We start from the raw sequence: 69,939 nt of genomic DNA, 5'->3' as shown, positions 1-69,939 counted from the left end.
GTATTAAGCACCTAAGTAGTTCTGGTACTTTTTTTAGTTATCACTAAAACAGGGTATAATTTTCCCACATGTTACTGCTCCCTTACCTCTAGGCCTATCTGTGGGCCCACAGCAATTGAAAGGTAGCTTTAATTAATTAACTTTTTTTACAGGTGAGCAGCTTGCAGTGATACCCTTGGGAGAGTCCTCTTGATGGCTTGAACTGAGGCTCCCTGAATATAAACCCCTGAACATCTACTGAGCAGGTATGTAATTTTTGAAACCTGTAACTGCTGCCAAACTGGTGAACAGTATCTTGCCACTACAGGAGAACAATCAAATCTGACTGGCTGGAAAGAAGAATTTTCCTTCTGAGTGTGAAATTTAGATTTTCTTTTCCTTTATTTTAATTTTATTTTGTAAAAAAAAAAAAAAAAAGGGGGTCTTAAACTTAGTGTCCTTCTTCCTGAACTGGAGAGAAAAATCTGTGATGCCAGAGTTCCTTGCTGAGAAAAAACTTTAAAGTTTTTACCACAGAACATGGAGTCAAAGTCTTTACTTTTTTTCATGGTTAAAGTTTTGACTTCATCTTTACTGGTCCAAATATTCTAAGTGATTAAAGGTGAAACAAGGGACTACTTTAGAGAAAGGAATTACAGTTAACAACAGAAACTTGCAGTGTGATCAATGAAAGGTTTCAATTTGACTTGCTGTTCTTCTTTTATGTCTTATTCAGAAAATAGACTTATGCAGCTCTTGGCATATTTTTTTTTCTTTGGCTACAGCTCTACTCTACAATGTTATTCATTGAATGTTATTAACCCAGATCTCTTATATAGCATTGCTCTTGGAATCATCCCTGTAATCACTTCCACATGCTGCAAACTTGCAGAGTGGAGCAAACTCCTTCCATATTCCCTGTATTGACATGAGCTTTGCCAAGTTCTTATTCTCCAATACTTGCTGGGATACCTCAAAGTTTATTTTCAAAATCATAGTCCCAAAGCTCTTCTCACAGGAATATCTAGTGTTGCCCCAGTCACCTTTAGGAGTCTCTCACTTTTTCCCCACCAACTTTGATCTTCTCTGTACTTTTGAAGTGTTCTCCTCTTCTGCTTTCTTTTGTTTCTGCCCAATATCTTGTGCTAGCATCTCTTTATTTTGGAGCCTCACCATTTCTCCAGTCTTCTGTCATCCCCCACCAGCATCTGCAACTGTGTGTGTGAAACCTGGGCCTTTTCCCAAGAGCAGCACTCTTCATCACCCCCAGCCCTTCTCCCTGACAGTGACACTGAGATCCCCCACACTGTTGCTGCATCTAAGCCCTATGAAATCTCATTTTCTCCTCTGAAACCTGACTTTCTGTCTATACTGTCTGATTGAAAAGCTCCTCTCTGCCTCTTTTGCAAGCCTTCAAAATTTATTATACTGCATGTCAATATTGTTGGTCTTGTTTATATTTTGTTTTTTCGGACTCTGTTCTCACTAGGCAGGATTGAGACCACAACACCTTGAAAACAGTGAATAACTAATTCCCCTTGGCATGGATACTGATTGTCTGCTCAGCCAGGAGTTAGGCAAGGGAATACTGAGGTGTTTGTTGCCAGTGTGCCACCTGGCACCCACTGTTAGCCCTTTGAGAGCAATACTTGGGCTCCCAGTGCTGCTGATGCCACCTTGTCTCTGGTCTCTGTCAGTAATGCCCTCAAAGTCTGTGGTTTGTAACAGCCTGAGGATGGTATCTTGTTCTTGCTTCTCTCCACTGGGATCCCTCTGTCAGGGCTAGATCTCATGCAGGTTTTTCTTTGACATTTTATGGAGCTTCCACTTCAGATTTGAGTAAATTTCATTCTAGAATGTGCTTCAGCCTGAAGGGCGGAGCCTTTTGTCCAAGACACTCGAGGTCAAATGCAGAAAGTGTTGATCTTGACTTTTCTTTTTTCCCACATTCCAGTGAAACATCCTAATTAGTGACCTATGGGGTCACATCACCACCAGCCTGACTTGCTATAATTTTATCACTTTTTTCCTTGAGTGCTTTACAACCCCCATTTTGTACATAGACTAGGAAAGACAGCAAGGTGGTGAGTCCCATTTTCAGATGGATACATGTGCTACAGGTGGATGTGTGATATCCATGTCCTTATGAAACCATGCCCTCAGCAACTGTTTTTCCATGGATATCTGATGTGGCATCCCCTAAGGGTGCTGGTATTTGCTGGTGCTCCTCTGAGGCACCCAGTGCCAGCCACCTCCACTCTTTGTGCAGCAGGGAGTGGGAGTGAGCTACCAGCTGAGCTGCTCCTGTTTAATGCTGACCTGGTGAAAAAGTTCACAGTGCCAGCAAAAAAAGGTAGGAGGAGGAGAAGAAAAAGGGACTAGAGAAGATAAAAAGCAGAAAATGAAGTTAATGAAAGTGGGGGAGTGCTTCTGGTATTATAATGTTGCCAGAATTAGGTTTCTTTAGCTCCTGCTGTGCTTTGCTAAAAACGAGTCCAGTTAGAAGCAGCAGATGTAACAGCTGTACAGGGGAACAAGAGAAGCTGTGAGAACTCTATGAATTAAGCAGATTCTCTTACTTTCTTTGTGTGGAGGTCTTAGAAGTGGAGGTTTTCAAAGTGTGTCCTGCTGGCTGCTCATGTGAAGTGATTGGGATGTTGTAGAAGGTGAGAGAAGGGTGCAGCAGGCAAGATGCATGGTATGTTTTCAGTCAGGAAGGGGAGAGCATTTGGGGAATGGGTTACTGGAGCTGCTGGGGGGGATGATGGGGGAGCTGGGAGGAAAGATATGGCTTGGGAATAGACACTAATGTGGTAGAAGTGGGGATGGGAATTCATGCAGCTAAGAATAAATGCATTTGTGGAAAGGATACTGGTGGGTATTTGGTAACCAGAAACTTAAATGATCAAAGAGTTTAGTCAGATCTTCTGACTTTGCCTTGCCCTTCCCAAAAATATATCATGGCTGTGTGGAAGGTCACCTCCCATCCCTTCTTAGATGTTAATCACCCCCTTCAGTATAGGTGGCCTATCAGATGGCACAGGCTGGGTAAACACTGGGATATGTGATAGCATATTTGCTGGGCTGCAGGATCTAAAGGTAAGGCTGATCTCTGGAATGCCCAGATATTTGTGAGGGGAGGCAGGATTCCTGCCCTCTTCAGCTGCTTCCCTCCAAGTGGAAGGAGAAGGCATTTCAAATTCCTTGCAAGCTCCAGGCTATAAACAGGCTCTTCCTGTGTGAAACAATAAGGAGCTAACAGTACTCAGGAGCTGTCTGCTTTTCTGAACAGGTCTACTACTGCTGAGATATGCTTTTGTGGGGAGGATGAAGCCCATCACTTGTGGGGACAGAAGTGCCCAGTGTAGATCATCCAAGAAGATGGTATTGAAGACAGAGGAAATCAAAGTCCCATCAAGCTGAAGCAGACAGACACAGAAAGGGGAAGGAGTCAAAACAAAAAGAAAGCAGGAAAGAGGAAGAAAATAATTAGGCCAAGGTGGGAGGACTATTGTTTTGTACAATGGAGAAGGGGCTCAGCCATTAAATACACTCCATAAACACTATTTTTTCAGCTAGCTAACCTAAGGGCCTCTGTGGGGGCAAGCACACAAATGATGGGTCCCCAAGCCCTGCTGCTCTCTCAATGAGAGTAGAATTTATCACCTATATAATGATCCTGAATTCACCTGGGGGGAGGTGCTGTGGCTCTAGCATGGTCTGGCTCCTCTGTATCAGATTTCTGAGTAAGCCTGTATTCCCCAAAGTAATGTGAAGGCTGATATGAGCAAGGGAATGCATTTGGTATTTTACTTTGTGGACCACAGGGTGAGTGCCACATGAAGTAGTCATGGATGCTGTGTTTATCCTTACTCCTCTTGCTAGCTTGAGTCTCTGAAGCTGTTCTTGGCATGGAGATTTTTTTATGCCAAAAGTCTACATGGGTCTGTCACCACAGGCCACAGGGGTGCAGAGTATGCAGGTTGTTGGTGCTTTGGAATTATTTGTAAGGCATTGCTCTGTTTTGTCTGGTCCTAGTCAGGGGACTGAAGTGAAGGTTACTAAAATATTAAAAAATCATCCACTTGGATGATGCAGGAACAGAAGTGTCCCTTATAGCTAAACTAAAGTCTCCTAGGAGGTAGGTTGTTCTCACACTCATCAGCTGTGACAGTGGGGGGAAAAGTGCCTGTCCTGGTAGGACCTGTTCACCTGGACCCTTTGTTTAGAGCAAATCCGTGGGATTTCATGTTTTCTTGTACAGTGATCCTACGGTGAAATGTGAAACTTCAGATATTCCTTTTTCCCAGATGGGAAATCTGCACAGTAAGACTGCCAGATCCATGAGCCCTTTTTCCTCTATGGGGTGAAATTCCTTTTTTTCCATTGTGAATCTTACCAGCCAAGGGTGTTGCCTAACCTTATTCATTAGCCAGCTAGTGTTGGTGTAATTAGGGGTTAAATAGTTAATCTCAAAAAATCCCTTGGAAGTCAAGGAATCCATATATTTGCTTATTTGTAATTTGTATACTGCCCCTGAGGCAACCAGGCATGGAAATGTAATCCCATATTTGTGTATTTAACAACTAAAAAGATGATGTGAGAAGAGGTTTGGGTATACAACATTATAAAGAAAACTGTGACTGTCTAACCTCCTGATTCACCTCCCCTGTGGCAGGTCATGCATCTCCCTGGTGCCCAGTCCTGTGGAAATCCTGTGTTTCAGCGTGCATTGGGGTTGTTTTTTCTGACACAGGATGGAGCTGAGAGTGTGCTTAAGCTTGTTTTTGTCCCAGCCAGAGAGGGGAAAGCTTTCTTCATTAGGGTCCTGTTTGTGGTAGGCTCTACAGAAACACTCATCAAATGTTGACTTTACTTAAAGCTCTGAGAGTCAAATTACACGAGGTGGGCTGAGGCAGGAATAGGTGGTGCTGCTGCTGTGCTTCTGGAGAACTTTGTTGTTGCTGTGTTTTTTTTTTTTTTTTTTTTTTTTTTGCAGTGCAGATGTTAGGACTTTACAGGAAACCCATCAGTGCTCCAAATGGGTGGAGATGTCTGGTTGTAAGGAGGAGTAAACATTGGAAAGTTGGTCATTTGTGGCTCAGTGCTATTGAGCAAGACAGCAAGATAGTAACTGATCAGTAGGAATGACTCAAAAATCAGTGATCTGCAAAAAAAAAAAAATCTCAACCACAAACCAAAACAAACATTACTGCAATAGTCTGGATGACTCAGAAGGATGGGGCCAAGCATAACATTAGCTGCTGTAAGTCACATGTCAAAGAATAAGGAATACAGGCTGCATATATCAGTTGGCAACTTTGTCTTGGGAAGGAGTGGGGGCTGGTGCAGCTCATTGGCTGGCTACAGAATTCCAGGAGGATGCTGTAGCTGGGGGAACTCACGCAGATTTCAGTAAATAACCTCAAACTGAACGGTTCTAGGAAGGGCTGAGTGTGTGTATGTGATTTAGCACTAACATGTCACTTCCCATGTACTCTGTTTAGTGCTTTTGTTGGTAATTCCTGGATGGAAGAGGTTTCAGGGACAATGCCTGAGGGTGTTAAAGAATTGGAAGTGTGCCTTCCAGTAAAAGAGGTTGAAGAGGTGGGGTGAAAAGGGAAAGCTGAAGGCTAACTTTTTTCACTGTCTAGATATAGCAAAAAGGAGGAAAAACTTCCTGTGGTCTAGCAGGCTGAGGGGCACTAAGACCCAAAACCAGAAATATGAAACAGGATTTAAAAAACCCCAAAAAATGATGTGAGAAAAAACCACTATTTTTAAACATCATCTGTAACTAAGCACTAGAAAAGCTCAGTGAGGCTTTTGGAGGATCCTTCCCACGAGGCTTTAAAGTTGTGGCTGGATTCTTGTCAGAAAGGGGACCCTTGTAGAGATGGGAAGGATTTCTGCCAAGTTTTCTGATGCAAGTTTGTGAGGATGTGGGTCTGGATGATTGTGCCACTTCTTTCTGGCGTTGCAGTCAGGTGTTGGCAGCCCTGGGGTTGAGAGCTGGGACCTCAGGGCAGGAGGCAAAGGCATTCCCCCTGTCAGCCCAGGCATTGCTCCTTTTCACCCTGCCCCGTGCAAACACTCACCCGTGTTTGCTTCACCTTTTTACTGGATAGTGTAGCACTGATATCCCAAAGTAAATGAAGCTTCATTAGTGTCCAGTGAAGTGGTCAGTGATGACTAATTGTTATCTATCAATGGTGCTTTAATTCTCTTTAGCCAAATCAAGGCATTCCTTTTACATCCCATCATCTATGGCTCTGTCATCCATTTCAAACTTTAAACCTTGTTACTCTCTTGTATTTCTTAGCCAAACTAGAATGAGTTTTTCCTTCTGCTACCTCAGTGAACATTTTAATTTTTTTTTTTTTGGTGTAAAAGCTATATTCCCATGATACCTGCTTTTGCTTTATTTCTTACCTTATTCCCTGTGGTGGTGTTTGCAGGGGTTCCAGGACAAGGGAAGAAATGAGAATCTTGAGTCTATGTTTCAGAAGGCTGATTTATTATTTTATTATATATATTCTATTAAAAGAAAATTATATATTAAAACTATACTAAAGAAAGAGGATTTCATCAGAAGGCTACCAAGGAAAGGAATGGAATGATAATAAAATCTTGTGACTGACCAAAGTCCCAACACAGCTGGACCTGTGATTGGTCATCAAGTAGAAACAACTCACATGGACCAATCAAAGATGCATCTGTTGCATTCCACAGCAGCAGATAATTATTGGGTTTTTTTTCCTCTGAGGCTTCTCAGGAGAAAAAATCCTAACAAAAGGGTTTTTCAGAAAAAATGTCTGTAACAATTCCCCTCAGACTTAGGCTTGGCCTCTGACAAAGTTTGTGCCTGTGGAACAATCAGAGGTGCAGTGTGCCATTAGAAATGAGGTCTGAGAGCAGGGGAAGGATGGGTGTTGATGCAGGTGGAGGCTGGGACAGCAGCAAGAGGTGCCAGCAGAGGCTGTAACCGTGACAGAACTTCCTGGGAAACACAATGGCCACTTGAGAGCCAGCCCGGGCCCAGGGCAGCGGAGCAGGGGCAGGCAGGGCAGCAGGGCTGGCTGGGTGGGGCGTGTGAGGATCTGTGGATGTGACTGCTGGGGCTGTGAGGGGTGGGAAGCCTTTTCCTCCTGTGACTTCACCTGGACTGTGTGCCAACCCCGGCACACAATGTTATCACTGCACGCCAGCACACGGCCGGCCTGGCTGTGCTCGCACACAGGGCCCCAGGAGACTTTCTCCAGGCCCTGCAGCTCCTGGCCTTGATGGCTCTTGCCAGAATTATGCCACAGCCCCACTCCCTGGTTTTGTTCCCAGTGGTACCAGAGCTGGCTGTGCTTGTGGTGCCACCGAGGTGGAGATCTGGTGGTGAGGAGTAAAGGTGAAAGGTTTTGTCAGGACCTGGAGCAGGGACCTCTGCTCTACCCCACCCCTCTCTGGTAATCAGGGCTGCTCTTGGCTCTTTCCTTATCCAGGGCTTATTGCTGTGCTGAACAGCCCAGTTAATGAGTCATTAAGAGCACTCTCTCCCTGCATGGGCACTTGGCTGCCCCAAGAAGCCCATTCCCCTCTCTGTAGCAAAGACAGCTGTTGAAACCTCTTGGATAAGTAAATGCAGTCCTTCAGGGCTCAGGCCCAGCCTATGGCAGTGGTTTCCATGGGCCAGGGATGAGTGGTCTGCCTCCAGCCATCTTTACTCTTGTCACTGTTAAATACCTTGCCTAAAAGGGAGCGTTGGGCCTGGATCATCAGAATCTCTTGGCAGTTTCACAGATCTCCTTTCATGGCAGTCTACAGAAGCTCTAGCTTCTCTCAAAGAACACATTGTTGATTAAATCCTGCCTCTAGAAGTCCCAGCCTCAGCCAGCCCTCTTCCCTGCACTAGGAGAAACCCTGTATTGTTTATTTTGTTCTGTTGTTCCATGAATGAGACCTTTCTGCCTAGGCAAGCTCAGGCACCCTTTCCTTAAACAAAGAACCTTTCCTTAAATTCTTTGGCAGACTTTGGTTTTCCCAGGAGTGATGTTTTGAAGACATCCATGTTTTCCATGCTTTGACATTCAAAGAATGCAACAGCACTGCAGTAGTTTGCAGAACAATGTGGTGGTTCCAGCCTTTGACATCTGAGATTCATCACTGACTGGTCTTTGGCATCAGGGAGATGCAAGACAATTGTTCATGCAGGTGTCTATCTCCAGGTTCTTCAGAGGTTTTTGCAGGTTCATCAACAGCTCTCCAGGATTGGTGTTTGTGCTCCAATGGAGTTTAAATGGTGCAGTACCAAACAGGAGGCTGCTGGCACCCTCATGCTGTGGAAGAATGCTCAGGATGATGCAGCACTTCACCACTTGTGACTCTACTTTCTGGGCTACCTCACAAATCATAAATTATTTCTGGGAGGTGGACTGGAGATGAGCAGATTTGAGCCCTTAAAATTACATACCAGCAGCCCATATGTAGATCTGCAATCTCATGTGATCAGTACAAGGTAAGAAAACACTTCTTGGGGGTACCTTGACACATTCTTCATTCAAGCTGGCAGGTAGTCATTAAAATAAGCTGGCTTTTGAACTAGAAAATAAGCACTATTTTTCTAATTTGATGAATTAGGGGTCATGGAGAACATGTAACAGGAGCTTTAGACAGCAGAAGGCTTCCAAATTGGAGGATAAGCCAGGCAGGACTGAGGTGTGTCCACCTTGCCTCTAAGATGTGCAGTGGGAACTCGTGCAGCTCCTCAGCTGCCTCAGAGCCCTCCAGGAAGTCAGTGCTTCCTGGGACAAAGTTCTCCTCAGCAGAGCTCCAGCTGGTCTCCCTGCACAAGGGCAGGAACTGCCCTTCCCTTCCCTGAGCTAGAGCAAACCCAGTCTGTGTTTGTCCAGCCCTCTGAGCCATCAGGTGTGCCCTAGTTCTGCAGTCCCCTTTTTCATGATCCCTCTCCAGGACTTGGTGTCTTTTGTAAAATGTTTGATGTTTTCTTCCAGATTACTGATTACTAAAAATATCCTGATGCCAAACATCCTCCAGGATCTTGGTACAAACATACTACAAAAAAACCCCCAGTCACTTCTAGTTCTCAATTGTGTTTTGGAACCAGTCTGATAGGTCATTTATAGTCTGTTTCATGACTGCTGTCTTATTTTTATGCCAAGCAAGTTCTTTAATCATTGTGCCACATGATAGAAGGGAAACTGCCTTCCAGGATCTCGAGTATTTTGTACCAGCTTTGTTATATTTAACAACTGTACATGCAATTTCCTCAGAGAAAAGTAGGAACAGAGTTCAGTGGGGGTGAATTTTCTATAAACCCATGTTGGTTGACCCCAGTTATATTTCCCTCTTTTTATTCCCTGTGTTCTTTGTTAGCCACTTCATTATTTAATTCAGGTCTAAGATCCTATCACAGGTCTGTAGTTACCTGTGAGTAATTATGAGATAATTATAAAATATTTATGCCCTTCTACATAGTCTGTACAAAATGCCAGACTATGGGATTTCTTCTTCTCCTCCAGGACTTACCCATTGCACCAAGAAGTACAGAAGATCAACAAAATAATGGAATTATGTATGCAGCTTATGAAAAAAAACCCCAAAACTAAAGAAAGTTAGAAATTTTCAGAGCTAGGTACCTAGTCCTGGTGATTTATAATGCCTGATTTAGTAGGTGGTATTTAACTCCTCTGAGCTACTACAGGAATAGACATGTCATTACCAAGATCTTCATCAACTACTTTCCTCTCAGCCATAGGATAGGAGTATTTATTGATTTCTTTTGTTGTTCTCTGCATTGTTATGGAATAATCTAAGATTTCCATCTGATAACAGATCAATACTGAGTCAGACTCATTCTGGTCTTAATTTACTTTTTAAAAAAAGACCTTTGTCCATCTTTTTCCCCCCCTTTCACCTTCATCATATTTTTTATAATTCTTATATTCTAATTTATATTCAGCTTCTCTCATACTGCTTGTTACACGTGTTATACCTTATTACTTTAAGCTTCCTCATTTAAATTTTACATCAGGTTGTTTCTTCAGTTGCACTATTCTTTCTTTACTGGGGAATTGTGTATTTTTGGTGCCTTGTAAATGATTTTTAAACAGTTGCTACTGATTTATATTTTTGTATTTAAGTACTTTCTTTGTGTTTATTTAGCCCAGAATTCTCTTCAGGGCTGGGAAACAGGATTTTTTAAAGCAATATATCTTTTAAATATAATATAATCTTTGAACTGGTATATTGCATTACCAGTTTGGACCTCCTTCTGCTTTCACATAAGAGTGCAGTGAGCTGGGGATCAGTGAACTCGCTACCAGCTCTCATTTCTGCTATCATTTTACCCATCCTGATAAGGGAAATACAGGTTTTGTTCAATTTGGTTTTAAAGTTTGCCAAATGAGGAAGATGTTAAGAACATTTAAAAATCCCTAAGGCTGTTTATTGAGTCAGCAATATCATCATGTGTTAAGCTAAACAAAACTTAAGTTTTTTGTTTGGTGGGTGCTTGAGTTACCTGTGCCATGTTCCAGTATTTCTTGGTTATCCATCCAAATCATCAATCCTGTTACTGAAGCACCAGCTCACAAATATTGAATGCTCATAACTAGGAAATTGTGATTCAAAGTCACAAACAAGCTAACAAGTACTTTTATTCTTGCCCCACTCAGCCTGTCTTAGGGCTGTACCTATTGATTTTAATATTGTCTTACAAACCATGCCAGCATTTATTGCAATGTCTTACAGCTGTAGTCCCCTGGGCAGGCAAGCCCTTGATGAATATAAACTGGAGAGAATGCCACAATTGTGTGCAGCTAAAGAGGATGTACTGGAATGCACTTGACTTCTGCTTTGTGTTCCTGTAAAGGAGGGCATGCTCCTGAAAGGCAGAGTCAGGGCTGCAGCTGCATCAACTCAGCACTGCTCAGGGGAGTAGAAACCCACCAAACCTGCTGCACCCTGGGCCAAAGCAGGGGGGAAAGCAGAACTATCAGAGCTCCTGCCCTTGCTTCAGAGCTTTGGGGACTGGAGAGACACAGCCCATTAGTAAACATATCTACATTTTGCTGAGGAAATACCTGTAATAGCTGCATTCACTGGGATGGTGTTATCAATCGGAAAGAATGGGCCTCATAATTCAGGGCCTCATAATTCAGAGCATTCTACAGTTGCTGTGCCAAGGTGGGGTTTAGAAGTTTTTCATAGAAGTAGCTCCTTAAAATTCTGCCAGGTTTCACACAGGACAGGGGATCCCCAGAGAGTCTTAATGCTTCTTTTAAAAGGATCCCAACATGCTTTAACCATATTCCTCCTAAGAATATCATGTTCACTGAGCAGTAAAGGGCTGCAAGGGATTGAAGCTTGCTGGAAATGATGAAGAAAAAACTCCAGGCCTCTCCAAACTGGAGAAGCCCTTTGGCTCTCCCACCTATGTTTTCTGGCAGCTCTGTACGTAGATAATCCTTGACTCCCTTCATCTGGCTGTTTATCAGTTTGAAGCCAAATTATCTCAGTGAATGCTGAACACCTCTGGATGAATGATGTATCTATGGGCAGGTTGTCTTCTTGATCAGGAAATGAGAATGAGCGGCTCAACAGCTTCCAAGTTCAATAACCTCCTTTACTTCTTAATGAATTGCTGAGGCATGAGAGGCTTCCGTTCCTTGCTGGCATCTCTCACACTGTGCCCAAAGAAACAATCATATCAGGCTCAGGAAGACTGAAAGGGCAGGGAAACAGGAACCATCCCCACGGATGTGCTCTCCAGAGAGGCTGGGAACGCGCTCTGCTCTGGGAAATGGGAAGCTGAGGTCAGCCAGAGTGCACAGCAGGTATGCACATCTCTGGGGATGGGAAGAAGAGATAATGGCCTGCTTTGCCATCCCCATCCCTGCCTGGCCTGCTGGTGAGCCCTGCTGGGCCACCTTCACACCCTGTGTGCACAGCACACCTCCACTGTGTGCTTCTGTGGTGTGGAAATGAAGGCAGGGAGATAAAGGTGGAGAGAGGGTGGTGACAACGCTCCTGAGAGCCCTGAGCCTGCCACTCAGCAAGGCAGGCCTTGGTGCTGTGAGAAGAGCCCAGAAGGAGTGAGAAAGGAGCAGGGAATGAGCCCCCATCAAAAACTGGGAGGCAAAAAAACCCATGGACAGTGAGGAGGTAACGGGATGCTTCCAGACACACACACACTTGTTCCCATCTTTCAGAAGCTTTGTCCCTTCTAGCTCCTCCTGCCTGGGAATGTTAAGAGATTGCACAAAAAGTCTTGATAAAACAAACATATGGAGATCCCCTCAAGAGGCTGGGAGATATTATTAGCTCCTTTTTTACTGGCAGGCCTGGAGCAATTAATTACCAGAAGTATTATCAGGTACTTGTCACTGCTTTCCCTGGATCCACTTCACATAGCCCACATTGGCTGTAAGCAACATGTTCCCTGGCTGGCCTGATAGCTCACAGCTCCTGATAGCAGCTCCTCTCCTGAGGGTCTCAGCACTGGTGGAAGGGCCACAACCTGGAATATATGCTGAGAGAAATCTGAGTCCATGGACCACTTAACTATGTAGCATGCCTGTGTTTTTATGTCTTCTCAGTGATGTGCTCCACCTCTGTGACCAGGAGGAAAGTTTTGGGCAGGAGGCAAACAAAGGGACAGGTAAGAGGAGGTTATATGGGGACCTAGGGGAAGGCATTTTGTGTATGATGGCTGCTGCATGATGCATGTTTAACAATTTACCTATGAGTTCTGGGCCCTGTCCCAGTGCTGCTCTTCAGAAATGCCACTGCAGATGCTCTAAGAACTTAGCATTTCTAACCAACACGCTCTTGTTAAGGTCTGTGCTTCCAGAAATAGTCTGGTTGGGTTTTAAGTGAAATTATGCTGATCCATGAAATGTGTCTAAAGGAGTACTCTTCTCTTCCTGGTGCTGCTGCAGTAGCACAGCACCTACTTTGACACATGAGAATTCATCTTTTTTGCCTTACTTGTTCTTTGTACTTGTAATGAATTTTACTAGTGAGGTACTTTTAGTGAAGTTTCTATTAATAACCATGTTATTGTTAAAGGGAAGATCATGCAGGTCAGCTGGTACACCTATGAAACATTTGCTGGGAAGGAGATGCGGGTGCAGGTGAAAATACAGATTTTACTAGTAGTAAAGGTGCTTTGACAACAAAGGTAAAAATAGGTAAAATTGGGGCATCAAAATGATCTTCATGTCAGTTTAACTCCATCTGTTTAACCATTGTAAAAATAATAAAAAAAAATGGTATTCAGTATAGTCATTACAGCATCACCTCTCATGCAACCTCTTATCACAGAGCTCTCCTGCGTTTGCCGTGCTTGCTTTTGTACCTGCAGACGAAGTTTAGGAAGGGAACGAAGAGGAAGGTGGGGTGCAGCCGGGAGGAGGCTCAGCGTGCCCGTGGCGCTGTCGGTGCGGCCGAGCATCCCTCGGTGAGAAGACACCGCCCGCTAGCGGCCCGGGATGCGGGAGCTGCTCCGCTCCGCTGCTCCTGCACCGGCACAAGCGCGGGGCCCTCGGTCAAAGCAGCACCGCTGGGGAGGGCCGGGCTGGGCCGCAAAACAGCGAATTGGTGGAAATGGGCTTATGGTGAAAAACCGCCTCTAAAGCTGCAGCGCGTTCAGAGCCGTCACTGGAGGCAAAGAACGCGTTTGTCACCGTGTGTGACTGCCCCGAAGGTGCCCTGGGGACAGCCCCGCTCGCAGGGATAGCTGGGCTGAGCAGGACAGCGGCACCGTGCTTCTCGCTGCCCCAGCTCATCAGCCCCACTCCAGGGGAGACAGTGAACTCCGGGGGAAGGCCTTGCTGGTGGCAACATACTTTTTTTTTTTTTTTTTTTTTTTGTGTGTGTGTTTCAACTGAAAATAATTCTCTGAGGTTTCTTCAGGGCTTTGGTCCTACCCAAAGCCATAGAGCCTCAGAAAGCCTCCCTCTCCCCCTGCTTGTTTTTCTGCTTATGAGGTAAGCTCATCCTTAACAGATGTTTGTTTACCTCTTCATAAAAACCTCCTGTGATTCTACAGCCTCCCCAAGCAGTGTGCTGCTGTGCTTTGCTATTCTTGCCATTGCAAAGTGTTTTTCTAATGTTTAGCTATATCATTTTTATTGCAAATTAAGCTGATTATTTCCTCTTCTACTTTTGGTGAATGTAAGGGACAACTGTTTAGTCTCTCCACCCATTATAACAAATGTTTATGTGCTGGAAGACTGTTATCATGCCTCTCCTCCCTGTTGTTATTTTCCTAGAGAAAACAAACTCAATTATTTTATCCATTCCTTATAAGTCATGGGGGTTTTTTTCCACCTCTCTTATCATTTTGCTGTTCTGTTTTGGACTTTCTCCAACTTGTCTGCATCTTCTGTAAAATGTAGTGCCTGGGAGTGGACACACTGTTCCTGCTGGGAGCTCAGCAGTATCAAGTAAATGCACAAAATAATTGCTTCCATTGCCTTATTCACAAAACCTGCATTAAAGCACCTCAGACTGAGATTTGTCTTCTTCTGTGGGGCTCTCACTCAACAGACACACAGTGGGTCCCACCCCAGCTCTCTGCTGGACTGGTCACAGCTGGGTTTGGAGCAGCACACCTGGTGTCTGTGCAGCCACCTTTCCCGAGCTGCATCTTGGTGCAGTCACCTCTGCAGAGGCAACCCAGCTCCCCAGTGTCTCACATTCCTCTCAAATTCCAATCACTTCAGCCTCCTGCCTTCAGGAGGGACTGCTGACCCCCAGCCCAGCTGTCATCCTCTTCCTTTTGTCCTCTAGTCTGTTGTCCAAGACACTCAAGGAAACACTGAACAGCCCTGGAGGCAGAACTTCAGGGACACAATTCTCCCAGCTGGAAAAGTGAAGCCCTGATAATTACCCTTGATTATGGCACTTCAACCCGTGTAACTTCTGCATGGTGACTCTGCTTGCTGCCCTGGGAGCCTGTAATCTAGATATTTTCTAAGTGTTCACTGAAATCAAAGTATTTTACACCTACCCTTTCCTCCTCATCTACCAGGCCTGTTAGTCAAAGAAAGAAATTAGCTTGGTTTGACATGATTTGTTCTTCAAAATTCCCTGCTGGTTGTTTCTTATCAGCTTATTGTTCTTTAGCTGCTTATAAATTGATTGTTTCATAATTGGTTCCATATCTCTCTAGGTATCACAGTTAGGCTGACTGGCCTGTAATTCCCCAGGTCCTCCTAGAACAGTAATTTTCAGAGAAGAACTGCATTTAACAGATATTGAAAGGCATTCCGCTTTTGCCCTGCTTATCTTTATTAATTGTCTAGCTTGGTTCCATCCCTTAAATTAAAAACCTGTTTCCCATAAGTATTCATCCTCCACTAGGGGCTCAGCACAACCCAGCCCTATCTTCACCTCTCCTGTGTTCCTGCCCCTCTGTTACATGCTTCCCCAATCTTCTTCCTCCTTGATGCTTTATATCTTCCTCCTTCTCTTTTCTGTATGCTTTTTCTTGCACCTCCCTAGCAAAATACATTCCCCAGCAATTCATATCCACCTGGTGCTTGGAGAGTCCTGGAAAAATCTGGGAGCCTAGCCCTAAAAATGCAGTGAGTGACATTTGCCAGGCTTGCAGGGACATGGTAAGATTTGCTTAAAGATTTGTCCAGGGCTGGCTACACTTTACATGATTTCTGAGGCCAGTAGGTGGCAGAGAGATGATAAAATCTGGGAGATTGCTCCTGGTGCTGAGAGGATAGATGACTCTGGCTCTGGGATGGACACATTACTGGAGAGCTGGGCGAGTGTTTGGCAGAGAAGAGCACTGGGTGAAGGTCCCAGTTTCTTGTAGGGAGGCTGAATGTGCCCAGTGCTCAGCCTCAGCCACCAGTGAGAGGTTTGTGTGCTCAGCAGAAGAACAGGAAGCGTGTGCCACTTCCTAGCTAAGCAGATCCCCAGAAGATAACTTTGTTTGAGGGAGGGGTATCGTTATCCAGGGTTGTGCTCTATATAATTGCACAATCTGCTATCATGCATGAACAGAGCTGTTCAATAGCATGGCCCTGCCTTGTCCTGACATCATGTCTGTGTTGGAAATCCGTTTGGAATGAAAAATCCCACATTCCCCAAGTGACCTCGTAGTCTCTGAGCAAAAGGCTGAGTTGCAGTGGAGACTTCACAGACTCAGTGGTGCCAGAGACAGAAGCTCAGTCACCAGCCTCAAAGCAGATACAGGTTGAGAAGTCAGCAATGAAGCAAACTTCTTTCCTTAAGAAAATAGTATTTGAAAAGTGCAGGAGATGCCCATAATTCTTTGAAGGCAAGAAAAGTCCCAAAGGCAAGGAAAAATCACTGTGAGTTAACAGTGTTACTTTCACTAGCTGGTACTATTTTTAGCACTGGTTTTTGGGGATGAAGGTACTCAGCACATCTACAGGTTGCTTAATGAGAACATAAATACCAAGGTACACAGGTTGAAAGTGTTTGCCCTTCTCAGTCTGGCACTGTCAGTGCTGCAGTTCTTTTGTAGACTCAGTGATTGTCACATGCTGCCTGTGAGGTCCAGTCTTCTCAACCTTTGCTTTTATGGTCTCTACTCTTTTCTTCCATAGCTACTGCTTTCATGCTACAAAGGTAGCCCCGACTTCCAGCATCACCCTGGTGCCTAAGAGAATCAAGTCTTTCTTATTCTTCTCGTGCTCTGCCTTCTCTTCTTCATGCCCATCTCAAACAGCCACTTCTCTGCAAAGCCCCAGTACAACAGAAATTCCTCACTGCCCAGCTTCATTTTCATTTAGACCCTTTTCTTCAGAGGAATGAGGCCCTAGTGAGCTGGAGAACCTGACCCAGAGCTCAGTGGTGCTTTCATAAAAAGCCTCCAGATGAAGGGACTCTGGTTGTCCACAAACCAGAAATGTCCTGTAAAACTGTGTGTGCCCCATGCTAAAGGCTCTGCACTCTGGGATACCAAAGAAAGTCAGCCCTGATCATTTGGATGAAGGTAACACAGACCAAATAATCACAAACTTGAATATAATTTCTGCATCAGTTGCATACTGCAAGCTGTTCTGCAACTTGTCAGACAGTGTTTGATATTTGGATAGTGTTAGCAAAAGGCAGAGAGAAGGTTAATGGGAAAGGTCTCTGACAGTAGCTGGATATAATTTAGAGATGGACTACAGCCATGTAGTTACATACCAGATTTGGGGTTTGGCTCATTATATTAGAGAGAAAAGGCCTAGAAAGGGATGTGCACATTCAGCTAGAGCTGAGTTTTCCAAAAAGACAGTTTTGGTTTGAGAAGGAATGGTCAGTTTACAATCTGAACCACCTGCCCTCTGTGATGCACCAGCCTGCAGACACTCTCTAAAAATTGCTGGATCCTGGTGGTACTGCTTACTCCTCCCTCTCTACTGCTTCCCAGAGAGGGGTTGAGGGTGGCAGTGATGACCACTCACTCATGCATTGATACTAGTTTATCTCAGTAGTACATAGCACAACAAAACCACAAAGGTGTTCTTTCCTCTTCCTTACTCTCCTTGCTCCTCTCATTTATCCAACCACGCCTTTTCTTGTTCATGTCGTGTTCTTGGGACTTGTGAATTCTCCACCGTGTGTCCTCTCTCCAGGAAGGCTGTTCCCATGCTTTATGTAGCACTGGGCTAAAAAATGTTCTGCTACTGCTTTCCTGTTTAGGAGAGTGATTTTTTAAGGTGTTCAGAGTATGAATTTCAGTCCAACTACGTACATTGAGGGGGATTTTTCTTTTGTCTCCAGACTGGTTCCTCTTGCAAAATATGACTCTTTTCCATCTCTCACTTATGCCTTAACTCTTTTGAAATTCACTTTGAAAATCATCATCTCTGCTTCCAGTTGTGCTTTGGATCCTGGGGCTCTGCAAATCAGCCTAAAAGCTGTTTGGGAAGACAACTCCTGAGATGAAGCTCTGAACTTACATGGACACAAATGCCCAGAAATGCAGAAGAGTGGCCTGACACTGTTGGTTTGAAGGTACAAAATTTTGTGTCCCTCATGTTTTGATATCGCATTCAAGGGACAGCATTTCTGGAGACAGAGTGTCTCCCAATGCCATTCTGGGAAATTAAATTCAGTGTTGAGTTTGCATAAAGAGAGAGGAGAGGTACTTGCTGCTTCATCACTTTATGAGCTTGGCATCTGTATCACTGCTTAACAAATCTTGCTTCCAGTAATCCTCTTTTTCTTCAGGGCTGAGCACCAAGAGCACATTCTGAGCAATGCCTCCAGAAAGACTACAAAAACCATACCTCAGAGTAAGGTTATAGCCTTTGACTTGTAATTAAAACTCTTGGGGCATTTAGTTGTACTTGTGGATGCATTACTGAGCCTGTGGTTCCTCTCTTCTCCAGCCTCTCCAGCATTTATGCAGGTGGCTGGTGGCAGGCAAGTGTGCCTGGGGAAACATTCCTGTGTGCTGGGCTGCTGGAATTCAGCTACGGTCCTTAACAAAACAGTTTGGTTTAGACATTCTTTATGCATGTGCAGATGCAAGATGCATTTGGAGGAAAAACTAAGCAGAACTGAGACACTGAGAGGTGAGGCTGTAAAATTAGTCTTTCTCAGCTTTGATTAATATTGACTGGTAATCTTGTTTTCCCATTCTGCCGCTTTTTTCACGTAAAAGATGTTAAAGAGCAAACCAAAGTATCTGATAATGCCAAATACAAACCCAGTACTTCAGAATCTGCCTGAAAATCAGTAATGAAACTTGTCTGTCAGATTTGGGCATAGTGTAGCAAATTAATTCAATTAATGCTGTCACTATCAGAGATTTTGGTGTTCCCTTTTCACCTGCCACACCATAGCACCTAAAGACCAGTGAGTGTGGACACACACAGAGCTGTGCTGAACCACAGTGGAACTGCAGAGATGCTTTGGTCCCTGCTTAACTGAGCAAGCTCCCATTTATGCATGTATTAGGTTTTCACTGCCTGCTGCCTGTTCCTCTCCCCCCTCTGCTTTTTCATGTTCAGTGGACTCTCCTCTCTGTGTCTCTGCCTCTCTCTATTTTTTTTCTCCCTATTGTTCCCCACGTCACTGACTGTCATTCACTTCATAAAGCCGTCTGGCTCGGAGCTTAAATATTGCAGGGCAACTAAAACCCACCATCAGAGCCAATTCAGTCATATCTGCTCAGTCGTGCGACAAGATTGGGGCTTTTAGGGTAGGGAAGAAGAGAGACAAAAGTTCACTCTTCCCTGCAGAGTGCCAAGAGAGGAGGGGGACACGTTTCTTCGGTGGAGCCTCTGACAGCGGCAAGTTGCTTGCTCAACACCCTTAACCTGTTGGGCCCCTTTGGCCGGTGCTGTGCGCAGGTGGTGATGGCTGGGAGCAGGGTGGGGGTCTGCAGCCAGCCTGGGAGAGCCCACAACACCCATCTGCTGCCTCTGAGAGGGCTCAGGCAGAGTCCTGCTCTTTCCTCGTGACAGGCAATTTCAGGGGAGAGTGGCTGCCCTGCTTACCCACTTTGTTTTTGAGGCTGGAGGGGCTGAGTGCTTGCAGGTGGAACCCAGACGTTCAGACTGGTTGTGCTGCTCTTCATCCCTCCACCCAATATTGTTGCTCCCAGTTGAACTGAGTGAGCAACCTCAAACCACTTCACTTGCAGAAACCAGAGGGGATGGGCATGGCAGAGTTGTGAAGAACATGCCCAGTTGGAAGGGATCTCAGGGAGGGCTCAGCCAAATGTAGCAAGCTGTGAGCAAGACGTGTGATGGAGTTAGACAGGAAGCATTTTCTCTATTTTCTCTTCTCTTGCACAGTGAGTTTTCTGTGTGATGAGGTTTATGACACCTAGAATGTTGCTCTTGAGGGCTGCAGTGGTAATGCTCAAATGGTAGCGTAGATATCAGTGTGACTCACAGAGAGAGAAGGAGATGAAGGTAACTGAGGTGCCTGGGGGACAATGAAGCTTGTACTGTGTGTAGTCATGTTTTTTACAGAGTTGCACGTGATTGGTAACTGTGGGGTGTACTTTGCTCTGTGAATTTGCAGAAAGAGGATGTTTAAATCAGTTTAGATAATGTATGTAAACAGCATAATCTTCTGCTAGACTTGTTAATGTAAGCGCTGACATTAACACACTTCTTTACACGACTTTAATGACTGAGAAAGTAGCAATTTTCCTTGGTGATTAAATTATATGTTTGCCACTTATGTATGCGAGGTGTTTGTGCAAGCTGAAGGAACTGTGTTCTGTTCTTCATTTTCTAACGTGGCTGTCCAGGGTAAAAATATTGTGAGGTTTGTAGGCAAGGAATATGAGTCCATCTTGCTTTAGAAAAATGCCATCATAAGTATGTGGAGGTTTTTTTGTGGGTTTTTTTTTTTTTTTTTGATTGAAAATTTGTGAAATTCCCCTGAGCCATAGAATTCTCAATATTTTGCGTGTTTGTCTATGTGTGACTACGTACACAGAGTAGTTGAAACAGGCTGGTATGCGTTGGTGTGCCACAACATATGGCATCACAATTATATCCCAGTGGTATCTGAAGGAGGAGGGAAGTTTAGATACTCAGATTTTCATGCTGTTGACTGTACCTTCCTTTTCCGAGTGCTTGTGTATGTGTCTGCATTTAGGGAACTACAGATGGAGGTAGTATCTAAGAGATGAAATTCTAGATCCCTGTGAACAGCTATTTTATGAATAATGCTCCCTGTTTCACTTGTCATGCTCTACAAGTTGGTCTTTCTGGGCCACTGTAATATTCCACATTCCTCAGAGACTTTAGACTGCTGTGATGTGTTAAATCAACCCATACAAAACAACTTTCATCTCTATTTTCCTCATTCATAAATCTTCCCTTGCCTGAAATTATATAGTGGGAAGTTCAGGACATGCAGAATGAAACCCTGACCTAGAAATAATTTCTTATCATGCAAACGTAATGACAGATGTATTATTTGACTTGCATTACTTGAAAATGGATGACTGCCTTAGCTTTCCAATAGTGTATCTGCAGCTGGCTTCCAGCTCTGTGTTAGCCTGAGATAGTGGCACTGACATTTTAGAGACAGCAAATAGCATTTTAGGTCCCAGTTAGAGACCTTGGTGTTTTCCCAAGTTGGTTCCACTGTCAGTGTGGTAACTGGCTTCAGAAGGAGATGCAAAGAATAGCCCCAGTAGCACCAAATAATTATATTGCATGTAACATATTCTATACAGCAAAACTAGTCCATATAGTAGTTGTTAAGCTTATACAGCATTACTACCACAGTAATGGTGTTGTAATTGCTGTTCTTACCTAACAGTGATTGCTGAAGTAGAATTGACGTCTGCAACCTGGAGAGAATTCAGGTTTGTTTAGGTGCAATATGGGTTCAGATTTGAGATCTGTTCGACCCAAGAGGGGTTCTGGTGCAGAAGCATTTGTGTGCTTGAAAGCTTCACACTCTCTTCTAACCACTGCAGCTGCCTGCTGATAAATCTGTTCCACTGTATTGCTGGTGAGTGTTTGTACGTGTACAAAATCTAAGCAGACTCACAGAACTGAGCCTACAGAAGACTCTCACCTGCAAAAGGAGATAAATATACTCCCTGGCTGAAAAGTAATTGCCCATTTAGAGCCATAGAAGGAAGAATTTAGCAGGCAGCTTGCTCTGGCTTCCCAGCCCGTCTTCTGCTAATAAATCATTGTGAACAGGCAAATCAGTGAGCAAGCAACCGCCTGCCCTTCTGTTCTCAAAGCAACAAAAGACATCAGCGGGAGAACCTGAAATCTTTAAAATTTAGCATAATTTTTGGTCTTTCTCTTTGTTTTTTCTTCCTTTAGACCGTAAGAAATGGGTGACTGGAGTTTCTTGGGGAACATTTTAGAGCAGGTGAACGAGCAATCCACTGTCATCGGGAGAGTTTGGCTGACAGTGCTCTTCATTTTCCGCATCCTGATCCTGGGCACGGCTGCCGAGCTCGTGTGGGGGGACGAGCAGTCAGACTTTGTGTGCAACACCCAGCAACCTGGTTGTGAGAACGTCTGCTACGATGAGGCCTTCCCCATCTCCCACATCCGGCTCTGGGTCCTGCAGATCATCTTTGTATCCACCCCTTCGCTAATGTACTTCGGGCATGCTGTGCACCACGTCCGCATGGAGGAGAAGAGGAAAGAGAGGGAGGAAGCTGAGAGGCGCCAGCAAGCTGAGGTGGATGAAGAGAAGCTGCCCCTGGCTCCAAACCAAAACAAAGGCAACAACCCTGATGGAACCAAGAAGTTTCGCCTGGAAGGTACTCTTCTGAGAACCTACATCTTCCACATCATTTTCAAAACCCTCTTTGAGGTGGGATTCATAGTAGGTCAGTACTTCCTGTATGGCTTCCGAATTCTCCCCCTTTACCGCTGCGGGCGGTGGCCCTGTCCCAATCTTGTGGACTGTTTTGTCTCCAGGCCCACGGAGAAGACCATCTTCATTATGTTCATGCTGGTGGTGGCTTCCGTGTCCCTCTTCCTCAACCTGGTGGAGATCAGTCATTTGATCTTGAAAAGGATCCGGAGGGCTCTGAGGAGGCCGGCAGAGGAGCAGCTTGGAGAGGTCCCCGAGAAGCCCCTCCACGCCATCGCAGTCCCCTCCATCCCAAAGGCCAAAGGCTACAAGCTGCTGGAAGAAGAGAAGCCAGTGTCCCACTATTTCCCTCTCACGGAAGTAGGGGTTGAGCCCAGCCCCCTTCCATCAGCCTACAATGAGTTTGAGGAGAAGATTGGCATGGGACCACTGGAAGATCTCTCCAGGGCATTTGATGAGAGGTTACCGTCGTACGCGCAAGCGAAGGAACCAGAAGAGGAGAAGGTACGAGCAGAGGAGGAGGAACGAGAGGAGGAGCAGCCAGGGCCTCAGGAAGAGCCAGGGGTGAAGAAAGCAGAAGAGGAGGCGGTGAGAGATGAAGTGGAAGGGCCTTCAGCACCTGCTGAACTTGCCGCTGATATGAGACCCCTGAGCAGGCTAAGTAAAGCCAGCAGCCGGGCCAGGTCAGATGATTTGACTGTATGAAGGTGCAGGATGCGGGGAGCACATGACAAGGAAAAGGTTGAAGAGAAAAGGAGAGATAGAGAAAGAATCAAAAGATATTTTTAAGCAAAGTGCTAAAATGGCCACTTGAATATTATTTCCTTTTATGATTCTCAACTGGAAAGGTACTACCATGGTATCAGTGCCTTATTTGCCCCATATGTCCCTGTATTTCCCTGTTTCCACATGCCAGCTCACTCCTTACAGTAAGTAAGATCTACACTGTACACATAACTGATGTATTTTAAAGCCTAACATGGCAGTGATACCCAAATGTTGCCACTGTGATCATATTTACTGAAAGCCTTGTGTTCCACATTTCTCTAGGAATGTGGGGCGGATCTGTCTTTCAGCCAGTGAGGGGAAAGACTGATCAACAACTGTATCTAGTCTTTCTCTTTCTGTTTCCTCTTATGGCTTACTGAGCAGATCTCCCCTTTGCTGTTGGCATGGAATTGCAGTTATTTAATTCACAAAGTGAATTCTATGCTTGGCATCAACACACTAAAATACTAAGCCCAACTTCCCTTCTTTATTCAGAAAATAAAGGCAAAAATGTTCCAAATTTCTCTGTGAATGCATATCTGAGTTAGGTAAATATATTTTCCCTGGTCAAAAATATTTCTGCTCTTCAAGCGATATTGACAGTGGGCAAGGTTAACAGTAGCTCTTTACTAGGACTTAGCAGATGCCCAGAGATGGAGTATTTGTTCCCAAGAGGGTCATCCAGCCCTGAGACTAGTTCAGAACACTGGAAAGAATAAATTCAAGTGATATTTTTTACTTGTAGCCTTGTGACTTAAAAATTTGAAGCTAGATTTAGCCAAGCAAGAGGGAAAAAAAATCTTCTGAGAAAGGAGGGGACTGCTATAGCCCCCAGAGCATGAAACCAAATACAAGCCTTCATGGTATGATCCTGACAAGTGTTCAGTTCCTGAAGCTTCCAGGCTCCCAGGCACTCAGCAAATCTCAGGTACAGAGTCCTGAAGGCACCTGTGAACCTAAACCAGGGGTCTGGGTAACTATGTGACTTTTTAAACTTCTAAATACAAAACTGGTTGGTCAAGTTTGAAAAGACTGATATGGTAAAAGTCTTTTGACAACCTTTGTTTTTAATTTGACAGACAGGAGCCATTCAGTGGGGTACTCCTCCATTAAATGCCAAAGTCTTGGTCAAGTAAGACAATGCCTTTCAAAAGATGACTTAGACCTTTTGTGCCAACAGGTCTGTACAGAACTCTCAGAGACTCAGAAAAATCTTTTTTTACAGAAGGCAGAAAATGATGTGCTTGCAAATGTTTAGATGTCTAATATAGATTTCTAATTTTAGGACTACAGCAGCAACTCTTGGCTGGGACACTGCAGCAATGCGTTCAAAAGCTTCAGGTTAACAGCTACGTCCCCCCCAAAACTGAGCCCCATGCCAAAAAAGTGCAGGTATGCACTCTGCTCTGCTCTGCAAACCTCAGACCCTGCCATCTCAGCAAATTCTTTCTGCTGGGCTGCAGCCCATCCCATTGTTCCCAGGGCAGGCTCTAATCCAGGTCAGGGAAAAAATGGTCTTTGGCACAATGCATCAAACTCATCCCGCCATCAGCTAGAAAAGCCCCACTGCGGCCTCCCATTGTGGCAGGTCTGACTCAAAGCCCAGGAAAGGCAAATGGGAGTCTGTGAGAGCCCTGGGCAGGCTTGGGCCCTGTCCCAGCCCCAGAACAGTCAGTCCTGATCCCACCACCCCTTTGGTGGAGTTCCCTGCCTGGCCAGACTTCACTGCTGAGTGACAATAAGCTGTACATATGTAGAAAGTTTGTAGGGTGCATTGGGATTCTTCATCCGCCACAGAGGTGTCACGTATTGTTTTTGTTTTTTCCTTTTTTTTTTTTTTTTAAATTTTTTTATTAACACTATTCATCCTTTTGCTCCTCTTGGGCCTGTGTATCTTCCCAAGGTTTGCAGGCTGAGGTCAAAACCTTTTTTTTCCTTAGACAAAGGCTGTTGGGTGTCCTTCCTTGTGAAGGAAGACTGGAAGGTCCCTCCTCAGTTTTGGGAAGGAATATGACAAAGCAACACGTGCAGAGAGAGAGCCTGGAGGCTGCCATTTATCCACTCTCTTAATACAGAAACAGGAGAACTGTTATCACAACTGAGGGAAGAGAATGTTTTTCAGCAGAAAGAGTCCACTGTGCCCAGTTCAAGATATTAGAACTAAAGAAAGGGCTAAGATTTAGATGAACAACACAATCACCACACTTACACTAGATGGGATCTATTTTATTTTCTCCATAGAAAGAGATAAGAGTTTGAATTATTCTAAGCATCAACCAGCCCACTTATTGAAGGGGGTTGGAAACACTTTCCTGCAGGTAAAAGCCACAACCTTGTTACAGTTTATATGAGGTATCTGCATCAGAGCATCTGACCCTTCCAGATACCAGGGTACTGGACTGCTTGAATCACACCCACCCCTGCTGACTTGTAGTTACTTGACAATTCCACTGCTGATCTCTGACATTCATACATTCATTACACTACAGGACTACTTAAAGATGAGTGCTTGTTCATCAGGAGTACATGGTTCATAACAAGGCTGTCAGGCAGGGTAGTCTTTAATCACCACATGTTAATTATGTCCTTTTCCACTGGAGAGCCTCAGTAAAATGCACCATGTGCAGCGTGCTCCATGGACACTGTAGTTCTCTCCCAGCTGCCACAGGAATGCTCCTTTCTTCCTCTGGGTCCCAACAGCACAAGAAGAAGCTGGCATTTTCCTCCTGCATCCACTCAACTGCTTCTTGATTTTTTTATTTTTTATTTTAAAGTCAGTTTTCAAGTACATTGCCTGGCTGGCAGTGAATCTGTAGCCACCAAGCACAGGCCATGGCATCAGGACAGTGCTGCTCAGCAAAGGGGGCAGGAACAGTCCAGTCTTTGGCACTCAGCCTCATCTCTGCAAGGAAATCTCTGTGGGACTGGCAGCAAGTCATTCTTCCTTCTTGTGCAATTGGGAATAATTTCCTACCTGACAATCATGATGTGAGGCCTGACATGTTGTGCTACTTATGGAAAGGGAGGTCCTTGGATGGAAAGCCCTACAGATGAGCAAAGGATTGTTGCTATTTCTGGATGTGATAGCACATAAATGTGCTTTATTCCCTCTCAATGAGACAAACTTAATAGTTTATTCAAGAAATTCCTAGTGAAGTTGCATAACAGCCTCAGAGCTGTGGATGCAGTGTATGATTCTACTCAAAAAATAACTTAGCAAAACATAAAGATATATATGATGAATGGGGAATATTATTTCCTTGGGAAGGGGGAAACCACTGGACAATTAGAGCAATGCCTGAATAATTTAAAGGTGTGTTTACCCCTTTGGCTCCCTGTGCAAATAAATTCCTAACTGATCACATGGCTCTCTGCAAGGAGCATAAGATGCAAGTGTCAAAATCACCAAAGGAAGTGAAAGTAGAAGAGCAAGGTAGTCTCTTAGCTTACAATAGCATGTGGGGGTTGGTGTTCTCTAGTGTCTAGAGCAGTGGACCTAGGATAATAATCTTAGATTTATTTCCAGCTCTGCTTCTGACTTGCTGTGATAATCACTTTACCTCTTGGTGCCTTTTTCTCCACCTGTAAAATGGGTGTAAGAATTTCCACCTACCTCACAGGGATGTTGTGAGGCTTCCTTAATTCTGTTTGTAAAGTAAGTAGGAATGATCTGATGAAAAGCACTGCTGAAATGCATGGTATCCTTGTTATTTATTGGCAGAACTGCTAACTTGGGTAATATATGACTCCTCGACCAGAAGGGCAGTAGTTTGGAAATGTGAACACTGCACTGCACTGACAACATTAACATGGATGTGGATTTGCCATGGGTAAAAAAGACTTTACTGATTCCCTCACCCATGTGTCCCACCTTAGCCAAGGCCATGTATGAAGCTGTGGTGACAGTGTGGTGATGTCGACCCCTCTTCTCCATCCCCAGCATCCACTCTGGGGCAGCATTTGTGCTTAAATAAGGCAGTTCCTGGAGCACTTGGTTCAGGTTGGTGGAGCTCTGACAGTTTTGAGGTGCTTGCAAGGCATGTGGCAGAGGGTTGTATCATACAGAATATCACTGGGCTTCTGTTTTAAACCACGCAGAGCCACAGAGACCGACATCCACAACCTCTCAGTGCTGAAACACAGTGAGGTGCAGATTCCTTCTCCTGCAGGAGAGGAGAGATTTGGGGGATCTCTGCTCTCTAGGTCTGTGTGGGCATCAAATCTACTTAATGGTGGGGGAAGCCCTATCTCTCCTGCTGCTCAGTAACTCACTGACTGTGCAGTTTTACATTTAAAGAGCAGCTGTGTCACACAATGCTGAAAAAAAAAAGTGGCAGTTTGCTGTTTTGTATAGAAAATGGCTTTTCAGGCTGACAACTGAAAGTAATCCTAGCCTAGGCTTAGTTTTGTTTAGTAAAGGCAGGAACATCCATGAGTACTACACTAAAGCCTTCCTGTAAGCCCAAGGCAGCTGTGATAAAACAGTATATGGTGCCAGATTTCCTGAGGGCCAGGGCTGGATAAATGTACCAAAATCAGGGGACTTGTCCAAGTATTGGAATGATTTTTCGCCCCAACAAAATGACATTGCCATTCCTTGGGCTCTGTGTATGCTGTACCTTTTAACATGGCTCAGGAAAGGCTTTTTGCCAACACCAATGTGCTCACACAGCTGAGCAGTAACCATGGCAAGTGAGTATGTGTCAGCTTTGCCAAGACATAGCCTGGCACACAATCCTTTCCTTGCCACTAGCTTGGCACCAGCCTATTTCAGTAGAAGAGGCAAGACTTATGTATCTGTCAACAATTCGAACTTTCCTCTCAGCAGCCTGCTGCACAAAGAGACACAGGAGGTTTGTTCAGCCTGGAGAGGAGGGGGCTGAGGGCATTGGGAGCCCTAAGTGCTTTCTTCAGGTTCCTAAGGGAGAGGAATTCCAGGGAAGATGGAGGCAGACTCTTGATAGATGTGCACAGCAAAAGATCAGAGGCAACAATCACAATGAGCAGCAAAGGAAAATTTTGCCTAAAAAAACTCTGACAAGGAAAAAAAATTGTTCAGATGGAGAGTGGTTCAGCACTAAAGCAGGTGTCCAGAGACATGGTGGGATCTTCATCCTTGGGGGATGAAGCTTGGCTGGAGAAAGCACTGAGCATCCAAATCTGACTGTACTGAGCTGGAGGCTGGGCCAGGTGATGCCTTCCAGCCTGAACTATCTATCCCACCGGACATCCCATGCTGAAAGCTCAGTGCAGCCACTGCATGGTGGAGTGACACATGTAGGGCACTCCCTGCCTCTCTTGGGTGCTCTGGTGGAGCTGGTTTAGGCTGTCCCAAAGGCCACAGCACCTCCCCAGGCACCAGCAGAGGCTGATGCACACACAGAATCAGCTGGTGAAGTGGTCAAGGCCTGGCTGGATGGAGCTCTGAGCAGCCTGGTCTGATGGAAAGTGTCTCTGCCCATGGGAGGGGTTTGGAACTGGATGATCTTCAAGGTCCCTTCCAACCCAAACTATTCTTATGATTCTGTGATTCTATGAAATGGTGTTTGGTAGCTACAAAAGCTGCTTGAGGCCAGAATCGTGTTGTGTAGCTGGTTTGGAAAAAGCATTATAAATAAAATAAAAAAAGAAAAAGAAAAAAGAGAGTATGGCTTAGGTCTTTCCATATTTTAACTTCAGCGTCAAGTGTGCCTTTAAATCCATCTGAAAGTGCAGAGGACTGCATTTTAACATTCTGTCAACAAAAACCTGTGTGTTTTAAAGCTTGCTGATCTGGGATGAAGCAGCACTGAATAGAAATGGTGATTACAGAGCTACTGACAGAACATTTTGAAAAAAAAAAACAAAGAGTGTTGGCCTCTGCCTTGCTAGATCCAGCTTGGTACAGTGAAAGCAAACCAGGCATTTATTGGCTTCCAAGGTGGAAAAGCTATATAGAAAAATGCTCAGGTAAGTTTTTCAATACACACATGTTAGTTCACAAAAGAGTCACAGACAACCCTGTAAAGGAATCCATAAATTGCCAGTGAACATCATCACCTGAATTCATCAAATATAAACTCAAAGGAAATGCAGAAATCAGAATGATGTGGGAATGCTTCCAGCTTCAGAGTTCTTGTTTATGAAAACCTCAGGAGAGAAGAAAAAAGAAAATGGGTGGCTGGCTGCCAGCTAAGGCTATTTGTCATAAATATGCCCTGTAGCACCTTCTGGAAACCTGTGTGATTTCTAAACATACTCTTGGCCAAACCCCATGATTTAATTCGATATTCTGCACCTTCCTGCATTACTTAAAAGGCTTGATTTCGGTTCTCTCTACAAAGTGAACACAAAATAGCTTCATTCACTATAATATGTGGAAGAACAACTGCAACTGAGAAGCTGCCTTTGTACCTGTGGAGGGCCATGGACCCTTCTCCCCACACATGCACATCAGTGACTGCTTGAGGAGGAACAGCACAAAATAAATTCCCCATTTTCTTTTCACACTTTTTGTCCTCCCTGAAGGAGAAGCCCTGGGGCTGAGAGGTGGGTGTAGGGCTGGGTTTTCCCTGTAGGAATTATCTTGTTCCCTGTGTGTTTCTCCCAAGGCCCAGGGATCAGTAATTCTCAGCTAAGCAGAGGCATGTTTCAAGCCTATTTCCAAACACATGCAAAGAAGAAAGTTTAAGACCTATGACCAAACTCTTGCCTTGTTTTTTACCTTTGTGTGGAAGTTAAGTTGCCAAGGCATAAACAAGATCAGAATTTGGCTCTGTAGAACTTCTTTTTAAAGGATTTCCTCTTAACCTTGGTCTCTAAAAGGCAACCAACAGCTAACCTTGCCCCATAACCTACCAACACAGAACAAAACAACCACAAATCCCTCCAAACTCAGGAATCTCATCACTTTAGGAAACAACAGTTTTAAAGTAGCAGATACAGAAAGAAAGAACAGGCAAGGTCTAATCTCAGCTCTGCATGAACTGGCAGTGGTACCAGGAGGTGTAAAACAAAAGGTCTCAGATCAGATACAATAACCTGCTCCTTCAGGTAATTTCTCCATGAAGACTGAATGTTTTCTTCTCTTTGCAATACTGCAGATAAGGGGACAAATTTCAAACCAAGAGGTCTGAGAGCAAGACAGAAAGCCAAACAGTCAGAGACTGTGGGACTAGTCTGGTGTCTTGGCACAACCAAACATAGATTTGTTTTCTTAGTGAAATGAGTTGTAATGAATAAAGTTTTCTGATTTTCAGTCAGCAGGGGCTCTGTGCTTTGTTAAACTCACAATTCGATTCTCCTCTTTCTGTTTATTATTCTGAATACAGAGAGTTTTGAGTGGCAATGGTTAGAATCCTAGAATCAGAATCATTAGGGTTGGAAAAGGCCTCCAAGATCATCAAGTCCAATTGCCAATCCAGCACCACCCTCAAACCATGTTGTCAAGCACCATATCCGTGTTTTTCAAACATTTCCAGGGATGGTGACTCCACCATTTCCGTGTGCAGTCTGTTCCAATGATTTACAATCTTTTCTGTGATTTTTCCCCCCCTAATGTCAAATCTGAATGTCCCCTGCTGCCACTTGAGGCCATTTCCTCAAGGTGTGTACTTAAGAGGAAAAAAGAAAAAGATTCAGACGCCATGAGGGTCAAGTGGGAACATGACTGTGAATGAAGGATTGGATCTCACACCGATAGCCATCAGGAAATTCCCTGTCTGCACTTTTGCTTCCCTTCTGGCCCCATTCCTTGGTATATTGTAATTGCAAGTCCTGAAAGGCACTGGCAGCCCAGTTCTCAGCGTGGAGGGAGGATGGAGAGGGCTCCAGATCAATCTCCCCTTGGGGGGAAGATGGGCCAGGAGCAATTGTGGTGTCCCTGCTGCCCTGCAGAGGAGTCACAGCAAGGGTAAAATGGCAGAATCACAGAATTGTTTGGGTCTTTAAGAGACCTTAAAGATCATCCAGTGTCATGGAGAGGGACATCACCCACTAGACCAGGTTGTTCAGAGCTTCACCCAACCTGGCCTTAAACACTTCCAGGGATGGGGCATCCACGTCTCTGGGAAACCTGTTCAAGTGCCTCACCACCTTCACAGTAAAGAATTTCTTTGTAATGTTTAATCGAAACCTGCCCTCTCTCAGTTTGAATCCATTCCCCCTTGTCCTGGCACTCCATGCTCCTGTACAAAACCCCTTTCCATCTTTCTTGCAGGCTCCCTTCAAGGCTGCAATTAGGTCACCCCTAAGCCGTCTCTGTGCAGGCTGAACAATCTCAATTTCCTCAGCCTTTTGAGGAAAGCCTGAGGAGGGATGAGCGGTTCTCCATCCTCCAAGTAACTCGGTGGCTCCCTCTGGACTCGCTCCAACAGGTCCCTGTCCCCCTCAGAGCTCGGTGTTCACCCTGCCCTTCTATCTGTGCCTCGCACACCTCCTTCTGCCCCCAGGCCGGCAGCGAGTGCCCTTCCCGCGGCTTTTAGGGCAGCTGAGTTCCGCAGGGGCAGCCGAAGGGCTCAGGTGCCCGCTCCACCCCCTCACGGCGGCACCGCCATGTTCCCCACCCGTGGCCGGGCCCGCCAGGAGGCGGAGCCTTCCCGCCGTGGCCCCGCCCCCGCCGCGAGGAGGGCGGGGCACCTGCGCAGCGCCGCCACCGGAGCCGGAAGCGCGGCGGGCGGAGCGGGGCGGAGCGGGCAGCGTTGGGCGCCGCCATGAGCTTCCTCATCGACTCCAGCATCATGTTCACCTCGCAGGTAGCCACCCCTTGCCCGCCGCTGCGGCGCGGCGCCTCCGGCCGGCAGAAGGGCGAGGGAGCGGGGAGGTGCCGCCGTCACCGGGCTTCCCTCTCCCTGCGCCCTGTCCGTGCCTGGAGAGGCGCGGGGGCGGCGCCTGGGGGCGCGCGTGCGCAGCGCCCCGCGCGGGGGGCGCGCGGGGCCCTCGGGGGCGGCTGGGCCGGACCGAGCCCAGCCCAGTCAAATTTAAATTCAAATTTAAATTCAAATTTAAACTTTAGCAGGAGAACCGAGGTCCGCTTTCGTTTAAATTTAAATTTCTCTAGTTGGAACGGACAAGGAAATTCACCTTGCTGGTGTCCACCGAGTGCTCGGTTTGTTTCTGGTGTTTGTCAGCAAGGCTGATCCTGGACAGTTGGACCGGATGAAAATACGTTTAAGTGGATCGCAGAGGGGTCTGGTTTAAGCTGCTGAGCTGGTGTGAAAATTTGGTTCTGTAGTGATGAGGGATGAGCTGAGGAAGAGGAACCTTGGCCCTCTCAGCAGCAGGTGGTTGTCTTAGATAGGCTTCAGTGCACAACCCTCATTCCTGGCAATTTTCGGGACAGCTTTTGGCTGTCTCTTAGAAGAACAATGCCCTCCCATTTGATAATGCTTTGATTTTTGCTTACAACGTGCTTTTCCACTCTTGGTGGATTGAAGGTTAGGGTTTGGGTTAGGGTTAGAGCATAGCTTTGGTACTGTTAACAGTTCACCCAGAACAAAACCTCCCACTTTTTTTCACTTTGAGTTCTGAGCTCTAACTTATCTAATAGCTTTTCTTTCATTTCTGATGGCAGCTTTAAAGCCTCACCTTCAACAGTACCAAGTTAGATGTGTTGCTACATGTAATTGTCAAATGCTCACGATTTTGCTGAGTTTTCATGTCACATTCACCTGCAATGTCTTAGAGTGTGAACTTCTACCAAAATGTCTTTGCTTTTGTACAGTCCGTAACACAAAGGCAGTCTAATCTTGTTTGGTTTTTGGTTATTATTCTACCTACTTAGTTCTTCATCTTTTACTTCTTTTTAAAAGTTTGTCTCTACCTTTTTTCTCCTTTCCATTGTTAAATGTGGAATTACATGATGCAGATCTCATTTGCTTATCATACTTACTTAGCTTATGACCCCTAGATAGGAGGCTTGTGAAATATCTTTCCTTTTTGCTAGCAGCTGCTTTAAAGTCTGAAGTCCTCCTCAAACAAGTTTTGCCAGCTGTTTCAAATCACTCATTCGACCTCATTCCTATTTCAGTTGTTCTTTCAAGGCAGCTGTGTTTGATCTTCTTGCCCAGCATTCCAGGTACTCCTTGCCTGTAAATCATGTTGGTGTGTTACCTTTGCCACTGTGGCTACTCCTGATGTGCAGGGAAGTAATCCACAACAATTCCTTTGGTTTTGCCTTTTGAATGTTTCTCCAGGGCAGGGTGGGCAGCAAGCTCTGGCCTTTTCCATGTGCTCTGAGGAGATATGCTGACTTTATTCCATGGTGTCTGACATACGCTGAATTTTGTCTTTGCCTTGGACAAAGCTACTTCTGTAAAAAACACTGAGTGTTTCCTGAATTCTCTTTTTGCTTGGGTTCTTTTAAATCATTACACTCCCTTGCAGTCTGATGAGGAATAGATGGGACTACCCACGGGAGGCCTGACAACACAGTCCCCTCTTACTCTCTGAAGACAGGTAATTGCCATTTTGGCCACCTTGTTCAGTTTGTATTTACTTCATTTAAGTCATCTGCAAAATAGTTAATATTAAGTTGATCCCTTCTGGACTTAAAGAAACTTCAACAAATTTTGTAATGTGCTTTCATGACCACTGAAATGCAGTGTTGTTGGCTTTTTCTGCTTCTCCTGCCTTGTCCATGTGGCTTCCTGCAGCTCCAGGTTGTGGTTTGAGGCATTCAGCACTGCCTTTCCGCCACCTTAGAGATCCTTGTAGCATCTTTCACCCCTGTTAGACACTGATAATGTGTCAGTGTCTAATCAGATGTACTGTAAAGATCTCTACAAAAATTCACAGGTACTTGTGGTCTACAAGAAAGAGCAGATGTTTTTATAAAATTTACTCATCCCTAGAAGATGTGTATTCAAGTGTTTGCTTTGCCTCCATTTCTGTATTTCCTGTAAAAAAACTCAGCCTTTAATTCTGTAGATAACAAGAATCAAGAGTGCAAAGGATTCTGGCAGGCCAGGAAATGAGGAATTCTGAGAATTTGGGAAAACCAAAATCTGTTGTCTTGATTCGGTGTTCCTTAAGGCCATAGCATTTTGTATCTGCTACACTTAGATATGTAAAACATTATTTTTTCCATGGTACTGTGCCAAGTTTTAATCTTTTGTGGATCTTGGGTGCTTTGGGTTAGCTCTTTTCCTTCCATTTGTTTGATTGCAGTCAGCAGTGTGGTGGGTTTGAGTTTGGCAAGTTGCAGGATGCAAATGTTGATGCCTCATCTCTTCTGCAGGTGCTGTTCTTTGGATTTGGGTGGCTCTTCTTCATGAGAAAGCTCTTCAAGGATTATGAGGTGAGAAGGAGCCTTTCATTACAAGTCTGTATCTTAAAAAATACTCCCAGTTATAGAAATATTCTTAAAACTGCATTTAGACTTACTCCTCTCTTTAATCCCTTTCTTCTTATCTGCAGTTACTTTCTTTTTAATTTCCTCCTGTGCTTCTGTTTGAAAGACTGGATATCTGAGAAAATGGGTTCTTCTGTGGCCACTGAAAGTTTCCATACTGGCTACTGTTAAATAAAAAGAAATCTGCAGGAGATGCAGGGGTAAAAGGAAACTGAGGGAACTGTTTTGCCTTTTAAAGGTGGGTAAGCCCACCTTATATAAGCTGAAATTTCTGAGAGAAAATCAAATCCAGTGGTTAAACTCAGTGAGATGTGTCAGTTGCAGCTGAATGGTTGTGAGGACTGGATGGGATAAAAATGCCATTCTCTTTTCCATAGTGGAGTATGAGATTGTAGTCCAGGTCAGACATAGTTTAAATGCAAGCCAAATTTAGATCCCAACAGTTTTTCTGATGTGGATTTTGTTTTTAATCTAAGGTTAGTATCAAAGAGCTCTCTCAGTGTACGAGTTTGCCCTCTGTTTTCCAAGAGGCTTTTGGCAGATAAAGGGCTTGGTGCCTTTAAGCAAGAGACCCAGTTGTGGGCCATCATACCTTGTGATTTGTTTTATTATCTGAGGGGTATCAGGATGCTGTTCCAGAAGTGGAAGTGCCTGATGTCTCTGGATTGTTCTCTGCCTTGCAGGTGCGACAGTATGTGGTCCAGGTGATCTTCTCTGTGACTTTTGCCTTCTCTTGTACCATGTTTGAGCTCATCATCTTTGAGATTTTGGGAGTGCTGAACAGCAGGTGAGTCCGGGAGCCCACTGGGGACTGGCCTGCCTTGTGCTCTGCAGCATCTTCAGTCTAACTTCTAAATTAATGGATTAGTCTTGGTGGGGGGAAATCGAGGGAGAAAACTGTCAGCAGCTCAGTGAAGGTGTTTGTGCAGCAACATTTGTTTATTCCACAGAGCATGGGGCTAGTAGCCATAAGTTTCCAATTTTCCATGCAATTGCTATTAACAATTGGTCTAGGTCCTTAGGGCAAGGTCTCCATTTGTGAAGTTAAAAGAAATGATTTCTTTTATGGAAGTATTGTAACTCTTCAGATCATGCTAAGAGCACTTTTCAGATGCTAAAGACTACAGAATGTTTAAGCACTGGTTTTTCTTTGGTGGTCAGAGGAGTGAATAAGATGTGAAGCTAATTGTGGAGTGAAAGCTAGGTCTGTAACAATACAGGATTTGTGAATCAAAGGTGAATCCCCCCTTGATAATAGGATGAGGACTTTTACATAAAGGGGATGTTAAAAACTGTCATCTTTGGAAGTCAGTAGGAAAGAGAAGATAGAACAATAGCATGTAGAGGCTAAGTTGGATTTCTTCTTACTCTGTCTCATCATACAAGTATAAGAGAGCAGTCAAAGGGGTTGAAAGGCAAGAAGTACAGAACTGATGAAAGGTAATGGTAGTTCTGTATGTTATTAATACGTGGGGCTGGTAGCCAGAGACATCACTGAGGAGAAGGCTTTTATAAGCCTCAATAAAGGGCTAGACTTCAGTATAGATGAAAATGTTTGCTTCTGAATTAGTTAGGAAAAAGTGACAAGGATCCTTGTCATTTCTGCTTCCCTGAGGATAAGAGTTAATGTTGGGAATGGGGACATGTATTTTTCTGTTCAAGTAAAGTGAAAGGTCAGTTCAGCCAAGATGAATCTGACCTGCATTTGACTACTCTAATTTGGTCAGAGGAGTATTCATCATGTTCATCTGTAATAATGTATTTATAAAACCTTGCTTTGCAAAGTCTTGCAGATGAGACAATTCACTCTGAAATGAAACATGCTGACTTATCAACATTAAATATTTTTAGTCTTTTCAGTATGAATTAGCTCTTTTTTTTACTCAGCTGTTCATTAGAAAATTAATTACTGCTTATACTTAGTTTTGATTTACTGTTCAACTAGATGAGCAGTCAGTCACATGAATCATGCTGCAACTGGCATTAGTCACCATAGAAAATACAGTATTTGATAAAAGACCCAGTGTGGTTTTCTGGATAGTTATTTAGTTTTAAATAGACATTCTTGACCTCTGTATTTAAAAATAAAACCATACCAAGCCCCAAAAAAAAAAACTCCCTCTCATCTACCCTAATAAAAAAAAATCCAGATTATTCTATATGCTAAGCCAATATTGTTCATTGCTTGATGTAGTTGGAAAGATTTTACTGACATGCAATTTTCTTTGAGAAATTGGTTGTATTATGATTTTGTGCTAATCAGTATTTTGGCTTTATTTCAGCTCTCGATATTTTCATTGGAAGCTGAACCTGTGTGTTATTTTGCTCATCCTAATCTTCATGGTGCCCTTCTACATTGGTTACTTTGTTGTGAGCAATATCAGATTATGTGAGTACTTGGTTTGTGGCAGGGGAGCTGCTCATTTGAGACTAGGAATACAAATGAGAAATAATTTTGGTTACTGTCCTTGTACCTCCCTCCTCGCCCTGGTTTTGTTCTGGCTAGATACCTTCTCTTTGGAACTTTATGCTTTATCATGAACCATTCATTGAACAGTCAGGAAATGCTTCACATGACCCCAGCAAATGCTGCTTTTCTTCATGGGTTTCAACAGAAAGCTGAGCACTTTGGAGTAGTATTACTGGGATTTGTTCCTTTGCAGTTTTAAGTTTGCAGCCAAACTCTGCAACCCTTGGCAGGGCTGTGTTTTTCTGCTGAGGGCAAAAGAAATGAGGCAGAGAAGCTCAATAAATCACTTCTGAAGCAGAAAAGCTCAGTAAATTAGTTTTTCTGGTTTTGTTTCTGCTGTCTGGATGAGGCCTCTTCCATGGGCTAATGGACACTAACCCTTGAGCTGTTGATACACATCACTCTTTTGTGTGAAGCTTAGGCACGTAGGTTGGGAATATTAAATGTGTGGTTTTGCCATGAAGATGGCAAAGAGTGAAGTGGTCCCATGTGGACAGCAGAGCCTTGTGTGAGGTGAGGGGGTGCACATTGCAAGCTGTAGCTCTGTCAGGTGACACCTGCTTTGGCCACCTGTTCTCAAAGTAGCATTTAGATCAATGTAGAAATGTTGCAAGCTATAAAATGCCCTAAAGGAAGAGCCTGTTTTAAACACTCCCTTTCTCCTCTCCATTAGTGCACAGACAGAAACTGCTTTTTGCGTGTGTTGTGTGGTTGACATTCATGTATTTCTTCTGGAAGCTGGGGGATCCGTTTCCTATCCTCAGCCCAAAACATGGTGAGTTTCATTTTCTTGCTGATTTCTTCCTTCCTGCAAATAGGCTTTGTTATTTCACTTTTACTTTGGAGCTGTTATTATCTCAGCTCTGCAGTTGGGACTAGAAAGAAAGTAGTAGAAAGTAGTTCCTGGAACTGAGGGTCTGCTCTGCTTTGAAATCTGTAATGTGGAGGTTGTCAGACTGACAGAAATGGGTGGATACATCTGGATTATTTTCATTAGTTTTCTTTCAGTACCTCAGGAGAACTTGAAGGAAGTAAGTTCTAACTGAACCTAGTAATGTAAGGACATGGTGTACTTTTGAGGACACAGAAACTTTATCTCCACAAAAAGTTGATCACAATTTTTATTCACTTCTTTCTGTTGTGGAGACTAGACCTAGTTTATTTAAGGAGCAGATCATCAACCAATCCTTAATCTGACATTTTTTCAGTCAGATTTTTCTTTTTTGTGACTGAAATCAGATGAGTTTAGCACAAGTGGCTGTCCAGTTGTGTCCCAAACGCAGCCATGTGCCTAAACTCCAGACTGTGGCCAGCAAGGGGCCTGGCAGTTGTGCTGGCTTTGGTACAGATTCCTGCTGTGCCTGAGCCCAGAGGCTGTGCAGTTGCACAGGACTGGAGTGTGGGGTGGTAAGTCCTGCTGCATGCCAGAGCTGTTTGTGTACAGAATTAGCTTGGGTGTCTCTGTTGTGGCCATGAGTGTTTTCAGTGTGAGGATCCTGTGTGCCCTTGGGCTAGTTTGGGTCCAACAGAGCTGGCATGTGCCTGACTGTGCTGAAGGATTGTAACACTGTTAGAACCAGACCTTTTGTCACCTCTGTTACCTGTGTAACTACATCGCCCTTCTATTTCCCCTGCACTGGAAAATTGTTTGGATATTGTTCCCAACAGGTGAAGTTCAGTCAGTTTCACGAAAATTGGTGAATGTGTTTGCGTACAAAATGCTCAGCTTAGTCCTTCTGTTCTGTGGGAAGCTGCTTGACTCTGTACTCACATGAGAAGTTGAGGGATAGCAACTGGTGTAGGGTCTGTTCACCCTTTCATCTGTGATCCTGGAAGTTTCCTAAGAGAAGATGTGTGTCTGTGTTTTGCAATTGTCATTTGCCTCCGAAATCCAGCTGCTGATGTATAGGGCAGATCCCTTTACCCAGTGTTCCATTGCAAGAGAAACTTGTATCCATTGTGAGCTGCAGAAGCTGCTTGAGTTGGCAGAATGTAACAATCCAGTGGAAAAACTTAGCCCTGGGGTTTGGGTAATCCTCTTCAGGTCACCAAAAGGTTCTGGGAGGCTGTGTAACACCTGGAGATTTCCAGAATGGGTAGTGGGCTGTTTTCTGTTTTTAATTGTACTTTACGGGGTGTGATGCCTCCACTTAAGAGTTCTACAGTGCCTTATCCTAGCAGATGCAGACATGAGGTTAGAGCAAAGGATTCCACATGTTTGTTCCCTGCTGTATTGTTGGGGTGCTGCTGTCCTGCATGTACAGACACGGCTGCTGTGGGTTTCATCAGGGAGTGGTGACCCAGTTCAGGCAGGTGGGGATGAGGATGAGGATGGCAGTGTCCTGCAGCTGAGAGGTGCAGCATTGAGCAAGGGCTCCCTTTCACTGTAACTTATCTAACAAACCTGAGTTTGGGAGCTTGTAGTAGAAGGAAGGTTATGCCTAATGACACACCAATATTCTAATAAAGCTCCTACCTCTGTCTGAGTTGATGGAACATTCATTCCCTTTATGTGTGAGTTTCATGGGGAAGCATTGCTCCAACCAGTGGAACGTCATGTCATTTTGAAGGCACCTCTGTTTTAAGTGCTGCAGTCTGACAGTGTGTGGGGCAAAAGGCCAGTGTATTGTAGCACATTCTGTAGCTCCTGTAAATCTCTGTGCAGCTGCACATGACTGGGTGTCTCAGTTTCCCTTTGTGAAGTCTTTTTGCCTTGTTTTCATCATTCATTCCACTTCTCTGAAGCATGAAATGTGGTTTGGCGCTCAGCCATCTCAGCTTTGCAATCGTGTAAGCTCTAAATGTGCTGTGTGTGGCAGCTGCTCTATAACCAGCTCCCTAAAAAGTGAGTGGTGTTTACTACACATGGCACTGTGTCCTGCAAAGGCAGGTTGAGGTCTGTGGTTAAGAATAAATGCAGCCCTTGGTGATGGTTACAGCACAGGCTTGATGTTCATGCTGAATTACATGTTTTAGAGTCCACTTGGTGCTCAGGTAGGAGACCTTGTTGGTGGTCACCTCAGCAATGTGTGTGTGTCAGCCAGATGAACACTGAACAGCCAGGAGCAGCTTAAGCTTCCCAGCCCCATTGTCCTACCAGCACAGCTTGTATCTGATCTGGAGGGGTCGCTTCTAATGGGATGGGGGTTCAGATGTTTTTAGGCCAGTTTGCCAGGACCAACAGGTTTGGTGATAATTGCTGATAATTGCAGAAGTGTTTTTCTGGAAGACACTTCTTTATAGTGCCTGGTGGAAGATCTCGGTCCCCATCTTGACAAATGGCAAATTTTATTAGTTTGGGGCCAAAATATTGATATTTAGTCCTCTCCACATATCTGTATATCTTAGGTATATCTGTATGTCTTAGGTTTCTTCATAGCTGGAGTTCCCTGTCTGTCCTTCCTGTTAGCTGGGGTCATTGCAGTGGGAAGGCAGTCAGATTAATTAAGCAGCTCTCTGCTATGTTAGGAAGGCACCAAGTGTGGAGCAGAGTGAAAAGAGCAAGGTTGCTGATGCCATGTTTTTCCCTCCCTCAGGAATCCTGTCTATAGAACAGCTCATCAGCCGTGTTGGTGTGATTGGGGTGACACTCATGGCTTTGCTGTCAGGATTTGGGGCTGTCAACTGTCCATACACTTACATGTCCTACTTTCTCAGGTAACTTTAGCCCTGTGAAATACTTGTCCAGCTTTTTGAGATTATTTTTTGCTTTTCCTGTGGCATTGTTTCAAGTTTTTTTGTTACTTTTTTTCTGAATCTAGCTGTTGTCATGTCTGCATGCTAGAACCATTTCCACTGCTGCTGCACATTCCCCTTATACAGGCTTTTCTTTGCCTCATAGGCATGTGCACATCTCTGAAATGGGGCAGCAGGCCTAACTGGGGTCTTTATTTTGCAGGAATGTGACAGATGCAGATATTCTGGCTCTGGAGCGACGACTCCTTCAGACTATGGACATGATTGTTAGCAAGAAAAAAAGGTGAGAGGACAACAGTAGCACGAAATTATTTATCTCAAGGATTTGCAGTCAGTGTGGTGTAAGATGGTTCTTGAAATCTGAATTGGGTTGAGCTGTGTGGTGTTTTGTTCTGGCCTGATACATGACTGTTTTAAACACTAAGCAGTGCCCTTTGTGGCTGCAGTGGCACAGATTAGGCTTCCAAGACCATTTGTAACACTCTGCTGGCAGCATAGCTGATCTGTAGGATGGGCACCTTTCTCTCCTGCTGAGTCAGGGACCCTTAGGCCACTACAGCTGGCTCTTACTCGTGGTTTCAGGGCAGAAAGGGGTTTGTACATATGGTGGATCCTGGCCAAAGCTGAGGCAGGGTAGTGAGCTGGTGGGGACACAGCTATATTCTTGCAAACAGCAAGGTTCATATTGGTTAAGTTTTGCAGAATTGCAAAACACTGCTAATGTGGATATACTGTAGTACACCAGTGTGCCAGCAGAACTCTGCTGGCATTGGTTTAGCTTATTCCATGTCCCCCAAGCTAAAAAAAAAAACTACTTTCAGAAATAATGTAATTTCATTTACATTGGAAATACTTTTGTCTGCATATTTCATATCAGTATTACATATTTCATGTCTTGCTAGTAGTGCAGAATAAATCCAGTTACTGGAGTTACTTCAAAGGTGTGACTGTCTGACACAGCAGTCTCCCAAACTTTACTTTTGGTGCCTTAATGTTTCAATGGAACCTTTTAACGTGTGCAGGCTTTTAGATAGCCTAACATAGCCAAATTTATCACCATGTATATATCTGCTGATGAGTATTAGCTCATGGAAGTGTAGCTAAAGCATAACCTCCTTCCCCTTTGAAAATGTAAAGTGGTGAACAACTGTTAACTCTGTATTTGTGGTCATGTGTGAGATGGTAAGTAGTGAGAGAATTTAATTACTGAGGTTTCATTGATTTAATTGACTGGAAGCACTCTAAAAGAGCACCACAGTTAAAAGATACTGTGCAGTGCTGTTTCTGACTCTGCTCTTTTGTTTTGTGCAGTGTTTTTTGGATCTCTGGTCCAGGGAGAGTGGTGTTGGGGTAAAAGTCAGGATGCCAGAGGCTTGTAACTAACTAGCACATTCATGCCTTTATGGCCAGGAAATCTTCTGAATATGGCAACTTCCCAACTATTATGAAGAGCCATGTATTAATCACTTGGGAATTATAATGAAACTCATGTATTTGTTAAAAAAAAAAAAAAAACTTAACAAAAACCACAAAACAAACTAGTCTCAGAACTGTGCAAGAAGTAGTAGAAGCTTGAGTTCTGTAGATTCTTGTTCTCTTTTTTGATTTGGCAGGGAGTGGTGGGCTGGCATGATTGGACTATTTGCTCATGTAAAGCCAAATTTAAAAGGTTAGATATGTATCAGTCCAAACACAACCAAGTAATTGGCAGAACAAGTGGGAATAGCAATATTTTCCAGCTCAGGGTAAATGCTGCAGTTCCATAAATTGTCAGTGATGTGCTGGCCACCTTCTCAGTACTACTGATAGTTCAGAACTTATCAGTGAGCACAAGAGTTCTAAGGCAGTAGAACATAAAGCTTTTTGTTTTCTTTGCTGATCCTGACATTTCTTCTCATGCCAACCCTTATTCATGCTGGCTTTCTAGTCAGTAGGAGATAGCTGTGAAAGTTGTTTGCCCTGATGGTTTTTGCACAGGAATCACTTTTATCTCCTTCCTGAGCACCATCAAGTAAAGCCTTTTGGAAACTCACCTCTAAGGCTGTCAGATTCTTTATACTTGTTCCTGCAGGTGTGACATAACTAATCCTCAGGTTTGAAATGCCAGCATTCTGATGGCATTGCTTCATTTGTGTCATGTTAGAGTCAGATCAGCTGATGTGACACACAAATACCAGACACTGTCATTACCAATCTACACGCACAGAGTGTGTGGGGTTTGCCTGTGGATCCTTTCTGTCAGGTCTCCAGAACTCCTGGCTGCTGTGTGGATGCAGAGATCCCTGCCACCTCTAAAAAGAGAAGATTTGCCTTTGTGTATGTATGGCCTTGTGTTTCACCTGGGCATAGCTGCATTTTTGCTACAATGCTGTGGGTCATTTGGGATGGACCATGGGAATCTGTGTACTGTGAAGAAAGTAAGGATTAAAAATGCATTTCTTACATTTGGCATCTCTCAGGATTCTAAGATCTCTGTTATTTGTAGTCTGGGGCCATATGTGCTTTTATCTGTATGTAGGGTGCCCTAAGGGTGTTTCTTTTGCTGATGTCAAAGGAATGATGGAATGATTTTTAATTTTTTTTATTACACTGCTTATCAACATCCTTGAAGAGGGCTCAGTGCCGAATGTAGCAATGCTGGCTGCAGCTAGAAGAAAGGAGCTAAACACCACAGAATCATGGAACATCCTGTGAATAGTTGTCAGCTTAGGAATGGATAACTTGCTCACAAATTTCAGTGAGGAGAAATGTGAGGGAAGGAGAGCAGAAGCCAAGAGTGCTCGTGGGGATTATGCTGTGGTGCACGTGGAAGTGTGAGGGACGATACGCAGCTGCTGCTGGAGTGTTGGAATTAACCTGGGGAGTCACGTTCAGATGGCCTGGAGCATCCAGTGGTTCAGTCCAAGAATGGATCTGTGTGTTTGTGCTTCACAGCAGCTTGTCATGCAGCCAGCAGTGAGTGGCAGCATACCAGAGAGTGCTCTGCACACCATCCAGAGCTCGTAGCTCCATGGAAAAGGCGGATTGCCCTGATAAAGAGGAGGTGTCCAAGGGGAGGCAGGAGCATGAGAAGTCTTCTAATTCCTGAGCTTGAGATAACACAGTCATGTGTTTGAGGAAAGGAAAGCAGCTAATCACATGACTCAGAAATCCATTTGAATTCTGAATGTTTAACTGGGTTTAAATCCTTTAGAGTTGAAACAGGATCCTGAATGGAAGACTTGGGAAATGGCTCATTGAATCTCACTTGATTAGATCTGGGCTCTACTCCAGACCCAATCAGGATAATTTTATGTAGCAGGATTGGTGTTTAGGGGAAGAAAAAAGGGTCATCTATTTTTGGTGAATTTAGTTTAACAGCATCTTCTAAGAAACTGGTGGATTTTTTTCCTTTTTTCTTGTTTTGATTTTTCATGAAAATATTATATTCCTAAGGACTTGTGTTTTCTGTTCTTTCAGGATAGCAGTGGCTCACAGGACAATGTTCCAGAGAGGAGAAGTGCATAACAGACCCACTGGCTTCTGGGGAATGATAAAAAGTGTTACAACATCTGTTCCTGGCAGTGAAAGTATCCTTCATCTGCATGCTGGCACCTGCCTTGGGAGGTGGATCCAGCTTTCTTTGTTTTGAGAGGTAGGATGTTAGTTGGGACAGTCACAAAGCATTTGTGTTTCAGCACGTTTCAAGCCTAGTGTCTCCTGGGAAGTTTGTTCTTTAGCACTGTCTGACCTTTTGCCCAGGCCTGGGGCACAGTTTTACTGTGACACAGGCAGAAGTTTTATGTTTCTGCCCTGCTCTATAAATGTTCTGTTGCATCACCGTGGGTGAGGTGTACAGCAGATTAGGGGACACTTGCTGTGCACACTTAACACAGATTCATAGAATGGTTTGGGTTAGAAGGGACCTTAAGATCATCCAGTTCCTGTAGAAGGAATCTCTTGGGAATGACAAGGGTCTGTACTTCTCTAACAGAGTTGCTTACCAATGATTTCTGTCAGACCACTTGAAGTGCATTTTGCATATTTGAGGCTGAGGACTCTTCTTCCTCTCCTTTCACACTAGCTGCTAAAATCAGAATTTGGCTATTTGACAGACTATTCATAGTAATCACTAATCCCTTGCAGCAGTTACTCAGCAGTTTTGTTCATGAAGATGATGTGAGATGACATCTTGTGAGATGCACTTCAGGGGCAAGGGACACTGATCAAAGTGGAGCAGCAGTTTTTGAGAGCTCTGGTTCTATTCTGTGATGTGTTTCCCAGGCAAAGAAATAAAGAGTTTGTTTCATGACAGCCTAAATACTGTGTCCTGCCTACCTCCTTAAACTGGAGTAGTGTGCATCAGGTCCATGCTTGAGGTTTCTTTCTTGCTGTTTTAATAAGGACCATGAAGTCTGAATTACAAAGCTGATCTGGGTGTAAGAAGACACCAGACCATTAGATGTGGCCCTTGAGCTGAAGGTGGGGAATGTTTTCTTAATTAAGAATTCATGATGTGTTCTAGCCTTGACTATGTTGGTTTGCCAGATCTGTCCCTTATCCAGCAAGAAGTGGATGCCCTGGAAGAATTGAGTCGGCAGCTTTTCCTGGAAACTGCTGACTTGCATGCAACAAAGGTACACAGCAAATAACTGCCCAGATGGGTGTTGGGAGGTCAGAGTAGTTTGAAAGAGTACATGGTTATGAGAAATTGAAACCTGTTCCATAGGTAAATGGTGAAATGTTGTAATGCAGTGGAGTGAAGATCTGTTGCTTTAATTTTGGGGCTAGATGACAGTTCAGATCTATCCTTGAGTCTGCCCCACGTCCCTGTAACTATTTACAAGCTTATGAATTAACACTTAGGAGTTCAGAAACATTTGAATTGAAATATGTAGAAGGATAGGGCTGTGTTTGCTACTGTTGGTGCTACATTACAATTTTATGTTGTGGGTGATTGTGAAAATGACATATTTTTTAATGTTCTGCTCCCTCTCCCTTATTTTGTATTTTCAGGAGAGAATAGAGTATTCCAAAACTTTCCAGGGAAAATACTTTAACTTTTTGGGTTATTTTTTCTCCATCTATTGTGTCTGGAAAATCTTCATGGTATGTAAATGTTTTATTTCATTTTTTTCATGGATGTATGCAAATACACCCTGCATAGATTATGCTATGCATGCAGTTCATTAAGTAATGCTATAGTTCCTTTAAAATCCAGAAATTCTGAAGGAAACTGGCCCTTGATTGAAATAAAGCTCTGGATCTGGCTTTTTCTATACAGCATTGCACCACTAGTTCTTACATGGATGTGTTTTGTGCTGCCTTTGGCAATCTGACCACCCCCTGCCTTTTCTTGGTGGTACAATGAGCCTCACTTGTGAGAATGAGAAATGCTTTTGCCTTTTTGCTTGAATGTAACTCCATCTCTCTTGCAGGCAACCATCAATATTGTATTTGACCGTGTGGGGAAGACTGATCCAGTCACAAGAGGAATTGAGATCACTGTAAATTACCTGGGAATCCAGTTTGATGTGAGCTTTTATTAATTCTTGCAGCCTTTTCAGCAATTCATATCTTATCTAAATAAAATCATCCTGCTGCTAGGAAGAAAGTGATAGACCCTGAGAATGTGGCTTTGGCTTTTGACTTATCAAGGAGGAAAGGAAAATGCACCATGAATGTTGCTTTCACACTGATTTTATGCTGAGATGGGATTGTGGTCTTGCCAGAGAGGCAGTGATTTGGTTTTTTTTTTTTTTTTTGTTTTGGAGAAATAGAAGCACTTTAGACAATCTGCTTAGATTAATACATTCAGCTCCAGAGTAATTTTGATTTCTTTATGCAAATAGTTCTGTCATTTACATAATCTGTGAAAATGGGGTTCTTTGTGATTGGTATAAACTAAATCTCCTCTTGTGTTTGGAGTAAACAGTTGCTAATACATTTGTGAAAATGTCTGTTATATAAACCTTGTCTACAATAGATATCTGTACATTTAGGAGAGACAAAGACCCTGAAGAATTGGCAGCTATACAAGGTGGTGTAAATGAAGTTAATGTTAAAGTTTTAACTGTGTTCTTCTTGTTGATACAGGTCAAATTCTGGTCTCAGCACATTTCCTTTATTCTTGTTGGAATAATCATTGTTACCTCTATTAGAGGGTTGTTAATCACACTTACAAAGGTAAGAACCAGGACTCTTGAGTGGTTTTACACAGAGAAATTCATTATCAGATCTTTACCTTTTGATGGAGCAAGTACTGTATAAACTTTCAATATGTATTTATATTTAAATATCTGAATATAAATTCTTGCAGAGGGAGGAAGGTAGGAAGAATACCTTTTGCAGGATACTTCCCCAGTCTGTCAGGAAGGGATCTAGATGTTAAATAAGATGCTAAATGTAAGCAAGGGTTCAAAATGCTGCTGTAGCCAAGGCTTGTTAGTAAGGTTGATGAGATGGTGATTAAAAGCATTTACATTACTTAATTTAAGCTGCTGGTGGGACAGAAAGGCATTAACTCAACAGACATGTGACTCATTGACTTCACCTGGCCTTTGGTACCTATGCTTAGACTTCTCTGTACTGTTTTGTGATTTTTAACACAAGGTGCAGCTGGCTGGGGAAGATTGATGCAGACTAGGGTTTATGAAAGTTTATGAAAGGTTTATGAAAATTTGAGGTTTATGAAAGTAGTCTATAGGTAGCCCTCTAGAATGCATGGTTTTGATGGGGTATTTTGAGATGAAAAGGTATTGAACAATGTGTACCTTTCACTCTGTCCTAAGGCACATCAGACTAACCTACCTGCTTATTTCCAATGTTTTTGGTTTTTTTTTTCCCTAGTTCTTCTATGCCATTTCCAGCAGCAAGTCTTCCAACGTTATTGTTCTGCTGTTAGCGCAGATAATGGTGAGTATGGAGAATGGTGGGCACACCCACGTACAATTCTGCACGCTCACCTCGTGTGTGTTTGAACACATGGCAGCACCTTTGTGTGCTGCCCTGTTAGCCCAGAGGCTGAGGTGAGGCAGTGACTGCTGTCCCTGGTTTGGCTTGCAGGGAATGTACTTTGTGTCGTCAGTGCTGCTGATCCGCATGAGCATGCCTCCGGAATACCGCACCATCATCACCGAGGTCCTGGGAGAGCTCCAGTTCAACTTCTATCACCGTTGGTTCGATGTGATATTCCTAGTTAGTGCCCTCTCCAGTATCCTCTTTCTCTATTTAGCACACAAACAAGCCCCAGAAAAGCATATGGCCCTCTGAGGCAGAGCTGCAGCACTGCACTGCTCTGTGTCCTGTCAGCCGCGCTGCTGCAGCTCCTGTGCATTGCAGGACTTGGTGGGACGGGACTGCTCTGTGTGTTCTGGCCCCTTGAACCTCCACACATGTCATCATCAAGCTCTGTGGCTCATTTTGTTCAGTGCCACAGCTGGAAGGGATGGGGATGTGTGTGTTAAACTTGAAACAGTCAATTGCCAGGCAATAAAAGCAATGCTGGATACACCACTATCCAGTGGCGTCAGAGCTTGTGTGGTAGGCTGGCTGAGGGAGCACCTCCTGCTGTTGGAACATCATCTTCACAGAAGGCACCGAGAAATGTGATTTTTCTTCCGAAAATCAACTTATAATTGGGATTTGGAGGACTGCAGTTCTGGAACTGAATGTTTGAGTCTGTGGAATTAAATAAGCTTTTGTAATATGCGAGTATCACGGTTGTTTTTTGTCAGTCCCAAAGATTTGGCTGGATTTGAGCCAGAAGGTGGTTGGGATTTGCAGTTCCAGCAGGAGTGGAGTGGAGAGAACTCCATTTCTGTATGTAGTGTGTATCACTAGTACCTACTATCCTTAGGAACTGGAGATTTGCTTTCTCTTTCTGAGTGTCAACTTTCTTTTCTCTCTCTGCAAAAGTGGAACTGAGGTTTTGGGTTCCTCTTTGGTAGAGTTCAGTGTTAAGTTGAAGACCACTGCCATGCCTTGTTTACATTGTATGTTAGGAATTTTATTATTGTGATTTAAACTTTTAGGTTCTCATGGCCACTTTCTCAGGCTTTGTTTTATAATTGTTCTGGAACATAAATTGTAGGTGGTAAGAGTAAGATTTGGAGGGGGGAAAATAACCACTCTAAACAATTTATTTCTGTATTGTCTTTGGTGTACAGCAAGGAAGCAAAGTGCACAGCAGCAGTATTACAGAGCCATTTGTGTCCCATTCAGGACAACATGGTGGTGACTTGGGGTTAGACAAACATGCATGACTGAATTACATCCACACCTGTATGCAGAGGAGACAAAATAGAGATTAAACATCTTGAGTTGTGAGTTACAAAGTTAGCTTAATGTTCAAAGGAAGCTTCTGCAATGTTAGCAGGACAAAGGATCATAATGCACAGGGTAGCTGGGCTTATGCCATTTCAGAGCAGCTGTACTGCTGTAAGCAAAGATGCCACAGAGATTGAGGTGATGGCCTTGGAGAGCTCCTTTTCCTGGGAAATGGGCAGAAATCAATTGCTCTTTATTAAGAGCTCATCCATAACAGCTTAAGATGCTTACAAATCTATAAAACATTTCCAGCTTCTGCTGCAGGACATTTAATTATAAGTTGCATTTCTTTAGGCCTTTTCAGAAGTGACTGAGTGCCCATTCCATAAGGCAGAAATTGTGCCAGTGGAGCACAGTTGCAGGGTGTTAAATGGATGGATGCAAGTTACACTGAAGTGTTTATTGCAGCAAGGCTTTGCAGTCCTTTATGGTTCTGGTACTCCTTGGAACAGCCAAGTTCTGAGAGGTGGAATAGCAAAGAAGAACTGAAGAAAGGATTTGGCAGGTTTCTTTTTTGTTGTTCTTGGCATAGCTTTGTCTCTTCACAATTTTGTGTCATCACTGTTGTCACTGTCAGCTCTTGTGGAGGCTGCTGACTGGGAGGAGGAGGAGGATGAGTCTGCCTGCAGAGGAGTAACAAAGATGTTGTGATTATTTTCAGTTTGTAAACATGTTTGATAGTCTGCACTGTTGCAGACTCCTGTTTTCATCTGCACTAATCACACACTTGTTTAGATGACAGAATGAACCAACAAATACCATTTTTGTTGTTGAAGGGTTTTTTTTGGTTAAGTACATTTTCAGAGAATTTTGTTCAATAGAGGGTTTCTATTGTTGAATTCCCATATCTGCACAATTTGAACACAAAAGTAGTGCTGACTTCTGCAAAATGCAGCTTGGGTGCTAAGACATTCTTGAAAAAACTTGCAGGCAAGGCTCATGAAAAATAAATGGGAAACACAATTGGTCTTACCTTGTCTGTCTCTTTTGCATGATCAGAAAATAAGCATTTTAATATTTAAGGCTGACCACTGAAGGTTTAAACTCTTTCAAGAACAGTTTTTCTGACTTCTTGTTTTTCTGACTTTAGTCATGCTTTGGATTCTTTCTAGTGTAAAATAATTTCAAAGCAGCACATTGCCTAGAAAATGTCATAACCTATCACTTACTGTTCCTTCTCCAAAGGGATCCATTTTGAAATATTTCATGTGGCTTTCACAAACATTGGTTATGTTTTCTGTTTAAGCACTGTTTGTTTTATTGAAGCACTTTCCCCTCCACTGCCACAATTGTATTGCCTGTTTCCCATCATTGGGATTACTGTATTTGGATTGTCTTGTTCCATAAAATCTCTTGTACGTGCATTCTTTGTGTGATTTAATATTGCATTAAAGATACTCACCTGTTTTACTTGTGGGGAAAAGAAGAGATGTTGTGATAATTAACAGCTTTCCTTTTAATAACTTGCAAAATTTCAGGCTCAAGTTAACAATTCTAGGTCTGAAAAACTCACTACCTGAAAAAAAAAGTGTTTTTTCTATCCCCTGCGTGATCCCTCAGCATCTTCCTAATGCAGAATTACTCACCCTTTCCCTTGGCTCAGGTGAGTTCCTCTCTGGCTCTGCTGGATGGTTTTCTGTGTGAGCAGGAGGCTCAGGAGTGTCTGACTCTGCCATGGAGGCTGTGATGGGAATGTTTTGGCCTTGGAAGTACCTGTAAGCATCTTTGCTGCACACCAGCAGTGTCAGTGTGTCCCCAGTGCTCTGGATCCTTGCCACCACCTTGTCGTAGGACTCGTTGGTCACATTCACTCCGTTCACTTCCACCAAGAAGTCGTCGTTTTCCACACCTGCTCTGCCAGCTGCTCCCTGGCTTTGTACCTGCAGAGGGGAGTTCAAGGCAGGGTCTTGGCAGAAAGCTTGGAAAGATGCACGAACAGCTGAGTTGCTGCTTTCCCTAGAGGATGCTGAAATAAGCATGGGGAAGGGGAGAATTGGGATGGGCAATGGGCCCAGACATAATAAACATGGAGCCCATCAGTTTGAGATTTTAAGATGTTTCTTGATCTTGACAGACTTACATTATAGGAATGTGGCATGGTAGAGCCATGAAGACAGGTAGAGAAAGTTTTCTAACTATTTGGGGGTCTCTATTCAATAACTTCAAAGTTTAGTACAATTCACAGGTCCCTTAGTAATGAGTGGAACCCCTCCTCTCCAGAAAGCTGAAGTTACAGATGTAAAAGCTACAGGGCAGAAAGAGTTTAGCTTTTACCAGCTGTGGAATTCAGAGAAGGTGGGTAGAATTAGGGCAAAGGCATCTCCTCTGAAATGAAGCTGTTCTACAGTAAAAACCAATTCTGTCCAAAATACTAATTTTAGTGTTCCAGGCTCATGAATAAAAGCAGAAATTATGCAAAAGCTGAATTCTCCTTCCCTCTAGATGTCTAACAGAAGAAGGAATGTTTTCTGGTGCTCATTTTTTATCTTGGGCCAACAATGTTAGTCTGACTTAAACAATTCTAACTCTGATCAGAGAACATTGGAAAAGAGACTTTTGTGGCTTTTCTTGCATTTGTTTGCAGGATGGAGGGGAGGATCTGCCCAACAGACTGCTTGAGCTTCTCCTTGCTCCCCGTTCTTCATTAGTACCTCAGTGATGAAAAATCCAGGTTTGTTCTTGATCATGTTTAAACTGAAGCCAAATCCATTAGGTCCTTTCACCATGTTGCAGATCCTTGGCTTGTGGTTCACTTTCTGCTCAGTGTGCAACTCCACTCTTTCCTCCACTTTAGCTGGGGTTGAAGCCTGTGCTTTGTAGTAGTATGAGAAAGGGGAAATTTGGGCCTGAAAAAAGTGACAAAATTACATTAAAATATAAATTTCTGCTGTGAAATCTGTTTCAGGCTCTCATGCTCAACATATTTTGTTTGAAATTTTGTTAATGACTCAGACTTGAGCTGCAGTGAAGAATTCTTCCCTATTCTGATTGGAAAACTACAGTCTTGATCTATGTGAGGAGGGAAATTTGTTATCTATAAATGGTTACACAGTCATGTTGCTCTGAATTTGATGTCTTAGCAGCAAACCTTAACTTTTATTGTGATGTGTTTGAATTTAGAATTGTTGCAATAGTGTCTATAAAAATCAGGAAGAGGCCAGAGATTTGGGTGTTAAGTGACTTCCTGCACCGGTGTAAGTGGAGTTGCTGGCATACAGGTGTCTCTTAGGCATTTCCTGCCAGTTGAAAAAGTGTCAGAGCAGCTTGGCTGTTTCATTGTGATAAATTACCAACTCCTGGCAGTGGTTTGTGTTTTCTTACCAGTTTGTACATGCTGTCAGTTTCCTTATCCACCACCAGCAGGGAGGTTCTTTCCTCAGACTGCTTAATTTTTCCCACTACGCTTTCGTGATCCAGCCCATCCACTCGCTCGCCGTTGACAGCCACTAAGATGTCATTGTCCTTTAGACCTGCCATGGCTGCTGGGCTTCCAGAATTAACATCTTTGATTACGTGGTCTGAGATAAGAAGGGGAGAAAGATTGCTGTGAAGGCAGAGCTGGGTGAGTTTTAAAGACATAAAAAAGCATGGCAAATGTAAATGAATTGCACCTTGGGTTGAGGCTGTTTTCCCTGAGGATTTCTCCTAGATGGCCAGCAAGAAGCCAAAGAGAATGAGGGCTGCAAACATCGTATAGGAAGCAATGGTACAGCAAATATCATGGCCTGGGTGTTAACTTGGGTCTTACCACCAGTATTTTGTTCCAGCCGTAGATAAAATCCATAACCGCTTTTTCCCTTCTGGATCTCAATAAGTCGTGGCTTGAGGGGAAGCAACCTTAGGCTGGCGCTCTCTTTGCTCAGTGCCATCCTCTGGCTTGTGAAATAGCAGTCTGTTTCTTCATTTGAAAGTAGAAACATAACATGATTTTCAGACTTCTTTACCTGTGACAGCACATGTACAGTCTCAGATGTCACCCCTTCAACAGCACGTGGGAATTGGGGATATTTGGTGACTGGTGCACTGATACATAGTGGAGTCTGGGTGCTGTTAGTCCAGGCCATGCTACTGTAAATTGATTTTTCTTTTTCCCCCCTCCAGCCAGAAATCTGGACTACAAGAAAAGCAAGGGCATGTAATGAACGAGGAAATTTTCCGTATTTCATACTGTGTTCCTGATGTGTAGGGATTTACCTGTAGGGCCATGGGAGTGGCATGCAGTGCTGTAGAATCCAGGGAGCCTGAGTAGAGAGTGTTTGGCTATTCTATGTGTGGAACTCTCTAATATAGACTTACTGTGCTATCTATACCACTATTTTAGATTACAGTGACACGAGTCAAGTTTCTGTCACTCTTGGTCCTCTTCTGTCTCCCTGTATTACTGATTCTGAGGTGAGGTTTTTTTTTTTCTGTCTCTTCAACCTCTCCAAGCCTGTCTTTCTCTTATAGTCCTCTCTATTCTAATGGCTGCTCTTTTTACTCATCCTAACCAGTGTCACTGTGCTGCTGGTGTTGCAGTAGCTCAGAGAAACCCGGTGTTGCACAGTTCCATAGTTCGCTGTGTGCCCTGAATGCTGCTGGAATGCTGGAGTCTCATGGCTCTCTGAAATCTCTTCAGCCCCAGCTGCGTTTTAGCAGTGCCAGCAGCGGAAAGCTGGAAGCCTCATTAGCATTGTTCTTTGCAGCCAATTAGTGAAATTACTTGCACAGTAAATTTCATGAGTTTTGGACTTCTTCACAGGAGAAAGGGGACTACTATCTAAAATCATGGAATCTTCCCTGCTCCATGCTGACTGTATCATCAGAGGCTTCCTTCCTCCTGCCTTGGAAACCACATTTGATGACTTGCTCTCCTGCCATTAGCAGCATTTCCAGGACTTCTAGGGAATGGATTTATTGAATAGGGTTCCTGGCAGCAGTACACATGTGTTACTGAAAATCCTTTGGCCTGTCTTGATGGCAGTGTTCATTGAGAGGCAGCTCAAGAAGCTGCTTGATAACAGAGCCAGTGCAGAGGGCTACGCTGATGTGCTGGTGCTACGTGAACAGCAGCTCCCAAGATTTACTGTGAAGTGCTTAAATCAGCCAGCCTGGCCTCCTCAGTAACCCTGATAGGTTGCTGTGAAAGCAGGCCAGAACAGAAGATAAATCAATACCTTTTCCACCACTTCCTCGTGGGTGTCATTTTCCACATTTTTCCCATTGATTTCAATCAGGCGATCGTTATTTTGGACACCAGCCTTTGCAGCTGCTCCTTGTGATGAAAGCTCTACTATGAACAAGCCCTTCTGTCCTAAAATAAATGAAAACTCATTACACAGGGTAAGTCACTGCAACAGGCCTGAATATAGCAGTTAAGGAAACTCAGCACTGATGTCCTCAGAGATTCTTGGCCCCTGCTTGCATGCAGACTACAGGAGCACCACAGACCCTCCACACAGACCCTCCTCTGTCTCTTACTCTGGCCTGGAAGAATCCCTTCAGTGGTGGAGGGAGATATTTGCTCACTATCTGCAGCTCAAAATGGTGTTTAATTTTCTACCAGGAGTGCAAAGTGGCTGATTAACATAGCTGAAAGGGATTTGATTCCTATTCCCCCCCACCCTTCTATCCCCCCATCATTTTGAAGAGAGAAGCTGCTTTTATGTGATTTTATACATTTAATAATTTCCTGTGTTTGGAAGCCTTCTATGTTTGGTCCTTCAATTATATTGCATTCCAAAATACCCTTTAGAGGGCTCTTTAGAGGTGGTGCTTTCCAAAAGACCTCCCTCTTCCGTTGACTGGCCTTGGAAAAAAGGCATATATGGAAAAGGTTCAAAATCCTTTTCTTTTTAAATGAATTAACTTAAAAATCAGGGAAAGCGTTTATTACAGCTGTCTAGAACCTCATGTGCTGATTCCTGAGGTGATTTTAGGAATGGAACAGGACTTAACATAGCACATTGAGTGTGTATCTAGTGTTTGAGCAGGGACTGTAAATTTGGTTTTGTTAAGTGGGCTTAAATAAGCAGAAAATAGCTTATTATTTTTCTCTCTCTTTTTTTTTTTATTTTCATCTGTTTTCCACTCCATGAGAAGCATGGTCCTCAGAAAACCTTGCACTGCACATGCTGTACAGAAATGTTCTGGAGATGGATCTGAACTCATCCTGCTACTTCTCACTTCCTTTCTGTTAGCAAGAGCAGTTTGTGTCTCCCTGCTAACTCCCACGTGTTAACTGAGGTAGCCTCTGTCCCTGCAGCCAAATTTATAGTTATATTTATATATTTATAGTTATAGTTATATGAATCTCCAGTTTCTTCTCTGCAGGCTCCCACCTTCTGTGCTTTTCAGGGAGAAGCCGTAGCCTGTCTCCTCCTTCACCAGGTAGCAGAGCCGGGGCTGTGGAGCTGCAGTGGCCGTGGATGGTGGGCACTGCTGCTCCTGCTCTTGGCCTGCGGATGCCTTTGGACCCAGCCCTTCCAAGTTCACTCCCTCCTTTTGTGCCTTTTCATAGGAGGCATCATCCAGAACGAGGAGCACAACGGAATTCCCGCTGTTTCTGACCATCTCCACCACCTGTAATAGACAAGGGGGAATGGATGCAGGCACTGGAGTGATGGAGCTAAGAGCTTCCCCCAGGAAAAGCTGCACTGTCCACTGCCTTTGTTGTCTCACCCCCTGTTCATGCACTAGGGACATGTCACCATGATATTTTCTGAAAAATCCTCTTTGCCCAGGATTTTCTCCTGGGAAGCTGAGAAGCTTCAGAGAGGCATGAAAATCATAATTCTCTGATTGCTGCTCCTGCTGCTTTGGAATGTGGCTTGGACATTGTTTACCAACAGGTGAATGTTTGATTGTTTCCATGGGAATTGTTTTTTCTTCATGGCCAATCACAGTCCAGCTGTGTGGCTCTCTGAGGAGTCAGTCATGAGCTTTCATTATTATCTTGTTAAGCCTTCTGATGAATCCTTTCTCTTTCTTTAGTACAGTTTTAGTATAGCATTCTATAATATCATATGATATGATAATTCAATATATCAGCCTTCTGAGAACTTGGAGTCAGATTCTCATCTCTCACCTCATCCTGGGGACCCTCACAAACACCACAGGGAGGCATCCCAAAGACATTCCATGCCCGTGCTGGGTAATGAATGATGCAGGGGGATAAAAACCGGAAGAAAAACTTCCAGAGCAGCTGTGGGCCTGGGGCACGGTGTGGATCCCAGAGTGAGCAGATTTGTACCTGTGCATGCTCCTCCTTGTCCACGAAGACACCATTAACCCTGAGCACTCTGTCTCCATCCTGCAGGCCAGCCCTGTCGGCCGGGCTGTCGCGCTCCACGTTCCGGATGATGTGTCCTGCCGTGTCCTGCTCAACCCGCAGGAAGAAGCCGTACTTCTTCTGGGGCTTCTTGGTCACTGTGCACTCCCTGGGCTGCAGAGCAGAAGTCATCTCTGCCAGACAGGATGGAGAAAGCACCTGTGAGTAAGAACAGGAAGCTTACTTGGGGTATATTCCCTCTAATTACAGGTTGAGAGGGTTTGCTTCAGAATTCTTGGGTGGTTTTCTGGGTGTCAAGTTTTTTTGTTTGTTTGTTTGGGCTTTTTGGCCCCAGGAAATCCAGCTGTGCAAAGCTGAATTTGGTTAACAAGGCTATCAAGAAGAAACCAAACCCATTTCCCGGACCCTCCTTACTTTTTTTTTTTGTTGTTGTTGCTGTATCTCAAGTGAAGTTAAGCAAAATGCAGAATTGAAATAAGAAAAGTCTGCCTGTGAAAACATAGTAAGGATTATGGAAGGGGTGTAATACCAGGATTAAGTCTTACAGAGGAAATGAAGTTTTGGAAAAAGGGATTTTAAGTGGAGTGAAGGGATTGTTCCCCTCCCTTTGACACTTAGGGGGCCTCATGTGGGTACTGTCCCCAGTTTTGATCTCCCCAAGTAACTGCCATATTTGAGCTAGTTTGCAGAGGGAATTTTGGTTCTAAAACACTTACTTAAGCAGGCTGAGAGAGCTGGGTTTGTTCAGTCTTGGGAAGAGAAAGTGAAGGGAAGATCTTCTTGATATTTTCCCACTGCCTAACTGGATTGTGTGGAGAACACAGCCAGACTCTTGGAAATGAACAGTGGGAGGATGAGAGACAACAGACACAGGCTGCAGCACAGCAAGGGAAATTCCAACCAGACATCCATAAGGACAGCTTTTGCTCTTGGGGGAAGTCAGATGTGCCTAGAAGTGCCCAGAGAGGCTGTGAAATTTCTGTCCTTGGAGATACCTGGATTGGGCCCTGAGCAATCCAATCTAAGCTGGCCCTGTTTTCTATGGGGCATTGCACCAGGCAACTTCTAAAGGTCCCTTCCTGCCTAAACTGCTCTGGGATGTAAAGAAACTGTGGTTTGTGTGAAGCTTGTCATGCAGGAATAGCACATATGGATGGTAAATAACAGGTGGGACCAGGGAACATCTCCCAAGACATTGTCCTGCCAGAGATCCATGAACACAGAGGAACGAGACAAATGAAGACAAATTCCCCCAGCTGGAAAATCCAGCTAATTAGCAACCTTGGTTATTATTTTACTGGAAATATTTTTTTTTTCTGTCTCTTTACTGACAGAACTGAGTTCTTTATCTCTCCTGGCAGTCAAATCCTTCTGAGAGAGCAGCTTAGTGCAGAGCCAGTGCTGTGGCTACCCATGGTGCAGACTCTTTGCTAGGGGAGCTGCAGCTGCACTGTTGATGCTACTTGGGCAGCACCCAGAGCAGCATGGATGTGTGGGGTGACTCTGGCACAGGTGTCACCAGAGCTGGAGAACACAGGAATTTCAGCTTGCAAGGATGTGCAGCCTGCAGATCATGGTTCACTTGTGCTCCATGGTCAGGTGCCTTGAGCATTTTAGGGGTCTCTGGGTACTGCACTGACATTAACTAATAAAGGGATGAACTTTGCTGTTATTTGAACGTGGTTTAGAACACATCAGACTGTATCAATTGAAAGTACAATCCAAAGCACCTTTTCCTGACAAACACTGGGAATCAGTGGATGCAAAACCAGTACTACACAGAGCTGGAGAAACAGTAGGCTTCTATGGGAAAAATAATTTTTTCATATTTAGAAGTGGAGAGAAGGTTACAATGCCCTGCATATGACACCTTTTGATCTGTGCAAAATTATTTGTTTTGCAAAAAGGAGTTCTCAAAGGGAAAATGAATTAGGAAAACCAGAATTTCTTACCTGTATATCAATGTAGAGCAGCCTTCACTGGAGTTCTCTTTTGCTGCTCCTCCTGTGGCTGTACGTATAAGTAAGACTGGACTTTGATTGGGCAAAGGTTGATTTAAAAGATGATTTATTTAACCAAGTTTCACTGAATGTATGATACCTTGATAGGCTATCTTGTCCTTGTGGGCAGAAGTGCTAATCACATGCAATTCTCATTAGCTTTGCATTTTGTCCTACTGATATTATACTCAAAAACTCACTCAAGGAGGTCATCTGAGGCAAGCCTGACCTTTGCTCTGGGCTAGAGCCTTCTTCTGATCTGAGAAATGTCTCAAAGGGGGCAGGTTTGGGTGCTGCTGGATTGACCTGGGCCAGCAGCATTTGCTTGCAGGTTAGGAAGTTACTGGTTAAAATCTGTATACCCATTGTTGGATGGGAAAAAAGGACTGTGTCAAGTTAACCTTGACCAGCAGCCAGATGCCCATTGAGCCACTTTCAGCCCCTTCCTCTACAGGACATGGGGAGAAAATAGGATGAAAAAACTTGAAGAGTTCAAGATAAGGACCATAACTGTGAGAGGTGCATTGAAAAAAAAGGGTTTGTGATTGAGGGGTGGGCCCTGACTGTTGAGGCCATAACACATGTGAAACATGCACTGCAATCAAGTGACCCTTGTGGGTAAAATCTCCCTGGAGCAGGTGGAGGGAGGTGTCTGTGATATCAGTATGGTGAGGCATGGCAAACTGGACACACTGTGGGTGCACTGGGAAAGGCACTGTGGGTTGCTCTGCCTTGGGTAAAGGAAAATGCATTTGTGGGATTGTCTTTGCTCAGGGACCCAGGTGCACCTGGTGCAGGAGGAAGTGGAAATCTGTACCTCAAGGAGGTTTATCCCTGGCAGACAAGAATCCATTATTTGACTTGTATGATATAGGAGGGAGTACAGCAGGAATCATCTGAACCAACAGAGAATGAGCCTCACCAGGAGCCATGTGAGTGCAGTGCTGACCCAAGTGGTCTTGCTGTTTAACAATCCAACGTGGTGCTGTCCTGAGTGATCCCCTTGACAGGCAGGACCAAAGTAATTGACTGTTCTTATGGAAATTTGGGGGAGGGAGGGCACAGAATGGGGGAATAATACCTGTATATCTGTCAAGGGACAAGGTATAGTGGTCATAGAGGATGAATAAACCTGACTGCTGGATGTAAAGATGGTTTAGGTATGCAGTATAAGTTGTAAGTGTTGGTAAAAAGCAATTTCAGGAAAGATAAATAGATGGAATGAAAAGGTTTGAGTAGGGTATGGCAATGAAGCAATGCATGAGTGGCACAGAGGATACGTGATTAATACAATATCTCAGATCACACATGACATGAATGGTGTGGGATGAGGGGTTGGGATTGTACTGTGCCTGGCTGAGGTGGAGTTAACTCTCCCCTGGCAGCCTTTGTGGTGCTGTGCTTTACACCTGTGGCTAGGACACTGTTGATGCTACACCCCTTTTTAGGCTGCTGAGGAGCACTGTTTGCTTCCTCTCACGGCTTTTCTCCCCTTCACTCCTCCCAGCCTACAGGGAGGGGACAGAGTGGTGACAGCTGGCCTGAACTGTCCAAAGGGATATTCCATACTCCACACCCTCAGCATTGAAAGCTTGGTAAAAGGAGGAGGAAGGGCAGCTCTTTGTGGTGGTGGTGGTCTTCCTAAGCAGTTGTTGTGCATGTTGAGGTGTAGCTTTCCATGAAGGTAGCTGGAGATCTGCCTGCTGATGGGAACCAGGGAATGAATTCCCATTTTTCTTTACTTGCATGTGCAGCTTTCCTTTCCTCTCCCTACCAAGCTATCCTTATCTCGATGCCTAAGTCCAGCCTTTCTTTTACTCTGTCCCCATTCAGCAGGAGGGGAGTGAGAGGGAGTCAGGGAGGGAGTTTGGCTGTTGGTTGGGGTCAGCCTGTCACAAGGGCATATCTGACCCATGATCCATGAGCATGTGCAGGATATACTTATGGCCATGGACTGACCTGAGGGTGTTTCTAATGTTTAGAGGTTGAAGACTCTAAATTTAAGATACCAAGGTAATTACTAAACTGACCATGTGAACTTCTTGTTAAAAAATCTAATTCAATTTTATAAAGCTTTAAAACTGCTTATTTCTCTCGTTGGCTTGCTGTGGAATTGGATTATTAGAAGTAATACCTGTGTTTTCCCTGGCTGTCTGCTCTGACTGTTTAATTCCAAGGGAAGGTAACAGAAGTGATCATAACCCAAGTGTGCTGCAACAAGACAGTCATTGATGTTGTAAAAGCCTTACTGTAATCCACTTACCCTAAGTGGATTTGCAAGCTGTTGTGGCTTGGAGTTGCTCCTTTTGGTACAACTTCAAACCCACGACGTGAAGTAAGTGAGCCCTGGTGTTTTAAGGACCAGGCAAGTCAAACCTGCCCCGTGCTCTGCTTGCAACCTTTCCCACAAGTCAGACAGGCTGGATGATCAAGGACACCAGAGTGCCTCATCAGTCCAGATGGGAACCCTACAAGGATCTCAGGTCAGCATACAGGGAAACAGCACCTGATCCAAGGTTCATTTTTTAATTGTAGTGCCACTGCCATAGTCAAGTGAGGTAATTTTGGGTCCCGACAGGATTTCTCCAAGAAAAAGGTGCTACACGAATGTAAAATGTTAGTGAAGCTCAGAAATTCAAAAATTTTCCTGTCCTTCCACCAGTAGAATGAAAATTATTTGAGAATTGATCAGAGTAAAGGTAGCTTGTATAAGGTTTCCATTTGTCATTTCTAGAAGCCAAGGTATAAGATATGTAATAATGAAGTGGTACTCTAGAGTAACCCAGAGAACTAAGTCTGAAACTGAGGTAAAGCAGGAGGGTAGAAAAGTGCCTTTTGTCATCACTGAGTTGGTTGGATATGTACTTTTCCCATGATGATTCATTTTTTTTAAACAAAGGCTCTTGAGCCTTTTGCAAGAGTGTTCTCAAGCATATTCATAGCTACAAAAACGAGGAACATAAAAAAGGAGAAGGTATCTTACTTTGTAACACTGTGAAAAGTGGTAAAATCTGAAAAAAACCCTCTTAATTTACATTATTCCTATATTGCAGGAGTTGGCAAAGTGATTTAGGTGGTCTGGTTCTATTAGCACAGGGACTAGATTTAGAGGGTCTGCTTTCTCCAAATTATGTCCCTTTTCAACTGTAGCCTGGTTTAGTAATACATGAATCTTTGTTTCTAGTGTCATGGTGTTATCCTGTGGGATAGCATTTACAAAATATTTTCTGTAATTATTTTTGCCAAATCTTTCCTGAAGTTTGGTCGGAAAAGTTCCTGTGAAACTCACCTGTGTTAGCAAAAATGGTCAGAAATAAGCATTTTCTGATAGTTGTAAGTGTTCACATTGTTTCCTCAGTGTGTTGGGTGAATGGAGGGAAGCAGCTTTGTTCTTAATTTTGGTACTTGCTGAGATCTCTGACTTTAGTAGATTCACAGGTGAAGTATATCTTTAATGTCTTTAATATGAGTGTAAATTTACAAAGTTCAGTTGACTAAAAGGTGCCTTTTGTTATTAACTCAATTTTACAAGGTTGTCTAGCCCTAAAATTGAATGAATATACTTCATATGTTTGGTCCTGAAAATAAAATTGTGTTCAAGTGATCTGTAACACTGCCAGCATTGTTCTGTTAACAAAAGGTTTATGTGGCTATTTTGGTGTAAAAATGTTCCTTCTTTGTTATGGTCACTCACTTTCTTGCCTGGGAGCATGTACCTCCCTTAAAAATTGATGTGATGAGGGTTTCTAAATAGTGCTTGTTCACCTATTGCTTGCTGTAGACTTGCTGACCACAGGCTCACTTCTCTCCTTGCAGTGCCAATTCCTTTTCTTGGATTCAGAACAAAGCAGTCAATGAAAATTCAGGGTCAAATATTTGGAGGCATACTTTATTTGCTGCTGTATTTAAGCCTTTCAAAACCTTTCACTGCAGCCCTTTCCCTTTGCCCCTTCTTTCTGCCAGTGATGGTTTTTCCACTTCAGTTTGGCAAGTGCTGTATAAGGCACCATGTGATTTGGTCACAGAAATATTTGGTTCACTGAAGTCCCCCGTGATCATGAAGCAAAGTCCATTTGAGCTACCAAATGAACACTCATCACTCATCCTGTACAAAGCCAAGTCTAATTAATTCTCTCTCTTCTGGTCACCACATGCTTCTGACATGGGAAAGAGAGGAAAAAAAAAAAAGGAGGGGAAGCAAATGTTGCAATCCTACTGGTTTGCAGGGTTCTAGAGGAAGGACAGAATACCCCTCCTTCAAGCATTTTGGGCTTAACATCTTCCTAAAAAGTAGGAGGGGAAAAAAAAATTGCTGTCCCTGTGTTTCCAGCAAAGAGAGGTTTTCTGTCCCCTGGACCTGCCAGCGAGGAACTTGGACATTGGCATCCTCTTGCCCCAGCCTTTGCTCTTTGTGCTTTAAATATTGAACTGTCTTCCCTAGTGCCCTTTTTATTGGAGAATATAAACTCTGAACAATGCTTTCCTCTTTAGAATGTTCTGTATTGATCATGAGTTTGGGCTTTTAGGTGCAGAATTTACTACTGACTTAACTATGAGTTCCTCCTTTGCCTCCTGTCAGACTGAAATCAGTATTAAAACCCCAGAAATTTCTGTTGCAGCAAAAATTCAAAGGTCTTAAAATGGAGGACTCATGCAAGCTAAGTGGACTTTGTTGGTGGATTTGCTGTAGTAAATGGCAGCACACACGTGGGTATATTCACATGCATGCACAGCAATCAGGCTGTGTGCAGCACTGCTTGGCTAACTGGAGCTGATGGAAATGCCTTTGGAATTCTCCTCTTCCCTCAGGTCCTGGTCCCTTGAGAAGACTTTTCATTCCAGCTCATCCCCTTGGACATTTTCTGGATGTGTATTTCTTCAGTTTTGCCTTTCATTTGCTGTATCATTTGGTACTCCTTGGACATGCAGGATGCTAAGACATAAAAAATAATGAAGTCTGGCTTTTCCCATCCAGCTCATGGATTTTTCTTTTTACTACAGTATGTACCCTTATAAAATGTTTTTTTTTTTTTCCTCTTGACCTATGAAAGAAAAGCGTAAGTTACTTACCTTCTCTGTTGCATGTGCATTTCTTGCCCTTTGGAGATAGATTTCTGAATTTGACAGCAGACTGTGTTCCTTTTCTTTTAAGCTTTTGAAATGTAGAGATAATAACCATGTCTAATTCACTATTTTCCTCAAGGAGTACAATGAAAAGGTGCTTATACAATTACCAGAGAAAGCAGCTACCCTTCCTCCAGAAATACAGCTCAGTGAGACAGGAAGCATCCAGGTCTAAGGCATTGATTTCTCTTTCTCTTCCCTTCTTCCATTCCTCTTCCTGCTCCCTGTGTCTTGTCCCACTCCACGCCCCAAGTCTGTAATCCTTCAAGGAAATGCCCCTAATTTCTGCATTAACCTGTCTGTAGTAGTCAGTGTTTAGTTTTACTTTGCCAGTAAAGGCTCCATTCTGAAATTTCATTACCCTAAGATCAGGCTGAGCTGATATTTGGAGTGCTTGGGTGCTTCAGCCCCAGCTAATTAGGACCCAACTTTGGCATCAAATTTCTCATTGGGTGCATTCACTCTTGCAGCAAAGAGGATTTAAATTGGACTAGCATTCATTTACCTTTCTATCTGAGATCAGTTGACCATAATGGAAAAAAAAATCTGAATGTAGCCCTGAAGGCAATGAGAAATACAAACTTCCTGTAGGTTTCCATCTTCTTGGTTGCTGTATATTGGCTTTTGTGTTGGGAGAGCTATTGTGTTCTGCTCTGATGAGGCTTTTGTGATGCTTATAGAACTTTTAATAGAAACGTGAGGGTGGATAATGCCTGGTCTTTATTAGTTCTTGTCACTTTGTGGCTTTGAAAGGCTTGTTATCTGTTATCACAAAAAGGAAATGGCTACTGCTATGTTTGGCACTGCAGAAATGCAGAATGCAGCCCTTTTCCTGTATAACTATTGAAAACCATTATTATAAGCTTTGGGAGTGATATAAATCTAGACCCTATTTGAACCCAAGATTAATAAATTTAAAAAAATAGTATAAAAATAAATTATTTTAATATAGTGTAAAAGCCAGTAGAATTTGTATGAGCTTATATTTATTCTGCAAGAGATCCTCCCAGGAAGCCATGCCTAAGTACTAAGGACAGGAAAAATCTCAACAAAATGCATACCTGGGAATAAGGTTGGTGTGACTGTAAGAGTAAAGCTGGTTTTGGTTACAGGAGAACTTGTGCCCCTGGTTTAACTGGGGGAGGACACAAACTTTCTAGGAAATGCCCACCTACATCTTAGCCTTCTGCCTGCCTTGAAAATCACCCTGATCATCCTGACATGACTATATCTGGGCCTGAAAAAATGATCCTAAATGATCCTGAAGTGCTGAACTGGATTGAGAGCTGCAGTGAGTGGCACCTGCCCTTTCAAGAAGTAAAGACAAGAGAAGAAAAAACAGAAGATCCCATTTTCCACAGACACAACTGAAGCTGGTTCCTTGGCAGGTCATCCAGCAGAGGAAGAATTTAAAGATCTCTGTCACTGGGGAAGCCAGCATAAGCCTGAATGAAACTCCTGTGTGTGGCAGTAAATTCAGGGTCCTTGTAGCCAGTGACAAGATCCCAAAAAGGTAAGCAGTAAATAATTTATCCTGCTGTCATGTGGGGTTTTTAAAAAAATTTATTTTAAATTTAAAATTTCTATTTTTAATTTTTCTTTTTTTTTTTTGCTTTGCAGGGGGCAGTTACACTGTTATCCCTTGGTTTTCATTTGTCTGTGCACATGAGAGATTCCCAGCAGAGTTCTTTAATGATTTCCTAAACTTAATCCTCAACTTCTCACTGAGTCACATTTTCTCATAATAATGGTTGCATTTTAAGCTGTTGCACGACTTAACCATTAGACATTTTTTTTAAAGCTCACTGTGTCCTTTTGAAAAAGAGAATGATAGAGTATGAAACCTCCTGTAACAAAAGGAAAACAAAGTACCTAGTGCACACTCAAAGTGCATTTATATTAAGTAAGGTAATTGAAAATGAAGGATGTTGTCATTGTCTTAAACTCTCCTAGGGTTACTTTAGTGAGTGGCAATAATCTGTTATTTTAGTTTGAGGGCTTGATCACTTGACTGTGTTACCCTGTTGTTCCACTATAACACTGTGAAATTCTATATTTAATTAATTTAGTTATCACTGCAGTCTTAATTTTTCAAGGTTTGCATACTTTTTATTTGATTGACAAAATAAATTTTGTTATATTGATTAAAAAAGTGGTGCATCTTTTCACTAAATGGTATCCTGTTTTAATTCAATATAGAACTCTTGGGTATTGATGTTAATTTTTTAATTTTTAAATTTTATTTTTCTATCTTGATATCAGAAAGTAAAACTGACAGCCCATTTGTCATTTCTAGATGCCAATGTATAAGATATGTAATAATGAAGTGGTACTCTAGAAAAGCAAACCCAGAGAACCTAGTCTGAAACTGAGGTAAAGCAGGAAGATAAAAAAGTGCCTTTTGTCATCATTGAGTTGATTGGATATGTATTTTTCCCATGATGATTCATTTTTTTTAAAGCAAAGTAGGATAAAAATATCAGGATTTCAATAGCTAAATTTTATCACTGTTTAATCTTTTGATTTAATATAAACACAGAGCAGAACTCAAATTTTTTTTCCCTCCTCTTTCAAGAAGAAGGTGGGTTTCTAAAGCAGGAGACATGTAGGATACAGGAGGACAGTGCAGAACACACTGTGTGATCCTGTAATTTGTTTTTCCTAGTCCTGACTGCCTTGCAATCCTGTAATGAAATTTATCAAGTGTTGTATTGAATCTGATGGATTTACCAAAGCTGGGCTGTCTGAGGAGGTCTCACTTGCCTGAAAGTAAATGGGCACCTATTTAGATTTACTCAAGAGAAACTTTGCTATTTTGATATTTACTTTTTTTTAGGATATTTTTCCCTCTTTTAAGCCCTCAGCACATTGTCTTCCTGTGCTACTCAGCTCCAATGGTGTTGGGAATGTGTGTGCAGCTCACAGTGCTGGCTTTGAGCCTCCCAAGGCTTTTCTCAGATAAAAAGGTTGTTCACTACCTTGTTTTTGAGGGAAAAACCTCAGAGACATGCCCAGTGCTGTTTGCTGGTGTGTCTAAATCCAGAGGCTTCTCTGAGGAGGCTGAGTAACTGGGATTGCACTGCACTGAGACACCCAGTGCAGAATGGACTCAGAGTGCACTGCTTGCTCTGCAGGAGAAGGGATTGCTTTGGGATTGCCAGGAGATGTCAGAAAGTGGAAGGAGAAGAGGAAAACCACCTTGTTTTGCTCTCAGAGTTGTGCATGCTTTGGGAATGGCTGCTGCTTGTGTCTGAGGTCTCAACCTTTTGTATCCTCTAAAGGAAGTTTGGAAGCAACTCTGGAAGTGAATGTTTTCCTGCACAGAGAGTTTGCATTTTCAGTGAGCAGGTCTAGGACACTGAGCTGCTTTTTGTTAGTAGTAAGGGTTTGATTGCTTCAATGACTTGCAGAGGCTGTGGGCTGGCAGCTCCCATTACACCCCTTCCATGAGCCACTGGGCTCTGTGCACATCTGGAGCTGTTAAAGGAGCAACTGAACTCGTGCTTGTTTCCTGCAGTCCGAAATTGAAACGTCTTCTGAGTCTTGTAAGAGTCTGAAAATCACTGGGCCTTCGGGGAAGTCTAAGCCAAGCTGACCTTAATTAATAAAAGCCAACAAAATCTCCAGGTCCTGGGTAGCTGACCCATAACTGAAAGTTTGACACCAGAGAGTGCAATGTGGACCCTTTTAGAGCACCAACAGAGAGCTGAAACATAAGTGAAAAATGCATAGAATAGTTAAAATAACCCAGGAACCAACCAGACATTTAACTTCTTGCAAGTCCAGCCTACACAGGAATTTCTATGCAGTATAGAAAAGTGCAGATGCTTGTTTGTAATTTTTAGTCCCATTTGCTGTCCCCCCCTGCCAACAAGATCAGGGCATGCCCAAAATAACTGTTTTAACTCACACCAGCACACAGGACACAAGCATGCAGCTTAAAAGGACCAGGCAATGTGGAACAACCAGAAATCTTTCCATGGCTAAGGTGAGAGGGAAAAAAAAAAATCAATCCCAAAGCAAACAAACACTTTCTCTTGATTTTTAGTTTCCTATTGAATCACAGAACCTCTCAAGCCATTTACCCATCTGGAAAATGGAGGCCAAGCAAACCACTCTTGTTTCCTCCTTTCCAGCAGTGTACCAAGTTCCACTTGCTGGTCTGGCACTTAAAGATGTTTCTAAAAGACAGCTTTGTTTTTCTAGGAAAAAGAAAAATCTATATTTTGAAATAAAGCAAGAAGCTCTCCTGCCTCTTAACACTAGTCTGAAGCAGAAGGATGTTGTGGTAAGCATTACTCTTTTTTCTTTCTGAATTTCTCTGGTTTTTTTTTTTTTTTTTTTCCTGATGCTTACATCAGAATTCTCCCACTTAAAGTATAGTAATTAAGAATTTTTAAAATTACAGTAATAAGAATTTTTTTTCATCATTGAAAAGGAGATGCCAGTAGCATGCTGTTCTATATATTCATATTGATGGGAGTCTGACTCTTACCTCTGCTAGCCAGATAATTTGATACAGGTGCTCTCTTGAGGAGGAGAAATAATTAAAAAGGAGTTTTTCTGGCTTTTGGCTTTTTTTCCAGTCCAGTTTGGGAGTTACTTGGTGTGGCCAGGAGGTGCTCCCTGGGTTCTGGGAAAGAAAGAACATCTATTGCAATAAGCTTCTGTTGAGGCATGATGTATTTCAGTCTTTTGTTTTCTCTATGCTCAGTTTTGCCCAGAGAGCTGGGAGGTGAAATCTGATCCCAAAAGAGAACTATTTTGAGCCAATCAGTATTTTTAGATTATCTTTCAATGGAACAGCTCAACATTTGATAGAAGGAAAAACCTTCAAATTGAAAAAATAAGAACAAAGAGCCCTCCCAAATATCCCTCTCCCCTGATGCTTTCACTTGCTTATTTTTTGAAGAGAGGATGCTTTTCTCTTCTTCCATTTTAATGAAAACAGCAAAGCTTATAGAGAATATTCTGTTGGCTGCAAGATCTATGTTAATAAATAGATTTTCTGTCCTTTTATGTGAAGGGAAAAGTACAGTTTTCATTGTGTTGCCTGTTATCCTGGGTGCTGTGTGCACATCTGAAGCATAAGACAGCCCCTCCTTTTGCCATCCTGGAAATCATTTATGCATCTGCCACAAAATACTTGGAAGAAGGAAAGAACCTGGACTGGAGCTGCCTCATCAGGCACCAACAGAATCACAAATCACAAATGGAGGCTCACAGGTAAAAAGGAGCCAGTAAGGACAAAGAGACTGGGTTTGGAAAGGAGATGGAAAATTTGCACCTCTCACAAAACTCAGAACCTGTGGCAAAAGTCACGTCCTCACTGAAAACTTCTGGAAATATGGGCAGTCAAGCAGTCAGACAGTGTCTGCTATCAGTGCAGAGCCAAAATAAAGATTATTTCCCTAACTGCTGTGGGCCACTTCAGCATGGTGAGTGTACCAGGTAAGGGACTTGCTTGTCCAGGGAGTTGGGAGGTGACACGCTGGTGCCTCAGCAGAAATTCCTGCATGATAAAAGCCCTGCTCATGCAGATGTATCCTCTCCTCCTAGGGTGTGAAACTGAAATTGATTGCTGCCACACTGTGACATGTGCAATAAGTTTCATACTCCTCTGTCTCTTCATCTGTGCGTGCTAAATGCAAGGCTGACACGTGAAAAATGTCAGGGATTTGTTTTAGCTCGGCTGTGCATTTCTCTGAGCTGATGGAAACAGCTTCCCATGGGATTTCTACTCTGAGCACCGTTACCAGAGCTGAAAGAATTTGGGTGAAAAAAGCAGGGTGGGAAAATGTGTGTTAGTCTTGGGTTAGATGCAGGTCTACCCCAGCTCACTTAACATCTGTTCTGGGTTCATAGCCACAGCTGCATTCACTGGCAGCAAAGTTATTTTACCTAAAATTGAGATCTATGAATTTCCTTCAATTGGGAGCTTTGTGTGTGCAAACAGCCTGGCCTTGTCACCCCTGGAATTCATTTTTGTGTAAGCAGAACTCAGGGAGGATTGGTGCTTAGGGGGAGTGGGATTTGGGGTATGGTAGCCACTGCTGGGAGTTACTTGTTCTTTTAGAGGTGCCTTTTTAATTCTCCTGCTTCATTGGTTAGAAGAGAAAAAAATATTGTGCAGAAAGGCTGGAAAGGCTGAAACACACAGTGGCAGTGCCCCTGTGCAATCATTCCCTAAGTATCTTTCCTGGTTATCACACCTTACATGGTGAGCTGTCCTCTACTTGTGCCCAATGACTTCAGCTCCATGCCCCCAGCAGAAGGAAATATCCATTTGGCCTAAGTAGCCAAAGGAGGTGAGCTCCCAGAGCTTTTTGGGTTGATTCTGATGTGTGTTGGGCTGAGAAACCAGCTCACATTCCTTCCAAGCTCTTCCCCAGCTTTGTGAAAATGTAGGGATTTATATCCACCTTTCCTTCTCCTTCTTTAAGTTTTCTCCAGAATATTTTGGCTCAAAATAAAATGAGAATTATGCCTTCAGTCATCTTTTTGACACCAATTTTTAGGTAAGGAAACATGCAGTTCTTCAGGCTTTTATTTGCATGTTTGTCATTGTAATAGCAGGTGTGGCAGTGCCAGCTCCACAGAGAGTACAGAGGTTTACCTGGAATGGAACAAAGCTGTGAGAGTGGATTCTGGGCTGGAAAAGATGTGGGCTGTGGTCATGATATCCTGG

General features: G+C 43.5%; 4 protein-coding genes across 5 annotated transcripts in view; 3 read left to right on the top strand and 1 right to left on the bottom strand.

The window, feature by feature from the left end:
- The first annotated feature begins 17,847 nt into the window (after positions 1–17,847).
- On the top strand, positions 17,848–23,197 carry GJA8 (gap junction protein alpha 8). The gene is made up of 2 exons (XM_054655034.2): positions 17,848–17,982; positions 21,783–23,197. The coding sequence occupies exon 2, from the start codon at positions 21,793–21,795 to the stop codon at positions 22,990–22,992; it is 1,200 nt and encodes a 399-aa protein (XP_054511009.1). The 5' UTR covers positions 17,848–17,982; positions 21,783–21,792; the 3' UTR covers positions 22,993–23,197.
- Positions 23,198–31,659: 8,462 nt separating this feature from the next.
- On the top strand, positions 31,660–50,283 carry GPR89B (G protein-coupled receptor 89B). 2 transcript variants are annotated; one of them, XM_054654985.2, is made up of 15 exons: positions 31,746–31,787; positions 33,418–33,489; positions 34,271–34,330; positions 35,068–35,171; positions 36,667–36,773; positions 37,528–37,629; positions 40,391–40,511; positions 40,753–40,833; positions 44,010–44,119; positions 45,078–45,166; positions 45,546–45,638; positions 45,968–46,063; positions 46,626–46,715; positions 47,379–47,444; positions 47,595–50,283. In XM_054654985.2, exons 3-15 carry the CDS (start codon positions 34,304–34,306, stop codon positions 47,799–47,801), a joined length of 1,293 nt encoding a protein of 430 aa, XP_054510960.1. In that variant the 5' UTR covers positions 31,746–31,787; positions 33,418–33,489; positions 34,271–34,303; the 3' UTR covers positions 47,802–50,283. The 2 variants fall into 2 exon arrangements, with proteins under 2 accessions (XP_054510958.1, XP_054510960.1); XM_054654983.2 differs by lacking the exon at positions 33,418–33,489 and having other exon boundaries at positions 31,660–31,787.
- Positions 49,400–56,298, bottom strand: PDZK1 (PDZ domain containing 1). Its single transcript, XM_054654982.2, has 8 exons — positions 56,089–56,298; positions 55,178–55,418; positions 54,014–54,150; positions 52,606–52,801; positions 52,179–52,375; positions 51,509–51,703; positions 50,444–50,737; positions 49,400–49,480 (listed from the first exon to the last, which is right to left on the bottom strand). The coding sequence occupies exons 1-8, from the start codon at positions 56,296–56,298 to the stop codon at positions 49,400–49,402; spliced, it is 1,551 nt and encodes a 516-aa protein (XP_054510957.2).
- Positions 56,299–67,321: 11,023 nt separating this feature from the next.
- Positions 67,322–69,939, top strand: part of LOC129117649 (cell surface glycoprotein CD200 receptor 2-like) — a 23,621-nt gene continuing 21,003 nt past the window's right edge. Inside the window, exons 1-3 of the mRNA XM_077174546.1 lie at positions 67,322–67,539; positions 68,278–68,702; positions 69,828–69,939. The exon at positions 69,828–69,939 is cut by the window's right edge and continues 355 nt beyond it. The gene's annotated coding sequence lies outside the window, so the exon portion shown is untranslated. The remainder of the gene's footprint in view (positions 67,540–68,277; positions 68,703–69,827) is intronic.

Source organism: Agelaius phoeniceus, chromosome 2 (genome assembly GCF_051311805.1).
Source record: "Agelaius phoeniceus isolate bAgePho1 chromosome 2, bAgePho1.hap1, whole genome shotgun sequence".
NCBI classification, from domain to species: Eukaryota; Metazoa; Chordata; class Aves; order Passeriformes; family Icteridae; genus Agelaius; species Agelaius phoeniceus.
This window is presented reverse-complemented; position numbering and strand designations above follow the sequence as displayed.

Coding starts and splice junctions, on each gene's coding strand:
- GPR89B (XM_054654983.2), top strand. CDS start 31,746: ATGAGCTTCCTCATCGACTCCAGCATCATGTTCACCTCGCAG. Junction 34,331..35,067: donor AGCTCTTCAAGGATTATGAG/GTGAGAAGGAGC, acceptor TCTGCCTTGCAG/GTGCGACAGTATGTGGTCCA. Junction 46,716..47,378: donor TGTTAATCACACTTACAAAG/GTAAGAACCAGG, acceptor TTTTTTCCCTAG/TTCTTCTATGCCATTTCCAG.
- GJA8 (XM_054655034.2), top strand. CDS start 21,793: ATGGGTGACTGGAGTTTCTTGGGGAACATTTTAGAGCAGGTGAACGAG.
- PDZK1 (XM_054654982.2), bottom strand. CDS start 56,298: ATGACTTCTGCTCTGCAGCCCAGGGAGTGCACAGTGACCAAGAAGCCC. Junction 52,802..54,013: donor ACGAGGAAGTGGTGGAAAAG/GTATTGATTTAT, acceptor GTGCTGTCACAG/GTAAAGAAGTCTGAAAATCA. Junction 51,704..52,178: donor CTGACAGCATGTACAAACTG/GTAAGAAAACAC, acceptor CACTTTTTTCAG/GCCCAAATTTCCCCTTTCTC.